A 72,089-nucleotide genomic window follows, 5' to 3' on the forward strand; every position below is an offset into this window, starting at 1 on the left:
AAAAATTTCTCCATTATTTGACAACAAAATGTTTTAACCCAGGCATTTCTTTTTGTATCATGTTTACTTAAGGCAAACATCAAATTACTGACCCATAATCGCTTCAGATGCAATAGCATTAAAAGTATAACATAGTTTTTTTTTTTACTTTTAATTCAGTATACTAAGACAACTTTTTTTTTGATTTTGTATCGGTATTTAAGTGTTCTATATTATGGGCATTTTTTTCATTCTTTTAAGGCTTACCACACGTTGCTTTTAATTAATACAAATAAATTCTTTCACTGACGATCAAGATCATTTAAAAAAAAAAAATTACTTAGTTTTTTGGTTTGTTTAGTTTTGTTTATTAATGAGCAGTTTTTTCAGTTGCAACATGAGAGATCAATTTGACCGATAAGTTCAAAAATTGTGTCAACCAAATTAGGTTCAATTAATATTTCTAAATTTGTTATCTAATTACGTTTTTGTTTGAAACTGTTTGGCCCAAAATTTTGAACGTTAAACATTTTTTACTAATGACGGAAATTAATTTCAATTTGTTTATTTAATACAATTCCATGATATTTCCTGCTCCTTAGTAGTATTGTACTTGTGTTCAGGATTTTTTCATAGGTTAAATTGATTTAATACCAGTTTTTTAAATCTGCACTATGATAATAAATTATTTTTATGAAAAACTTACTAATTATAATTGTTTCGCTTTTTTGACTTGTTTTCTACGAAACAATGCAATGGCTTAGCTGAAACAAACAAGATGTGTTTTTGAAACACTGATGTCCCCCGACCCCTAGCTTAAGATAAATGTTGAATTTTCTCAAATGCATCAAATTACAAAGGTCAAAAGTGTTGGTACTCAACGGGAGGTCTTATTATATGGAATACACTGGTGAAGTATGAAATTCCTAGTTCTAACTGTTCCAAAGTTATGGTCAAGGTTAAATTTTCAAAAACCGGTCAAACTTTAAGATCAAGGTTAATGTCTAAAGTTCAAATATATTTATACTTTCTGTAAGGACTCGTCAAAATAAATACACATGTGAGGTATGGAAGCCCTTGCTCCAACTGTTCAAAAATTATGACTTAAGAGAAAGATTTTAAAAATTTGGTCAAACTCTAAGGTCAAGGTCAAAATGTGAAAAATATTTAACCCACTAAAAAGATTTATCAAAATGAATAAACACGTGAAGTATGAAAGTCCTAGAATCAATTGAATTGTTCAAAAGTTATTACCCAGGTTAAAGTTTTTAAAAAGTGGCTCCAACTATAAGGTTAATGTCAAAAGGTAAATTAAGTATTTACACCCTATAAAGGGTCTTGTCAAAATCAATACACACGCGGCGTATGAAAGCCATTGCTCCAATTCTTCAAAAATTAAGGCCCAGGTTAACATTTACTTTGTTTTGTTTTTGTTTGTTTTTTTTGGTAAAAATGTCAAACTCCAAGGTCAAGGTCAAGAGGTCAAATTTGGTGGTAACCAAAGAAATGTCTTACATATATCACAAGAAATACACCTTTGAAATATGAAAGTCAAAGCTCCAGTCACTCAAACGTTCTGGGCAAGGTTAATTTTTTTTGCAGATAGACAAACAGACAATCAGACAGACAAAAAGATTTTAAAAAATGGACGGACGGACAGGACAAAAACCATATACCCCTAAAACGGCGTTTACAGGGGCATAAAAAGCCTCTAATGTGTTCAATCAAATGAAACTAGGAGAAAGAAGCTTAGTCGGCATTGACAGTGTTATCGCATTGTTCAAACCAAAAAAAAAAAAAAACTAAAGTTTAACTAAGGGTGGGATTCCAAAGACTTGAAAGAAGATATACTTTCACCGGTATTGAAACAACTACTTTAAAAGAATTCACACCTTAGAAAGTAAAATCATTTTAAATAATTAGATGTTTATATTGGTCATTCAAAGTTGAAAGTATATTTCCCGAGAAATGTTTTACAGATCCATCTTATGGGATTGTTACACCTTTTCTTTAATTTCAGAAAATTAAAAAATATTATATTAGTAATTAGATAATTATCTTAGTTATCAAGAATAATAACATATCTCCTGAAAGATGTTTTAAGGTCCATTAAATAGGATTGTTGCATTTTTGTCCAAGTTTTTTATTCATTTTGAGCTTGAATTCTGTTCGTTATCTCCATAAATTACATTTATGCTTTAGCTTGTGCCCAGGGAACTTTTGGTGTTAACTGTACCAGTATATGTGGAGAGTGTACAGGAAATTGTGATCATAGATTCGGGAATTGTTCTCAAGGATGTAAAGCGGGATTTAAAGGAATCACGTGCGATGAAGGTATGGATTATTTCAAGTTTTAAATGAAACATATTTCTATGTGCAAAGTGTAAAGGATATCAAACAAAGCGTATCAAGATTTGCATATTTTATGCAGGAAAAATAACTATGTGTTTGCAATTATTAATGATATAAAATTCCTCAATGATAAAATGTTGATAATTGCATGGACTTTTGTATAAAAATTAACTTTTGTTCTTAAGAAAAATATTAGGAATTGAGTTTTTAAAAGATATTAGAACTCAGGGTACTCAATACTACATTTCAAAAATTTGACTTTTAAATGGATCTGTTTACAATATCGTAGTTAGAAAAAATAATTAAACCCAGCGAATGTCTATAAAATGGTTGGCGCAAATGATTACTTAGAACTGACATAAAATATTTTGTGAAATTTTATGAAAGTTGAGAAAGCTTTTAGCTGAATTATGCTAGAGACGTGACATATTTTTAGAAAATTCAACAAGAGTCCTTGCTCAAGAAGAGAGTTTTCAATAAAGAATTCGTTAAAATTTGGTAGCAATCATGTTTTTTTTTTCCGGGAGACTCGAAATAAGTATCAGGCCAACGCTAACAACTACGCTTTACGGCTCATGATGAGTTGTGGTATTTAAATCATGTTTGTGATATGACCCTTGATTAAAGGACTTCAAGTATGTGCCGGAAAGATGCGAATGTTTTGTCATAAAAATGCACTTTTAACATACAGTGGGTAATTGCTCCATGTTTTTGTTTAACCCAAAAAATGTACATTTTATTGAAAACTTTTTAGGATTATCTTAAAGACCCATTCATATCTAAAAATTTTGTTCAAGTATGAAAAACGATATTTTGTTCTCTTAAGTGAGACAAGGGGTCATTAAATAGCAACCCATATTATACTGCTATAACATGGGTTGGAGGAGTTTACGCTTTTTATAAATACAGTAAAACTCGGTTATAACGAAGTCTCTGGGTCCTATGAAATCACTTCACTATAACTGTAATTCGTTCTAACCGTATAAGAAATTCATTAAATTTATATAGCTGGGGATTCAAGATGACTTCGCTATATCCGTGAATTTGCAATATCCGTTTCCGTACTAAACGAGTCTTACTGTATAAAGCGTAAACTGTCCCATCCCAGGTTTAACAGTATAATTTGGGTTGCTATTTAATTCATTCCTTAATTGTACTATAAATGTAAAGTGATCAACATATCACCAATTTATTCCCAATTTAGATCAGGTGAGCATTTTGGCCATAAGGTCGCTTCATTTATTTTTGCCCCCAAAAATTTCAACTTCAATCGACAAGGGGTCATTTTTCTTCACGTTGGTTATGCAATATTTTAGGGTGATGACACTTTTTCTACGGGTAAAAGGGTCATTTTCGACGTTGAATAATGATCGGGGCTCAATTTTTGGCCGTAGAATATTCACTGGTTGTCATTTTTGCCGTCGAATAATGTCCCCCGGTCATTCCTCTATAGGGGTCATTATTCATCTTTACACTGTTACAAATACCTGTGCACGGCAGATTTTTATGGATATCCCATATATTGACAGATGACCAAAAAAGGTACGAATACAAACCGCTAAGCTACTGCTAAAAATGTTTCCAAACTTCAATCAAAGACAATTTACAGACATAGTTACTGGTGACGAAACATGGGTTCACTATTTCGAACCAGTAAGAAAAGTTGGAAACAAATTATGGCTAGCCAAACACGGTAGAAGGCCTGTAGTTGCCAAAAGGATAATGAGCACAAAGAAGGTCCTTTATTGCATATTCTTCTCTTGTGATGGTTTAGCCGTACAAATTCCGGTGCCGAAGGGCAAAATTGTTACAGGTCGGTATTAACGAGATGTTGTACTGAAAAAGGTCTAGAAATATTATCAGAAACGACGTCCTGTGTCGGGATTTAGGCATGTTCGCCTTCTTCATGATAATGCTCCATCACATACATCTGAGCTTGTGAAGCAATTTTTGAAATCTGAGAGGGTTACCGTCTTGCCACACCCACCATGCGACTTTTTCCTTTTTCCAAAACTTTAAAAGTTCTTATCTGGTCGTCGATACAAGTCCCGACAGGCCTTTGGTTCAGCCGTCAGTCAGTGCATCAGAAGTATACCTAAATCAGCGTACCGTGACGCATTTCAGAAATGGATTCAGAGATTAAAATTGTGTATTTCAAATCACGGAGAATACTTTGAAGGGATGTAATGTCCATTTGACTATTTGAATCGAATGCTTTTGAGATATCGTACAATACACAATACATATCGAACAACTCTCGTATATCAAATATCAAAACAAATGTTTTTTAAACATTTAAACCAAAAATGTTACATTACATATTGTTCAGTAGTCTGTTTGAAATTCAAATGGGCTTTTTTGTCAGCTTCTATTTATGTTTTCATGAATTAATTGATTGATTTTATACTGTTTGACGTCCCTTTCGAGAATGTTTCACTCATATGGAGACGCCACCACTTGTCAGGGGAGAGCTGGCAAATTTTTACGTATCCTTGGAACTCAGGGCCATTGAGCAAGGAGGGGTCTTTTTCGTATCTGCACCTACTGCAACACAGTACCTCGCTTTATACGATCTCATCCGAAGGACCGGTCTACATGCCCCACATTTGGATTCAAAACCGCGACATAAGGATCAACTCCTTACTTTGCGACTCTAGAGCAGACGCTCTTACCTCTGCGCCACGCGGGCGACTTTTCATGAACTGAAATGCAGATTTTTAAAATGAGTACTATAATGTCATTCTAATACTTTTTATTTTGCATTTTTCACAGTGTGTGATTTTGGTTTTCATGGAGTAAATTGTCAACAGGAATGCAGTATGTTTTGCTTCTTGTCCAAGAACTGTAGTAGAATCAGTGGCCAATGTATGGATGGATGCAAACCGGGATGGGACGGCCTGGATTGTTTAGAAAGTGATGTTCAAAGCATATTCTACTTTTAACTCTAATTGCTAGTTATACATGTACTGTTTCCTTTTTTTATCCCTATATTGTACATCAGATTGGGGGAAATAATAATTCAATTTCATGAGTGGTGTTGTAAAATTGAATTTATCTCTAAAATCGTTCAATTTAGTGAGAAAACAAGAGACCAAGGAAATATTTAGTTCAACAGAAACAATTGCAGTTTTGGCGATCAGTTTGTCATTTAACGCATGTCTGCTTTTGGCATTCTGCATAAACAGGTATAATGCTAATGCTTTATCACTTTTAAAATCATAACAAAAGCATTTAGTTGAATCTAGTTTAATAAAGCATTGACTCCAACAATGACCACCCAGCAAGTCTAAATTTATGTAGAACAATTTTTATGTTTCTGATTAAAAATTAGATTTGCATCTAGCTCCTCTTCTATACTCTTTATAACATGTAGTAGAAGAGCGAAATAGTTTTTTTTATTATTATTTAGAATAAGCAAAGTATAAATCTGCTGTTTTATCAATAATCTTTAATTTAGTAGGCGTTTTACCTTTTTTTAAAGAAAAAAATGTTAAGATTTGAAAATATTGAATTATCATACATTCAATTTCGAAAAGGTATGATGCTACAAAGAACAAAAGTCTTCTGAAGGCATACATCAGTAAACCAAGAAAAGAGAAAATGACAACAGGGGTACAAACAGGACCAATAGATATGGGAGATGGGGAACAGAATGAAAGAGAATACACGGAACCTCAGTACCTTCAAATCATCAGTCAAAATTATTATAACACTGCGTAATTAAGAATTGAAACTTACATACAATGCTCTTATCTCATTTCGCGTAGAATACGACTAATTCCGGGTGATCATTATTCGCCTGACATATTGTTCATTTTTTATGCATATCTGGTACGAAGAAATATGTAGAGATAACTAACAGCATTCGAGCTCAAAAGTCCATTAAATGATACAAAACAGGAGAGGAGCAAACACGGACCTCACAAACATCAGAAGTGGGACGAGAGAGCATCTCCTGCCGAACGGCCACACTATGAAATCGTGTGCTCCTTGTCATGATCGGGAAATAAAGGGGGAAATCTGTGTTTAACTCAGTGTGTATTTAATGGCCTTACAATGACCATGCAGAATCTCAGACAACATTATACTTAATGATAGTTTGTATCGACCACAGAACTTAAGAAATGATGACTTAATAATGTTAACACCAGATTATTTTTTTTAAATGTTGGCAATTTTTGTACCTGTATATATCGAAAAATAGAACGCTTGGTTAAAAAATTCATAACTCCCCCCTTTTTTACAGTTTTAGTTATTAATGTTATACATTGGAGGAAATATCATGCTTTTATTTTTCAATTACATTTTCAACTTAGATCATGAAAAAAGAAATCCTTCAGTTTCTTTCGAATATGAAATTTGATGTGTCATGAAATGCTTTATATGCAAGTTTTTTTTTACATTTTAATTGTAATAGTCAATTTGTTTTTTGCACTTTTTTCTTTGGCGCAATCAGACAGGATCCAGATTGATCAGATTCAAATTCCAAAGAATTAAATCTGAGGGAAATGCAATGTGTTGTCTTTGTAATTATGTATTGTTAATCAATGTAATTTTAATACTTGAAGCATTTTATAATTGATATATGTTTGACGCTTATTTTCATGTAACGCCGTTTTTCTATTTGTGATTGTATACATGTGTGAAATTTTTATTGTGTTCTGTTGAATGAGATACTTTTTAGCTCACCTGAGCTGAAAGTTCAGGTTAGCTTTTCTTATTACGTTTTGTCTGTTGTCCGTCTCTCTATTTATCTGTCTGTCGGTCCGTCCGTCTAATAAAGAACCAATGGGGAAGTTTTAAATAAACTTTTCACAATGCATCCTTTGATGAAAGAAAATTCAAAATTGTTCGAATAGATGGCAACCCCCTCTTTCCATAGGAAATACTTTAGAAAAGTTAAAGTTTCATGGCATCTTTGATGAATTTTCTTGAAAATAAAAACTTGACAGAAGCCTTCTTTAAATAGTTTTGTAAATTCAAGCTAGTTCAAATGATGTGCACCTATTAGGTTGGACAACAATTAAGAATCAATTTTCAGTGGAACACGTATGAAAAAAAAAAGAATCAAAAATCGGCTTCTCAGGAATCAAAAAATAGTTTTAACTTTGGCAAATGATAAGCCCTGGATAGGACAGGGTCAATGCGTTTAATTGAAATACTGTACATTATAAGAATTATCAAAAAAAATCTTCCCGAGAACAGCAATATGATAAAAGCATCCACAAGCCTCTGGGGTGGGATGGGGCGACGATACTAATGGGGGATGAAAGTTTAACAGGAAAATTTATCAAAAATTCTTTAATTCTTTATCTCAAAAAGAGAAAAGTATTTTTGATCATATTGAAATTAAAACATTCTTAGGTAGGGCTATGATAAGTAATATTAATGTGGAAGCATTCTGAGATAGTGTAGATTTAAAGAATTGTCAATTCATGACTCTGAGGTTTGGAAGGTTCGCAATGGAGGATCATTTCAGTTATATTAGAAAATCTTTTTAAAAAAATTCTGTTCTTCAAAAAAATATTCAAAGCCATTAGATAGTATTTTAATATGGTAGCATCAACAGGTAGAGAAAATTTATACACACACCCCTCATTTTTAATTGTTTCAATAACTAATTGAGTTGTGCCTTTTCGTGGCAAAAGTGCTAAGGTGATTGATGTGGCCAAGTTTTCTCTTGTAATTTTAACCGGTCTGAAATAAAATTATTCAATATTTGCCTTATCCTAGCTTTATTTAACATTATTGTAGTAATTGTATATTCTATGTGCGTTGGCTAACTTCTTGTCATTCATCTGGACAATAAATGACATCTTGATTAAGCTTATTTTTTTTAATCTTTCAGTGGTTAAGCAACAAGAACAAGCTTCTGAATGTCATTAAGCATCCATGATGCATAATTTGTTAATGGAAAAGTTGTATAAATTTATTTTACGTGGAGGACACCTTTAATTAATTCAATAAATTATTCAATTTAGAAAACTTTTTTTTTCTATTATTATACTGGAAGAGCTATCGACACATTCACGATTTATACACTGTTTCTTGTCATTTGATGCAATCCGTTCCTTAAAAATTAAATTGAGAGTTAAAACTTAAAAGTTTCTCACAAAATTAATTTCTTTCTACATACACTTTTCTTAAAAGAATTAAGAGAAATGTGATATAATCGAAAAAAATTGCATCTGAGTTTTTGTAGTCGTCATATACAAACCGCAATCTTCACCTGAGCCGAAGGCTCAAGTGAGCTTTTCTGATCAAAATTTGTCCGTTTTCTGTCGTTGTTTTCGTCATCGTCGTAGTTGTAGTTGTTGTTGTCGTTGTAAACTTTTCACATTTTCATCTTCTTCTAATGAACCACTGGGCCAATTTCAACCAAACTTGCTACAAAGTATCCTTGGGTAAAGGGGATTCAAGTTTATTCAAATGAAGGGCCAAGCCCTTTTCCAAGGGGAGATAATTATGAATTAGAGAAAAATTTATGGCGTTTTTAAAAAATCTTCTTCTCAAGAACCACTGGGCCAGGAAATATGAAACTCATGTGGAATCATCCTCAGGTCGTGTTGATTCAAATTTGTCCAAATCATGACCCCCAGCGGTAGGGTGTGGCCAAAATGGCCGATCAAAGTTTTACATAGGAAAATATAGGAAAAATCTTTAAAAATCTTCTTCTCAAGAACCACTGGGCCAGGAAAAATGAAACTCATGTGGCATCATCCTCATGTAGTGTATATTAAAGTTTGTTCAAATCATGACCCTAAGGGGTACGGTGGGGGCAAAATGGCCGATCAAAGTTTTACATAGGAGTAATAAGAAAAATCTTTAAAAATCTTCTTCTCAAGAACCACTGGGCCAGGAAAGATGAAACTCATGTGGAATCATTCTCAGGTAGTGTAGATTCAAGTTTGTTCAAATCATGACCCTCGGGGTAAGGTGGGTCAAAAATGGCCGATCAAAGTTTTACATAGGAATATATATGGAAAATCTTTAAAAATCTATTTCTCGAGATCCATAGGAACAGGAAAGATGAAACTCGTGTGAAATTATCCTCAGGTAGTGTAGATTCAACTTTTTTTCAAATCATGACTCCCGGGGGTAGGGTGGGCCAAAATAGCCGACCAAAGTTTTACATAGGAATATATAGGGAAAACTTTTAAAATCTTCTTTTCAAGTACTTCAAAGCCATGATTAGTAATATCTATATGGAATCATCCTTAGGTAAAGTAGATTCTAGTTCGTTCAAATCATGATCCCCTGGGGGTTAAAATCCACACCCCCCCCCCAAAAAAAAACCTCAGATAACTTTTAGTTCTGATCTGATATGTACTTTTTCCTAGCCCATGTGCGCAGTTGAGCGCTGTGGCCCCTGGGCTTCTTGTTTTTCTTACACTGTTTCCTTTTGTCTTGTTTCCCTTTCATCACAGAAACGCCCAACAAACGTAGCAGTTCAAGCTTGACATTTCAAATGTATAATAAAGTGTCAGTTTTCTTAGTTTGGTCAGGTGAACCCCTATTCGTTTAATGACATTAATTATGATTAATTGTTATTTTATAGGTGGCAGACTTCGTAGCCTTCTTGAACTTCTAGAGGAGTATCTCAGTCAGAAAAAATCAAGTGATCAATCGCAGCCAAAAATCCTCAATGAAAAGGTTATCCCGAAAAATAAATATTCAAAAATATTAATTACTACTTAAGGTTAATACTAATACCTATATGAAACATTTTAAACACCTGTGTTTTGTCATTCCCCCTTTGCCCTGATTACTTTTCTTATACACCTCGGTAAAAATCAATAGAGGTCCTATATACTCTACTGTCACAGATTGCAATTCTTTTGTTATTGCATTTGAAGGTTCGGTAGCAGTCTGAATGTTTTAAACTAGACATTGCACCCGTCTTTTAGGTTTTCACCATTTCTTATATATTCAAATCATATGACTCCACTGATCTGCTTTAAGAATTAATATTATTCCTAGCTTTATAATTTTCATAAATTAGGCGCTTAGGAAATGTATTTTTTATTATTTTATTTTTCAACATCCCTATTTTTGCAGGGTAAAATTTTTGCTGAAGATGAAAGCAATGCTGAGAAACAAACTATTCGTTTTTATTGTCTTAATGAGAAGGTTGTACAGAGAATACAATTATTATTATTATTATTATTATTATGTTAGATGTGTTATTAGTTAAATCTAAGTATGTTGAATAATTTTATTTAGGTATATCGGTCATTAAAATTAATGCAAATATCTCTCAAACAATTCTCATTTTGCTTTAAGGGAATATAATAAAGTTGCAGTAATTTAACTCACCGATAAAATGACTTTTTATCACAGGTCAGACTTTAAAATAACACTTTCAAATAGTATCAAATGTCAACCTTTAACAAAACAACTGAAATACCCAGTCCATGAAGGATAGTCCAATCAAGCCATTGAATTGGCATTTCTGCTCCAACTTTGCTTTTGATGAATAGAATTACATGTATTAAGTCTGCTTTACTTAAAATATTAATAATGAGATTTGACAGTTTTCTCCTTATTAAACATATATTTGCTATACGTATATCATCTTGCTTGAAGCCAGAGGATTTATGCATTAATAAGAAAGAAAAAAGAAGAAGATAAATTAGATATTCCCCCGCATTCAATTTCTTATGTATAAACAGAAAGTTTTTTTTTTCAAGTGCAGTCACTACATTCAATATCCCATGTAAAGAGTTCAAGGGGGGATGGAATAGCTTATCTTATAAAACCAGCACAGTTTCTAACCTGACTTTAAATTGTCGTAAGTAAAATAAGTTCATCCAACCTCATAGTCCTTTCAAAATAGTTTGGTCTTTAAATATCAATGTGTTACTATTATACCTGACAAAATACTCATACATAACTGTTAACTGTAAATCAAATACAGTATAAGAATGATTTTAAGCGAGGATTTAATTTTGTCATTATTAGCGAGGGTGCCGAGATCGCTAAGATTTTGTATTGCTAAAAATTAATTGTGTTTAAGTTGTAATAGTTTCTTACTTGAGCATTCCAAAATCGATAATATTACTTTCGCTAAAAATAAAATACCAGATTTAAAGGATAAAATCTCTAAATTTGCGTCTCGCTAAAATGTCCACTTATGCGGTAATAAATTTGTCTTCGAGTAATGTACATATCGACAGCTGCTGGATAAGTTGTTTATATAATTTCTTCTGAAATATAAAAAGTTGAATAAAATTGTTTTTACTTTGTAGTAATATATGTAGGACTCCAAAATCTGATGATCATTCCAAAGTCCAATCCCCGATAGTTTGATACTCCAAAGTCCGACGGTGCAGAAAATAGAAGACAGTATCCCACATCGATCAAGTTTCATATTACGCAACTCGTTTCGCACAAAGGACAAACTTAACCCTCCTCGTAATTATATACTCGGAACTACATTGAGAAGGGATAATTCGTGCTCACAAACTTTATATTTAAATGTTAAGATACTCAAGGCAACATGTTCTTAGACAAAAAACGTGTTAATTATTAATTTACAAAAACAATTTCGTGCTTCAATGTCCTAGCTACGATCAATGGAGAATACAATATAGCAATATACATGTATATGTCAAATGAAAGAAAATTTATTATTGATATTATCATTCCCAAGAGTGTTAGCATTTTAGGGGAGTATTTAACTTTCTTAAAAATGATACAAGAAAAGAAAATAAAGATTGCAATGTAAATGATAAACAAACATATGACTGCAACAAGATCATGACATTTTAACGTATTAAAACTGTTGTTTGTTTTGAATTCATGACTATAATTGCCAATGCTTGTTTGTGTCGTAAATAAATAATTTAATTGAAATGAAGAACGATACGGAGATAACGAACAGTATTCAATATCAAAGTCCACAAAACAATACAAAATCGGAGCAGAGCAAACAAGGACCTCCGAAACATCACAAGTGGGATTAGGTGCATGGAAGAGTGAGCATCCCCTGCTGACCTGCCACAGCCGCCGAGTAATAATCGTGAAATAACGGAAAAATCCGTCGTCAATTCAGTGTATAAATAATGGACTTACAATAAGAATGAAAAACGTCAGTCATCATTTGACTCAATGATGAATTGTATTTGCTGACAAGGTCAATGTATCGATCATAGAACTTGCGAAATGATGACTTTAAACGAGACTGCTGATATTCTAGTTTCATCAACTAGCTTGTCAATAATTTTCTTCGTTTTAGAAATTGATCATACGTAGAGCATGCTCTTGTGTATCAAATCAACTGAGATATATATACTCCGTATGTAGGTTATGAAGGTATATTGCTCCTTAAGTAAGGGAAGTTGAAGTCATCACGTTTATCATATAGCTTGGTTGTTAGATTACCATTAACATCTTTTTCAAGTAAAATATCCAAGTATGAAAGATGTGTCGGACACTGTAGTATCTTTTATATCAAGCTTACCAGGATATATCATATCGACGTAGGAATGGAAATAACCATTGTTTATTGACAATTACTTGTTGATATATCTAAATGTCGAGTTGTTTTCTTACATTGAATATATTACAGGTATGTTGTGACTTCAAGGGAATGGGAATACTTTTTATATTACCAGCAGAGTATGTTACTTGAATTAAGATCGTTAATGTAAGTAAAATAAGTTCATCCAAACTCAAAGTCCTTTAAAAATAGCTTTGTCTTTAAATATCAATATGATATCATTATACATGACAAAAATACTCATAAATAACTGTAAATCAAATACTGTATAAGCAGAATTTTTTGCGAGGATTTAATTTTGGCATTATTAGCGAGGGTGCTAAGATCGCTATAGTTGAATATCGCTTAAAATTAATTGTGATGTAGTTGTAATAGTTCTCAAGTGAGCATCATTCAAAAATCGCTTATATTACTTTCGCAAAAAATAAAATAGCATTTTTTTTTTGTATGTAAATTAAGGGCTGTATGAATTCAAATACAACAAGGGCAATGGGCAGCCAACAACGAGCATGCCCCAAATCAAATATTCAAACAACATGAAAATACACATATTCACAACATTCAACATAATTTATAAGCTACACATACAACAATGTAGCTGGGAGTTCATGATCAGATTTTTATTTTTTTTTTTTTTGTTTGTTTGAAAAAATGCAGTGTGTATGTTTCGTATGTTCCGTGATGCAAGATGTAAGTGTAAAATGCTCTGTGTGAGTAGTTGTGTTATAAATTTATAAAAATTGTTAGATGGACAATGGGCTTTATTTTGGGGAATTAATGTATTTAAATTGATTTTAGTGTAAAGGCTATTATGAATGAATTGAAAATCATATAAACCTTGTGCTATGTGCAACCTATAGATACATGCATGTCTAGAACATTCATGAATGATATTTCAAATAAATATTGTTGCTAACAAAGCAATCAGCTAGATAGATCTATATTGTCATGAATTGAAATTGTCCATTTTGTTAAAATGTTTATGCTGTCTTAACAGTCTAGCACATCAGAGTTGCATTAAAAGTATGATAATGGTGCCTATAAACTCGTAAGACACTACCTATAAATTTAAAGAGAGGTTAAAAGGAGATATAGCAGAAATAAAACTGTTTACACAAGTTAGGCAAAACCCTACACCAGGAATTATCATCAGACTTCCGCATGTATGATGTGTTCCAGATTTCTACATGAGCACGACAGTCCTGCTGGAAGCGGGTATAAATTTATCTGGAACACATCATACATGTGGAAGTCTGATGATAATTCCTGGTGTAGGGTTTTGCCTAACTTGTGTAAACAGTTATAAAAAATTTCCCATAAATTAAAACTCAGATTGATATTTTTAAAAACTCTGTTCTAAACTATTACTGGATCCAAATTTGCTTGTTACAATTTGGATTCAGTAATAGTTTATTACAGAGGTTTTAAAAATATCAATCTGAGTTTTAATTTATGGGAAATTTTTTAGTTTACTCGGCCAGCTGGACGTCAAAACGTATAAAGTTGTGAATCTTGGGCGGTCAGGTGCAATGTTATTTCAAACACTGTTAAGAACCATGTCAAGTGTCAATTATGGTAATTTAGGTGATAATATGTTCCCTTTTTGTATTTTATAAGAATAACAATAGGTAAATAACAAGTGAATTTAAATTTCCCATGTCAGACTGCTTTACAAGAGGTCATGACAATATTAAAACAATTTTAACAATAAATACCTTGCTTTCAGTGCATTAATTATATTTTATTCCTGAATTTTACCATTAAAAATGAAACCCCTGAATTGTTGTTCATCGACGAGCAAAAATGGAGGATATGAACAATTTAAAATTAAACTAAATTTATAAATTTTCAATTCTGATATTGCCTTAACGGACAGAAATATCTTTGTTGTTCTTGATCCCGCTTACCTTTTATGAAATCGATTCACAGGTAATAAAATATTTAGTCAATTAGTGGACTAAAACTGAAAGTAAACAAAGTGTTTTTCTTAACTGGAAGTCCAATGTTCAAACTAATCGACAAAACCAAATCCGGAAAACTATCACTTGTCAGATCGCTCAGCAAATGCTCGGATAATTGCGGGGTATAGAGTGTTAAATATTAGTTATTAAATCAATCTAGTAAGTGCAATCGACCCTAGTTTTTAATATATTTATCATAGCTATCCGTATCGACATGTTATTTCTCAAGTTACCGCCCTGTCCCGATCTTAATATTGAATCTACGGTGCTGGAAGTCTTGGCGACGATCGCCCCCCCCCCGCCCCAAGCCATTTAACTATGTATTTTAAATACATTTTTATCTAACCAGACCCTCTATTTATAACTAAGACCCCATCTTACAATCTTCACATAATGTCCACGCTCCCCCCCCCCAGGGAATCCATTAACATCGGGGACAATAGGCTAACTATACCTAATCCTAGCATAAAAGCTGAAAAATCACTTCTAATAAATGCCCTCTTCAAATCAGTTAATAATTTCAATGACTGTTTCAAATTTATAATACACAATAACAAGCTGGAAAATTTTTACCGACCCAAGATGATGCTGGAATATTGAAAAAGGAAGTTGCAACCAAAGCGCCCTCAGGTGTTTTTGTTAAAGAGGGGGAATAATTAACTAAAATATTTGACAAGAACGATAATCACTAGGAATTAGTACTGAGATTTAGGTAAAGCATTTATGCACTTCCTTCGATAAAAGCAGCTACTTCAGAGTGAATTAGCTTTGAATAATATTTTTAGGCAATTTAAGCCTGCGGACAGCCTTATCCTCACTGTGGAGAAAATAAGTGTCAAAAGTTTACAATTATGGGCTAAAAATTCATATTCCCCTTTTATCATAAAATCGCAAAACCAAATGATGTAATTTACATCATTGATTAAATTGTTTAATTTCAGACTGGTAATGAATTACGTATATGAAATACGAGTACATAAAAGAGGCCTAATGAGTCACATATTCACCTGAGAATTTTATGTTCGATTTGTCAAATGCATGTTCTTTGTAAATTATAGAATTATTTTGGTTTTTTCCTCGGTTACCCAAATATATATCAAGGAGTGTGCATTTAGAGGCAAACACCTCAGGTATTACTGTTTAAAGACAGCATTTAGTTTTGTCCTGCTAATTCTAAAAATTTTGTCAATACGTAAAATTACCGACACTTTTAACTAAAACTTCGGTTTGCTAATACACTAAATACTACCTTGAAATCATCTTTAAGCACCTTAACCATTCTAACATCAGCATATAACTACGTTTAATCACCCAATCAAAAGTGGCGTCAAGACTTTTAATCCATCAATCAGCAACTATAAACTCATTATATGCCAAGCTTAAAGAAAACTGTTTCGCACACTGCTTACAGATAAAATGGAGAACTAAACGTTTTAAGGAGTAATTGATGTATATAAATATTAAACATTCATTTTGCTTCTATTCGTTTGTTAAAGTACGAGGGTTGATCCAAAAGTTATGTTACAACTTAAATAAAACTTCGACGTAAATGAACGAAAATATACACGGTCGAAGATATATTTATGTATCTTTTGATACATTATATTTGAAAATTTGACGCCAAATATTAAAGATATTGACACAGTGACATTACTTTTGGATCAACCAACGTACTAAATGCTACATAAATGACTTATCGGGCAGCTGCTGATAGGAACATAAATAGCAGTATTTAAAAATACATTTTATTACTTATTTAACAGATATTAACAAATACTTCAGTCGAGTTTACGTTGACACCAAATGGCAGTCGATTTAATTAAACATTCACATAGGATAATATTATGGAAGAATTTGTACAAAAATAACACATTGAAATCATTAGTCATTTGATTTTACTTTGAAATGTACGAGAGCTTATGTTACGAGAATATTTGTGTACAAATGTTACACGTTGAAATCATTAGGTAATTAATTTTATTTTGATATTTACGAAATATAATATTACAGAAGAATATGAATTTGCAATTTAATTTATTGAACTTACAGCGTATGAGTCATACATCAGAGGCTGCTGATACCACTGAAATGAGCTAATTTCATTCCCTTGAATTTGTTACCGGTAACATACGTAGGATATTTTATAAAGCGTAATTATAACAGTTCATGTTGTCATCCTGTTCATATTGTCGCCGGTGTTACGCCGAAAAGTAATCCCCTAAAATATTCACCTGTGGGTCGAATTTCTACGAAGAAAAATGACCCATGTCAATATTCTACGACAGGTAGGGTAATTATTCGACCGTAATAAACCTTCCAGGGTATTAATTCTACGACACCATTCACGTTAGCATTTGACTTTAAGTTCAGGGATACAGGAACCCGTTTTACAAAAGAACTTATGTCTAAAACCAAAATTTATTCAGCTTATAACTTTCTTCCAAGAATCTAATGGGATTCCCATGGGAACCAATTGCGCTCCTTTTTAGCAGACCAATTTTAGTATTCATATGAAGCAGAATTTATGCAAAATCTTATTCGTGAAAATAAGAAAACACTTGCTGTGGCCTTCAACTCGACCTTCAGATAAATCGACAACTTATTGTCAATTAAAGATGGTAATTTCCATTCCGACGGCGATACGATATACTTAGTATCCTGCTGAGCTTGAGATATGAAAGATACCACAGAGTCTGACACATCTGTTTCATACTTTGATATCTTACTTGAACAAGACATTAATGGTAATCTAATAACCAAGTTATATGATAAACGTGATGACTTAAACTTTTCCATCGTCTTATTCCCTTCCTTATGCGGCAATATACCTTCTTCACCAGCATAAAAAGTTTATATGTCTCGGTTGATTCAATACGCAAGTTCATGCTCTACGTATTATCAATTTCTAAAACGAGGTAAATTATTGACAAGCAAGTTGATGAAACAAGAATATCAGCAGTCTCGTTTAAAGTCATTATTTCGTTAGTTTTATTGACTATACAATAACCTTGTCATCAAATACAAATTATCATTGATTCAAATGCTGACTGTCGTTTTTTTTTATACCAAATGTTAGTCCATTATTAATTTTATACACTGAATTGACGACGGATTATTCCGTTATTTCCTGATCATGACAAGAAGCACACGGCGGATGTGACCAGTCAGCAGGGGATTCTCACTCCGCCATGGCACCTGATCCCACCTGTGATGTGACGTAGGTCCGTGATTGCTCTGCTCCTCCTATTTTGCATTGTTTTATGGAAATGTATCAATAATTTACATCGGTTAAGAAATTGTTCATACGTAGAGCATGCCCTTGCGTATCGAATCAACTGAAATATATACACTCCGTATGCAGGTGATGAAGGTATATTGCTGCATAAGTAAGGGAAGTTGATAGAAAAGTTAAAGTTGTCGATATATCTAAATGTCGAGTTGAAGGTCACAGCAAGTGTTTTCTTCTTTTCACGCATAAGATTTTGCACAAATCCTGCTTCATATGAATATTAAAAAGGCTTGCTGATAACGGAGCGCAATTCGTACCCAGCGGAATCCCAATAGATTGTTGGAATACCTGGTCTCCAAACACCACATGGATATTGTCAATCAAAAACTTAAGCATCTTTTTTATGTCATCTTCAGAATACTTGTGTGTGCAATCAGAATGTGTTTTAACAAAATAATTTTGCAAATGACCAATGAGCAGGTAAGTAAATTTACGAGTTCCATTTTTATTGAAAAAGCACCTGTCAATTATATTAAAAAGCCTGGATTCTAATTTATCGTGGGGAATGGTTGTGTGTAAAGTTGAAAAGTCGTAAGTCTTTAAGCTGTTCATTTTGGTAAAATCTTGCGAAGTCAAAGTTTCTAAAAGTTCTTTGGAATTTTTAAGTATTCTCTGAGCACCTCTGATTCACACCACTTCTTAAATATATTGTTGCACAGTACTCTTGAAGTTTTTCCTTCGCCACTATATATTCAATAACTTAGTGAGGAGTAACGAAAGAGGCTCATTTGAACATTTACTGGAACCCCCAATGTATCTTAATTTGTAAAGATTTTTTATGAAGTTTCGGAATCCAATATGATAATCTCCTTGCTTGATCATCATAGATACATGTTCATGTATAATTTGCATGCATTTAACAGTGAATAAATAAATTTCTCTATATAAGGAGGATTTTCAATGAACGACTTCTTTCCAAAAAGAAACCTTCTTGTTGTGTGATACGAGGTTAAAAGGCAAATATTTTTGGAAACAGGAAAGACGTTCATGACTAGAAGGGGATTTTTTTTATAGGCTAGCGAATTTCAAGTGTAAATTACAACCTCGTAGCTCCCTCACCTCATAACTCGCCATTATAAATCTGGCATGGTACTTGGTTGTAACTTAAATGTGGTATAATTTATTTTTTGTTCAGTTCTGTATATTTTGAAAACGTAACTACAAATGTGCTTATAGTACAATCATACTTAAGGGAATAAATGATATGTTCATAGACTGAAACGCTTTTTCGTAGTGCAACATGCGTTTTTTTCTACTGGTAAAATTTATTACATGTAACTAGAGATAGAAAAACAATGCTTCTGCTCACTGATCTATGTCAGTTTTGAAGATTTATAATATTTCTAACGATCTAAATGAATTTGAACTATCATACGTATATTGGATTCCGAAATTCCATTAGAAATCTTTACACACAATGTGCATAACTGGTTCCATTTTATGTTCTAACAAGCCTCTTTCTTTATTTCTCACTAAAATATTGATAGCAGTGAAGGAGAAACTTCAGAAGAAATGTGCAACAATATATTTGAGAAGTAGTGTAAATCAGATGTGGATACGCAAAAACTTCTAGGAACCTTTGGGAAATTGAAATCTCTTAATTTATTTAAATCAAATTATCAAAGATTACTACTTTTTAACATCACTGACAGCTGTTTTTTAACTAACAATATCACTGCTCATTTGCAGAATATTTTTGTTCAAAATAATTCTGATTGTACACACAAATATTCTGGTGTTGATATAAAAAAAATGCTTGAGTTTCTGATTGACAGTATGTATGGATTTTCGGAGACCAGGTCTTCTAGTAATCTGTTGGAAAGAATTCTCATGAGTACAATGGCACACCGTTATGAGCAGACCAACAATCTATAGAAATTTCCATGGGTACCAGTTGTGCCCCGTTATAAGCAGACCTATTTTGTATTTATATGAAGCAGAATGTAATCAAAAACGTATACATGAGAAGATAAATACTTGATGTGGCTCTCAACTTGACATTTTAAGATATAGACGTCGCATTATCAATTAACAATAATTGTATCCGTTCATATGTCGACGCAATATATCCCATTGACCTTGAAATAAAATATATCAGAAAGACTGACGCATTTTTTTCATATGTAGATATCTTATTAGAAAAAAGATGTTAATGGAAACCTAACAACAAAGAGTTATGATAAACGTTATGACTTAATGGAACTTGGTCCCACTTCGGATGTTTCGGAGGTCCGCGTTTGTTCTGCTCCTATTTTGTTTTGTTTTATGGACTTTGATATTGAATACTCTTCGTTATCTCTATATCTTTCTTCAACTGTTCAATCATCAACTTCCCTTACTTTTGTAGCAATATACCGGTACCCTTATCACCTAAATACTGGGACTGTATCACTCAGTTGATTTGATATGCAAGAGCATATGGTCTCAGTACGAAAAATTTCTAAATATTTCACAACAAAAGAAAAGTATAATTTATGTAATATATCTTTATCACCTATTCAGAAGACTATATATTAAGTTGAAAGCGTTGTCTTTCTTATGATATTTTCCTATATTTTCCGTACATTATGTAGTAACTGATGCTACTATATATATTTGATTACAAGTACAATGAATGGTAATGTAATGTTCCTCATACATTGATCTGATATAATGCAAGGGTATGCAGTGAACGGATCAAAGTAAGCTGTAAGGAAATAACCACTAGACGTATTAAGCTTGTAACAAATGCTTCAATTCAGTGAACTCTTGAAAATAATTTAATAAATTCTACATGTATTCTAACTGCATTAAATATATTCTTATAAATATTATCTTAACAATAATATAGAAAAATTCTATATAGGATAATAACACTTTTTACAAACCTCAATGAATTTTAACTTGACAACACTCTCGCATTATTTGAATTCATAGATGATCTCAATACAACATGTTTCCTTGTAAACCATGTGTCTGCCATATCGCGTGCAAGACTAAATAGAAAATATTATCGTTGTAAATAGCCATATTAATATGTGTTCGATATTGTTAAAGCAAGCAAAAAAATCGACATATTGAAAAACTGTATTTTTTTACTGAAAATTTAAAATTACGAGGGGTGATTAAAAAGTTCGCAAACTAATTCTCTATCTACCTAACTACAGTTCTGACAAGAATGAAATTTTTCACAAATATAGCCCTAAACATGTGCTTTATGCAGTATGACTCATGTTGAAATGTGCGTCATAATTATGACGTCATGATGTTAAAATGACGTCAATGTAGAGGCGACTGTGACGAGAATGGATGAGTCAATCGTACTTGAACAAAGAACTATAATAAAATTTTATGTAAAACTAGGTAAATCCATCACGGAAATATACGATGATTTACATAAAGTTTATGGGGAATGTGGGCTTTCAAAAGGTATAATAAGTAAGTGGATGAAACGTTTTGTTGAGGGAAGGGAGACGGTGAAAGATGATGATAGATCTGGGTTTCCGCTGAATTTTTATCAGTAAGTACCGAGATAAACGTGTCTGAGGTTGAACAATACTAGTATGTAATGAAAGATCGAAGAGTTACGATTAGGGAAATAGCTAATGATCTTAGCATGTCTTATGGAACAGTTCAAGAGATTTAACGAGTAAGTTTAACATGCGGCGAGTTTGTGCGAGATGGGTCCCTCGCCTCCTTCTGCCAGAGCAAATGCGGGTGAGAGTGAATGCGTGCCGGTCCTACGTCATTAGATATGAAAAAGAACAAAATTATTTCATGAATAGAATCATCACATGTGATGAAACTTGGGTACATTTCTATGAGCCAGAAAGTAAACAACAAAGTTCAATTTGGAAGCATCCTTCCTCGCCATCACCAATAAAAGCACGCGTAACCAAGTCAGCAGGGAAGGTTATGCTCATAGTTTTCTGTGACATCAACGGTATAATTCTAAATCACATGGTACCACCCAAAACTTCAGTTACTGGGGTCTACTATGCACTGGTTATCAAATCAGATTTGATGAGAGCAGTAAAGAGAAAGCGCCCAGATCTGATAAGATCTGGATTCTTGCTGCACCATAAAACATGTAACGCACCTAGCCATAAAAGTCGGGTTGTGATGGACACCATGGAAACACTGGATATAGAAAACCTAATTTATCCCCCCTACAGCCCAGATTTGGCAATTTGTGACTTCTGGCTATTTCCAGTTTTGAAAGATAACCTACGGGGAGAAAAATATGAGTCCCGGGAAGATCTTGGTACTGCTGTGAACAAGGTGCTAAGGGTCATGTCACGTAATGGCTAGGATCACGTGTTTCGCGCATGGGCAGACAGATGGGAAAAGTGTATAAAAGCTAGAGGGGCCTACTTTGAAAAAGAATAAACTCAAAATCTCACTTTGAAAAATATTTTAAAAGTTATTCAATTAGTTTGCGAACTTTTTGATCACCCCTCGTAAAGGCGGACAATCTAATTTTTAAGTAAGTGCTGTGTATTTCGCTTTGTTATTATTAATTCAGATTACTTTTCTTAAAAAAGGGGACAAGAAAATGTGTTGAATTTGTATTGGGTAAAATTAATGATTTCACCACCAGGAAGTTTTACTCCATATTTGTGAAATATCTTTATCATAGTATTTGTTTTTAAAGGTTGTTTTTCTATTTGCATAAAGAGTAGAATTGTTACACTGTATAAACAGCTGTTGTTAGGAGACTATTTTTAACATTTTTGGAAAAAAAATATGAGTAACATTTACATATATAAGCAATGCATTCACCCCACAGTTATTCAAAGCACTCTTACCGCGTACAATCATACGGCACGTTTCGGTCACTATGCAAACGAAATTGCTATTATCGTTAGGTATAATATTTGGCTTGTCAACCCTCACAAACTCTAAACAAGGTAAGCTTTTTAACATACACTTTCCCTTTATTGATAATTACGTTTTAATTTTTTTTTTACAATAATCAAAGTCAGCGCACGTGCATCAGCATCCTTAATAAGTCACAATCAAATCTCAAAGAATGTTCAAAACAGAAGTTGCAAAAGCCAACGCCAGTTCTAAATTGTTAAGCAAGTCCACTGCAGGAGAATATTTTAAACATTTCAATGTTGTTAAAAACAATGGTGTTCTAATTGTAATCTGGATATCTTCGCCTCGGTCAATTTTGATATTTTGCTGGAAAAAAATATTCATTACCGAGAGAGTCCATAATTGTATATAATGGAAGGTCATGTGCAGGTCAATATAGTATTTTTCTAACATATTATGTTGTTGAAATTCAGTATATAATAACTCTCTTTTCACATTATGTATTGTGCTGAAGCAGTTTAATTTTTATCATTCACTTCACTATATTGCTTACTATTTGCAGTTTGTGAGGCTGGATGGGTTCCATATGAAGACCATTGCTACTACTTTTCGAAAGCAACAAGAACATTTAAGGATGCAGTTGTGAGTTTTTGTATTAATTCTATAAATAGAATTACATAAATCACATATTTTCTGGTTATTTGAAGTCAGAGGAAAATAAGCACCTCCTCCAAATATACTTGCTCTGTAGATCCCCGTCAATTTAGGACCGGAACGGCTACTAGCAACTGATTGAAATTTAGTTCCGAATTTTCTTTTATACTTTATGTACGAGTATGTATCCCTATGTACCTTGTTTGGGACTCGTGTTGATCTTCAAATTAGTTTTCGGTCTTCTGAGATTACCGTATTTATATATACCACTGTACTAATACCGAGTTCTTTATATATACCACTGTACTAATAAGCTTTTTTTTTAACTTGGCTACATAATTAATAAGTACATGTAGTGCATGTGTAAAATCACTTTGTTTCATAATAAAAAAGGATAGTAAATCATGCTTAGGATATATATTTTTAAGCTAATTTCGATTTAATGTGCAATTGATCACTTTAGACGTTTTGAAATTTTAAAGGCACATCGATTTGAAGCTAGGTCAAACTGCCCACTTTTATTGAATTCAATAATCATGTTGTTTTTCATAATTTTTTTGTGAGAAAGTAACTTTGAATGAATTAGTCTTTTATTTTAAAAATTGTTTTCCTTAGAATACATTTTACTTTAATTACTACTTGAAGTCAATTTGATTTTTTCAGAACATTTATCGTATAAAAATATTCGGTAAATATCTATTTCATGTAATATCTGATGCTTATTGATCATCTTTGTTGTAGATAATATCATCAATAATTTTATAAAGTTTCAGAAACCGGTGTAATTGCTAAAGTAACAGTTTACATTCATTTCACTTACTGTGTAAATATAAACGTCAGACAAAATTATCCGTTACTTTTTGACATTGTTTTCTGCCTCAACTCTATAAAATCTTAATAAAAATTATACTTGCTGATACCTCTGCAAGTGAAGTAAAATCTCATTTAAAATCACCTACAGTTGTGAAAGGTGCTTGATATGTGATGGTTTGAATAAGAGATTCAATATCAGTGTACATGTTTTGTAGATATATCATACTGCTACATTCAAATTTTAAATTAAAAAAATGTTTAAATTGCATAATGTGATGTTATAGCGAAAATGCCTCGTAAGGAATTAACTAATGAGAAATAATCAAGAGCATTTATCAAGACAAGAATTTTCGAGATAAAAGTTGCAAATGTGTCTGCTTACACAATCCCTTAGATTTCAATTGTTACAATCATGTTCCGTTGCTAATTGCAGATTTTATAAGATGTTATAAAGTAAGAATAAGAACTTTATCACATTCATGTTAAGAGAGAGATTCGTATTAATACTTCACATTTTTTTGAAATTTAAATTACCGTTTCAGCCAAGTTGCTATGGAGTGAGTTCAGCTCTAGTTGAACCAAGTACAATTGCAGAGGAAAGATGGGTGCTTCTTCAAAGTGTGGTTAGAGGTATTTACACAATTTTTCTTTGATAGTATATCTTTTAACGTTACAACATGTACATGTATGTAAGAAGCCTTTGGATGATATTTAAGAAAAAAGATCTTGCGGCTTCCACATATTTTTCTGGCGGCTGAAATAAATTGCCCTCTCCAGATAAATTCCTAGCTTCTGTCATTGAAATACCTCGTAGCCTCCAGATAAAATAAAAGTTGGTTTACAGTAATTAGTATTGGATAGATACACCTTTGGTAAAAATATAAAGCTTGTTCTAGACTGCGCTTTATATTTTCTGGAAGAAAAACTGCTTGAAAATAAGCAGTTTTATACAAAATATGCTAAAATGGCGGGAAAACGTGAATTTTATGATGTCATATTTCTAAAATAACGGCATTTTGATCCAAATGAAAGTTACCAATAAAGGTCGCATATATAGCTGTACAAATTAAAGCTATATATATAAAGTAAAATTAAGATATTCATTCTAAGGGGCCAATTGATACACTTACCATATATCGCTCTTTGTATGCTTGCATGAAAATATGTGGTAGGACCTAAAGTGTTCTAGCCTTGTTATAATATGGATGTATGTACATGTTTTACTTTATCATTTTTATGTAGAAATATTCTTCTCAATTTTTTTTTCTAGTTTTCTAAATACTTAATTAAAACTTCTTTGTCCAAAGAAGTAAGTGATCATTTATGTTCCGCTTTTGATTTGTCTTGGTGAAGCTTTATGCTTTTCAAGATGAAGCTTACTGCATAATATGTCTTGACAAGAATATGGAAAATGACAGTGCTGAATTATTCATTTGTAATGCAAAACTATGAAACAAAATTATGTCATTTGAATTGATTAAAACATGTTGAAAAAAAATTAACGTGTACTTAAATTTATGTCCCTCTATTGATCTTGAAATGGCAATATAAGATGCACTGATCCATTTGTGGTAATGATACAAACAAATGAAAGGATGTAATTCAGATAAGTAGATTAAATTTTAAATCTTTCAATGTACAGAACTACCTCAAATGTCAACATTACCGCTACATCGCCAAAACTTTCAACCTCCACATTTTAACAAGCATTGTGTTTTATTTCAGGCATTAAAAACATATGGATAGGTGTCACAGATCTGCATGAGAACGATAATTTCGTTTATATTTCTAACGGAAACAGTGTTCAGGAAGCCTACAACCACTGGGATAAAGGCCAGCCTGACAAGAACACGGAACATTGTGTTTCTCTCGTTGCTGGATACAAAGGATGGCATGATTATCCTTGTGGAGATAAGTTTCATTTTGTGTGCAAAAAACCAAAAAATTAGTTGTAACCTTCTTTATCAACATCAACTAGATTGAAATGCTATGGAAGAAAAGAAATAAATAATCAATCTTTACATGCTGTTATTTTTATATACAGGTCTGATAATATTTGGGGATTCGGAATTTACAAAGAAGAAGAAAAGATAATTTGGTTTCAGTACTTTTTTTCAAACAAGCATATTACTGTGTTTGCTCTGCTCCTATTTTGTATCGTTTTATGGACTTGATATTGAATACCGTTCGTTATCTTCATATCAGTCCTCATCTTACTTAAAAAAGATGTATGAACAATTTTCGCAGTAAGCGGCATCTGTAGAGATTAAAAGTCCTCTTTAAACTGCACAAGGTATCTGATAACTTGCATATAGTTGTAGGGAAAATGAAAGGGAAAATATTATCCTGGGAAATATATTCACTATATTAAATTCATCACTATTAATAAAAAATTAAATTCTAAATGACAAATGATCGTACATCCATGTGAAGATTTTTTCAGTCATGATTCTTTCACGTAATGCTATCATTACCATAACCGGGTCATCCAGATTATTGACTCCAGTCTAAAATAAACCTTTCTATACCTCCACTACTGAACTTTGAGGATGACAGATTCCTGAATGACATTGTGTCGAACTAATCTGAGAGCTGTGGCTATGCCAGTAAGGAAACGCACCATGCGGAGTAAATCTTCAATATCGGAGGGTCCTTCCAGACCAGGCTCCGAGACCATAAACTGAGAATAGACTTAAGTCAAAATTTCATATCAGTGTAACTTTAAAAAAAAATTCAAAATGAAACAAAATTTTCAAGGTATATTCAAATATCTAACAAACTTGAAAAGTTTTAAGGCATGTCCTTTTAATAATTATTGAAATATTCAAAATCTGAATTTTGACTTAAGTCTATTCTAAGTTTTATGGTCTTGGAGCCTAAGCAGCTGCTCACATGTGTAAGGGAGTGACTCTGATTTCTCAACCTGTATAAAATGCATGCAAAGACAGACACAATCCGGTTTCCAACTTTTTTCATATTAAACAATCGTTTATTGATATTTATGATTACGATAAAAAATTTCACACAACATACATTCTTAACATTGAAATAAACGATACTACTTATAATGCAATATATTTTAACGTGTAATTAAATACAGGAGTAAAAACTGCATGTTCGAGCAACCCTTGTCAAAATGCAGTCAGATGTGTTAATTCTCCCTTCCGATCAAAGCCATACAGATGTTTGTTTCAAACAGGGTACCCCGGACTAAACTGTGAAGGTTAAAAATTTCTCAAGCACATTTTTGTGGTTTCATCGATTTTCATAGACTTAATCTTGTAAATGATGGCCAAAGATGTGTTGATACCAGAACAGTTGTCTCGTCTAGTTCTATCTGCTCGTTGAAATAACCTTGTCAGGAAATACAACTCTTAATTGGGGCGTTTGTTTCAAACGCTTGTCATATACAGAATTTGATTAAGGAATATTCCGTCTACCTAGTCAACAGGGAATGCTTACTCCCCCTAGGCTTCTAATTCTACTAACGGGATTTCCAGGTGTCTGTGTTATACCCCTCTTCATAAATAGATCGTGCCTGATATGTCTCAATAGCATCTTTCTTCCATGAATAGGTCCAACCTGAAATGTGCCACTGATATCTTTTATGAATATGTCATACCTGAAATGGGTCATTGATTTCTATCGCTTATGTAAATCTAAACCTAAAACGTGTCAATGATACCCATCCTTTATGATTGATAGGTTTAATTTTTTTTTTAAATTTTAATAATTTTTTTTTTTTTTTTTTTTTTTTGCAATCAAGTAAAGTTGTTACTTTACATGTATACCGGTAAATTGCTTCAATTTTTGATCATGTCCTTTACTCATCACTCTAGGCTATCAATGAACAGTGAGAGACCTTTATCATGCTAACTCCTGCAGTTACACGGGGCTTCTGTTTTTTGAAATCTCATTAGACGGACCACAACTTTTATTTCTAAGTTAAAAACGCTTGACGAAGGAACAGGTGCTACCTATTTTTATCGACTTAGGTCAGTTGCGGCCGAGATTCAAAATCACGACCTTCCCATCACGGAACGAGTGCACTGTCGACTGAGCTATACTGTTACGATTATCCCTTATGAATTCGTTGTTTAAAAATTGTCAACCTCATGATTAGATCATCCCTAAAATGTGTCATTTAGATTAAATACCTAACTTAAAGGTACATATATTATGAGTCAAGTTCATGTGTTTCTTTTGAGACATTTGCACCATACTGTGAAGATTTATGAAAAGAATGAGTTAAGCGAAGATAAAACAACTAAACTGTACTGTAAAGCAAGAAAGGGCTGCACAATATAAGTGCCAAGAAAACAAAGGTTGTACCGTTTTGTTGTTTGTGTGTAAGTCAAGATAACGCCACTTATTTTTTAGCTCGAACTTGTAAACAACAGTCAACTGGGTCATGCAAAGCAGAGAAATGTGTTCTAATTACTTTTTAAAAAGATCATATAAAAGTTTTATGTCAACCTACTTTCAGTCTTTGGTACTTGAGATTATAGTAACCATGGTAACTTTTTCAATTTTTCTGCGCATGCATACAATATGGAGGACGAAGTAATATGATATTTTCGACCTGGGAAAAACTGAAATATTTTTACTTTCATGTTAGCCATAAAAGTAGATTTGATTTCTGACACCTGTTATTCTCTGAAATCTAATACTTTTAGGAATTGAACAAAATCTATAGAGGTCATAGATTGAAGTTTTATAGAATAAACAACGATTATAATCATGGAATTAAAAAAAAAATTCCTGTTTCTTTTTTTTGCATAAAAAATTGAAATGAAAATAAAACAAGATATTATACAAAGTTCTTCAAAACATGAGGGACCCAAAATTCCCGGATGACCGTGAAAACCAGTATATATACATGTACATGTATTATTTCGTTTTCATCCAGGGACACACACCTTCCATAGGGACGGGTCCATCAGCTGCTTTCGAGGGTCATTTTTATTTCTATTTCGAGGCAACTAATCGTACAGAGGGAGAGCGCTATGGTTTTAATGACACACACAATATCAAAAATGATTACCGTAAATATCCGTTTGGATCCGGAAAACTCACGTAAGTCCTGTTTTTTTTATCCTCTCTACAGCTTGTTCCAGCTGCTTTTTCGAGGGGTCATTTTTATGTTCAAGGAGTTAATTGAATGGTTTTCGAGGCAACTAATCACACTTATGCCTCATCCATGTGTGAAATATTAAAAGAAAAAAAAATTGTACAGAGGGAGAGTTCACAACTTTTCCACTAGTAATAATAATAAATCCCGTAATGTGAAATGCCTTTCCGCAGCTTGTTCTTGTTGCTTTACCCACTAGAGAAAACATGAGAACTGAGTTGAGTGAAAACATGTCATTTATTAACTAGATAAATGACGCAAGTGAACAAAAGCACATAAATATACAATATTACATATAATCTTATAAATTATAGCTGGGATAAGGACAAATAATGAATAGTTTCAACTTAGATATAATATATTGCGACTTATTGCTTATCCCAGCTATTGTTATATAATGATGACCAAGTTTGTGTAACAAGAAGGTGGCGTAAAACAAGAGGCCACAAGGCATGTTATATGCTAATTTTTGTACAATAAAGAAAAATCTATATCACAAAAATTGAAACAATTAGAATTTTCCATTTCAAATGATGTTAAAAATTGGGAGGAGGAGGGGAGGTGGCGGAAATTTAATCACAACCTCGTGTTTCCACAGTCAAATATAATGGCCGATCACGCTGAACCCGATCTTAACAGGAGTTCGATCCCGATGTCAAAACAATAAGTCGAGAACAACTGTAATTTCATCTTTGTCAAACAATGTAAAAAAGATTGCATATAAAATATTTTATGGAACATAAAATTTTATTTATATTCACAACTTTTCCACTAGTAATAATAAATCCCGTAATGTGAAATGCCTTTCCGCAGCTTGTTCTTGTTGCTTTACCCACTAGAGAAAACATGAGAACTGAGTTGAGTGAAAACATGTCATTTATTAACTAGATAAATGACGCAAGTGAACAAAAGCACATAAATATACAATATTACATATAATCTTATAAATTATAGCTGGGATAAGGACAAATAATGAATAGTTTCAACTTAGATATAATATATTGCGACTTATTGCTTATCCCAGCTATTGTTATATAATGATGACCAAGTTTGTGTAACAAGAAGGTGGCGTAAAACAAGAGGCCACACAGCATGCCTAATGCTTGCATGAGGCATGCCGCGCCACCCAAGGAAAGGGCATTTCATAATTTTGTTATAGATTGAAAAAACATGTACCTGCATGGACTTACTTAACCCAAGCATAAGACCATATTTAACATAATCATAAAGTTATATCTATAAGAGTAACATATTTAAAAGCAAAGTTTGCCAATTATATGAATGAAACAAAGTTAAATTAGAAAAAGAAGGAGCAACTGCTGCCTCGTGAACAATATTTAAAAACAAAACTCAGTCTCATGACTGATTTTTACAATCATTTTTACAACCAGGCTGACTTTATGTATAAGTTTCAAACAAAAACCTTGCTAAGCTCCAACTACCATGTACAGTTTTTTATAACCAACCATATGCTTATCTCATACACAAATTTATGCAAAAAAAAACTTCTGCTGAGCTTGTAATTTTACTATAAATACATGCTGATCTCCAAATACAAGTCTCACGTACCCGTTCGAGGCTGAAATACCAGTTCACTTTATACAGTTTCTTTGTGGGCAATCGTACGCTGTCTCCATGTATATTAGCTCGCAATTTCGCTGACTTCACGCACAGTCTCAACACCCAATTTAAGGCTGAATTACAATTTCCATAAGCTATATGAGCAACCGTATGCTGACCTCCTGTAGATAGCTTGTACTTTGGGGGCAAAATTGGGGGGTAAATTGTGATCTCGTAAATGAGCTAACACTTTTCAAAATAATACCTGCCAAATTTCTAACCGAATTACTGTTTTATATAGGCAACCATATGCTGACCTTAGTAATTCCAAATTTTAAAATTTTGTAATCTGTCTGAGCAACCATAGTCTGACCTCGTAATTAATTTATATGCTTAATTTTGGACTTGACGCTAAAAATTTTTAATCAGATCCTATTTACGTTCTGAAGAGAAAAAACCACATGCTAACTTCTCTTTTGATAGTCGGTGGCAGTACCTGTATGAGGGGATCATTTAGTTTGAAATTCTCATAAAGGGTTGAAATTTAGAACTTGAAAGCATTTATTCTAATGTAACGTCTGCTTGCATTTGAGTGCCAACGACCCAGTTGTTGAATTACATTTTCAGATAAACCGTTCTTAGCTGCCTCTGTGGCAGCACCAATGCGAAAACTATGACCGAGGTAAAGTGATGAATTCAAACCAATAAAATTTATGGCATGTTTCAAATGAGATGTCACAAAGTTGTGCGGAACTGGTTCGCCAGATTTAAATGTGAATAAAGGACCTGATGTGTGTTTATGTTCAGCAATGTATGCTTTTAAGGCATGAACTGGACAGAATTGACATTTTAAATTATTAGCTGTCAGAGTAATTATTATTGGCTGCCTATCATTCATAGTTTTTGAATACCTGAGTGTGATCTGAACTGAATTATCGTCATTGAACATTATGTCTTGTCTTTGAATTACTTTTGAGTTAAATGTTTTGTTTCTAGGAACAAGTTCACCTAACCGCATAAAGGCATGAAAGGCAAGAAGGAAAATTGCTGACAGCAGAGTTCTTGAGTCTGCTTCTTGAACAGTGTGATCTAAGGCAGATAATAATTTGATAAGAATGGGTTTTGTAATTGGAAGTCTAGTGTCAACAGTTCTTGCTAGGTTTTGGGCTCCTTTGATAACTTTTCTCACTATAAAAGAGTGGGTAGGGTCATGAAAGTCAAAAATCTTATGAACGAAACTAATTGCCGAAACATGTGAAGTGATGGTGGATGGGCTTAAACCCTCAGTGAATAATTCACCAATAAAATTGCAAATAATTCCTTCTGCAAATGGGAGAGAAAAGGGTATACTATGAGTGTCACAAAATTTCTTTAACAAATTCCAACTTCGAAGGTATAACTGCTTAGACGATAAAGACAGTGATGCCTGAAGTAACTGCCGACTTGGTTGGCTTAGATGTAAATCAAATGTTCTGGTACTGCTGTTGGCTTGAGGTCCAACCAAGGGGCAAATTTCTTGGCTTCCTGGAATTTAAAGCGGGAAAGGTAATCTGCAAGTACATTGTGTTTCCCTGGAATGTGTTTTGCTTTAAATAGTATGTTATATTTCATTGCTGCAACAACTAATCGGCGTACAAGTTTCATCAATATTTTGTCTCTGCATGACTGTTTATTAATAACCTCAACAACTGCTATATTATCAGTGAAAAAGAGAATTTTTTGATCGCTTAAATAAGGTCCCCAAATTTCTACCAACAGAACGATAGGAAACAGCTCTTTAACAGAAATGTGATAATCTGTATGAATATCTAGCCAAGCTTGTGCAAACCATTTTGAACCATATACAGCTGCATAACCCAAGGCACCAGATGCATCTGTATATATATGTAACTTCTGTGAAGACAACCACTCATCCTGATGAAATATTGACTTGCCGTTGAAATGATTGATAAAAAGTTGCCATGCTTTAATGTCCGCACGTTCGTCAGTAGTTAACTTTATATAATGATTTGGTTTGGACACACGACGAGTCAGATCTATTAACCGTCTCAAAAATGCACGACCAGGTGTGACTACTTGACAGGCAAAACTGAGAACACCTATCAAAGACTGCAACTCTCTTAACTGAATTTTTTTTTCTATGGACTGTCTTTTCCAACAATTGTCTCATATTAGTGAGTTTGTCTTCTGGGAGTCTACTTTGCATGAGAACAGAATCTACCTCAATTCCATAAATGGTTAAACAAGTTGTTGGTAATACAGTTTTGGATTCTTTAAGAGGGACTCCTACTCTCGAACATAAACTTTCAAAATTTCTAACATCAGAGAGACATTTTTGAGATAAAGCTGGTCCAATGAAAAAAAAATCATCAATAAGATGAGACATACCAGAGGCCTGATATTTATTTAACATAATCCATTGCAAAGCTGTGCTTAACCTCTCGAACAACTGACACGATGAACTGGCGCCCATTGGTAAACATTTATCATAATAATATTGATTGTTCCAAAGAAAACCTAAAAAATGATAGTCTGAAGGGTGTATTGGGATGTTTCTAAACCCATCTTCTATGTCTAACTTAGCCATAAGTGCCCCTTTCCCAAATTTCTTAATTAGCTGTATTACATTTTCAATAGAATCATAATGCACAACCGCATTTTCTCGCGAAATGTGTTCATTTACTGAATTACCCTCTGGAAAGGATAGATCGTGTATGATTCTAAATTCTCCGGGTAGCTTCTTAGGCACCAGCCCTAATGGCGAACAAATGAAATTTTCAAAGGGTTTAAGTACATGAGGACCTGAAATACGATTGAGCCCCAATTCCTTATTCAACTTATTGTTAACTACCAATGGACTTCTCCTAACAGATGAGTGATTGCTCTTAACAGAGGTTGGCAGAAATTCACTGCAGCCCAGTTTAAAACCAAATTTAAATCCATCAACAAGAAAATCAAGTAAGACCCTGTCATAACCTTGCAATTCCTGACAAAGAACTTCATGTTTTATTGTTGTTGGTATTGTTTGGTTTCCTGATAGGATTGTTTCGGACCCATTTGTTACATTTCTTTTTGGGATGCTGCTCGCCGCAGTGTTGGCAGATGTGCATGTATTTACATGGTGAGGTTTTACAAGGTTTACCGTTGTTGTAGCTGAAGCAGGCCAACTCCCACTGTTTTGTTTTTGACTGATTGAAAAGGTACTGGGAGGAGCGAAATGAACGAGTTAAAGTGCAAGCTTTCACCATATATTCAGTAATGGGAAGTTGCCAAGGTATCTTATTTGATTGTCGGAGTTTCCGAAAGTTTTCATCGTAGTATCTCCAGGCCCCATCCCCATTAGAACTCCCAATTTCCCTAACAGTGAAACAGTATTTTAGTAGATTGGCATGTTCTTGGGGAGACTTCTCGGTGTAAATTGACATGAATATCAAAAATGCTGATGTCCACTGATGAAGTGACATCACTGACTGTTTTGTTGACTGAGGATTTAATTGAATAGCATTATTTTCTATTTGAATTGATATGTTTTGGTCTTTGTAATTTGGAAGTAGACATTTGAGGTCAATGAATTGATCATTCCAGATTTTATTTTTTATGCGAACTGGAACGTTAGCACCCAAAGGAATACCATTGTCAACTGATAATGGGGTAGAATGTGTGCTGTTACCATTTAATGTATCTGCCACTGACTCACCTGAACCTGAAAATAACTGTTGCAGGGTGTTTACCAAATTTAGACTACTTGGATCGCTAGAAGAGGTACTTGATGCAGAGGGTACAGCCTGTGAAGTAGAGGGAGTAGCCTGAGAAACGATATTATTTGAGGAAGCACTGCTTGGTGTCAAAGCCTGTTGTTGTCTAAGAATTGCTGCTGCAAGCTGGTCATAGTCAATTGGAGGGTTGTTGGTGCAGCTCGCTTGAGTAGCTGATGAACTGGCATCAACTGCGTTGCCCAATGCCGACTCTACAAGGGGTGCCTGAGCTGGTTGGCTGCGTAGTTTCATCCTCTTTTTTGGTAGCATATTTTCTACAATAAGTCTGAGCAGTTGTAATTGCCATAGGTGTTAATATAATCATGATCAAAGTATTAATAATGTTAGCCATTCAGCTATAAGCACATGTTATGCACCAACATGTAACATATTTTCCATCTTTGTCATTTGTAAATAGATTGTTCATAAGGCATTTGAGCCAATCATATCACATAATAATTGTCAGCTTGAAAACAGGTCAGTATCCTGGTCAAATCAAAATTCATCATAAGTTGCAGCTCATAAAAAGGAAAAACAAAAACAAAAAACCTGTGCTCATTCCACTAACAATGGAAATGCACTAGAAAAAACAAACCTAGCTGCATTTAACATCATAGTGACAATGACAGCCAACTCTCTTATGTTATAAATAAATAAATTCCTCCCGACCTTCATTATATATCGGGAAGGTAAAGAAAATTAAGCTGTCACCGTCATATGCATAAAAAACATTGGAAGGCAACCACTTTATAAATAAATAAACAGATCTTCCCAACCTTCATTAGATATTGGGATGATTAAGAAAAACAAACTCCTTTTTTTAAATAAACAAACAGATCTTCCCAACCTTCATCAGATATTGGGAGGATTAAGAAAAACAAACTGGAGCCTTCATAAACATATGGTGGAATCATTGACGATTCACAAGGAATCAACTGAAGATTCCCCAATTCTGACCGATACTGACACTGACCGCATGACAATAAATCAGGCGACATAATGTGCAGAAACATGTCGAGGTTTACATTGAAATTAAATAAGCATTCAAGCAATTGCCAATATCATATTTATATATTGAAAAATATAGCAGAAACATATTGCAAAATTTCCATCACATGCACAGTCATTTATCAACATATGTGCATGTTTTACTTATCCTTATTCTCCCACCCTGGCAGATGGGAGGCATGGAGGACAGCACTCTTAATGCTCTGGAGGTATTTCCTCATGACCCGGTGATCGTGACTGCTGTCTTTGAGGTGGACCCCATCGCTGGCCAAGAATTTCATTTCTGGATCCCAGAAGCCGTGATGGTGCCAGAACAAAATGTTGCTGGTAGATCGGTGGCACTGATCATGCAGGAGTTTATTAGTGTCAATCACTTTAAAATTATAGTGGTCCCCTACTTTGGATGGATGTCTGCGTAATAACTGTCCAATTATTACAAAGGAAAATTTGTTAGTTAACAGTAAGAATTGCGCTAACGACATAATATTCCGAGCGACCTTGTTTGGCGTTGCTTGTGGATTTGACAAATCATTCCCGCCAATTTGCATAAAACAAATGGCGCCCTCAATATGTATGCCCTGAAAGTCCAGCAATTCTCGAGAGTTGGCTAGATCTTGTGTCTTGAGGGCGCCCCTGGCTCTAATTAACACTTTAAATTTATCTTTATATAGTCGTAAGTTATCAAAATCTGGTTCATTCTGCATCAAAATTCCGAGTCTCCTGATGAAGGAATGACCTATCACCACCACTGTGCGCGGTTTTGGATCATCAGTACTTGCCGCCTCCATGCCGACTTATACATTCAGACAATGAATCAAAGGTTCAAATAATTACGCACCTTAGATAGTGTCACAGCAAAATATAACTGTATATTAAATCGATGAAATCGATATCCTTGTGTTTCTGCTGTTTAAAAATTTAATCACAACCTCGTGTTTCCACAGTCAAATATAATGGCCGATCACGCTGAACCCGATCTTAACAGGAGTTCGATCCCGATGTCAAAACAATAAGTCGAGAACAACTGTAATTTCATCTTTGTCAAACAATGTAAAAAAGATTGCATATAAAATATTTTATGGAACATAAAATTTTATTTGTAAAAAAAAAAAAAAAAACCGGAAAAGTCTAATTTGTACTTGAGTGTTTTATGAAAGTCAAGTAGAGTAAATATAAATGAAAGGAAATGGAATTTTGCAAAATTAGTATTCATTATGAACATAAAATTAGTTTTTGTAATATATGTGACGATTTATCCTCTTTTCAAGAAATAGTTAAGATTAACCTAAACAAAAGATTGGTGTCACGTGTATTGTTGTCCCTGCTTTTGCAGGATAATAAATTTTATTCGCCTGTCAGTTTACCTTTTTAATGAAATATGATTGGGCAATCATATCTAACACAATATACCACATTTAATGTCATCTCACCCACAAAGACACCAAAAGTGGGGCAACACATTTCTTTGAAGGAGTATATATGATAAGAGCCAATTTTGGCCCCCTAAAAATCAACAATTTATAATGACATTCAGATATGTTTTATTTATATTTATTTTGTAGAAGAGATTATATTAGAAATATTTCCAATATATTTTTCACATTTATATGCACTCACTAGCTGTAAATGACATGAGAAATGATGCTATTTTTGCTATCTAACAAAAAAGCCAAAAATATGCCTTTTTCTTGGTGTTTTTGCTTATTGGAAACATAGAGTGCAGTGTAGAACATACATAATTTTTCTGTCACTAATTAGTATTGAATAGATACATCTTTGGTAAAAATTTAAATCTTGTTCTAGGCTGCGCTCTATATTTTCTGAAAGAAAAACTGCTTGAAAATAAGCAGTTTTATACAAAATATGCTAAAATGGCGGGAAAACGTGACTTTTATGATGTCATACTGTATACAGGGTTATTTTCGCCCCGTCTTATTTTCGCCCTTTCACTCTTGCAAACAATTTTGCCCTGTTTTAAATTCGCCCAGTCATAGTTTTGTTTAAGAAATTATACTGTATTCTTTGAATTCGCCCCGTTTTAAATTCGCGCAAATGAAGGTAGGACGAAAGGGGCGAAAATAAAACGGGGGCGAAAATTTCCCTGTATACAGTATTTCTAAAATAACGGCATTTCGATCAAAATGAAAATGACCAATAAAGGTCGCATATATAGCTGTACAAATTAAAGCTATATATAAAGTAAAATTAAGATATCCATTTTAAGGGGCCAATTGAGACACTTACCATATATCACTCTTTGCTCGTTATACTAAAATTATGTTTTAGAGTTTTTTGATAAGCTACCCTCAAGATTTAATCAATTTTATTTATCTTTTGTTCACATTGTCATATTCCTGAAACATCATCAGGTAAAATATTAACATAGAGAAAAGGAAAGTATTTGCAATATACCCTTTCATTAGAATTTTCTATACTATATAAAAAGGATATGTTAAGAAATCTTGCAAGAAGGTTGTGAAAGAAAAAACCTAAAGAAAAACATTTATTGCTTACAATGATTATATTATATTTAGCTTTACTTTAAAGCAAAAGCTTGGTCTTAAAAAAAAACAATGATCATTATCTATATCAAGCTGAAAGTTTTCTTTCTCTATAATTCACTATGAGAATAAAAATCAATCAAGTGACTTCTTCTTCTTCTTTAAATGTTCGATATTATTTTACTAGTGTAGTAATAACGTTGACAGCTGTCATGCATTCTCTTTTGTGTGATAGTCTTTATGCTGTGTAGTTGTTTAAAGATTCTATTGCCAAAGTGTTTGCATTCTCATTTCTGTAGCAGCCTGTATGCTATGAAGTTGATCTTCTCTTAGAGATTGTTGGTATGAGTATAAAGCACTCTGATGGTTTCCTGTCATCTGTTGACAAATCCCTAATATCTGCCATGCTAAGTTTTTCACGATTGGACGAATAAACTCTACCCGATCATAGTGAATTAAAGCTTGCAAATCATCTAAAGCATGTTGTGCTCTGATTAAGTCTACATGTGTGCAGCAAAAAAATTCTAGCATGTATAACATTACAAAGGGTGGAATATATAAGCAAGGCACATGGTTTTGTAGACTAGACTGTTGTTCTGGTATCAATTCACTGATGTAAAGAATGTTATTGTTAAGTTTTATATCCCATGCTACAGCTTTTTTCATTTTTGTTGACCAGGACTGACCCCCTAAAGCGGTCATATACATCTCCTCATCTACATAAAGAGAATTGTGCATCACATATGGCTGTGCTAGCGTGACTTTTATCACGTCTATTATAGATAAAGCTTCCATATATCTAAGTGTTTTGTAATAATACAAGGCTACGTACAACATATCAGAAATACAACCAAACTTCGCTGCATATTTCAGGATATGACAGGAAATTTTGTCAGCCCTGTATGTTGATTTGTTTTCTTGTGGGTAAGTATTGATATGTATTATAAAAGCCAGATTCTGTAGGATAGAGTTTGTAAGACTCTGACGCATAATGATTTGATTCTGTGTTAGGGGTAAAGACATCGTCTGTTCTATTATACGCAAATTCTGTATACATCCATGTACGTTTGAGGCTGATAGTGAGCCTCTGGACGTATCTACTTCTCTAAATAACGTGAGATCAAAGTCAACCTCAGAAAACTGGGCATCCTCCTCTGCACAAAAGTAAATGTCTGGATCACGCATGAAATCTATGCATCCATTGCAGGACAAAATCGTAAGAGTCTCCATCATGGATTGGATACCCATCTTATACAGCGTATGCAGTTTAATAAATAAACTATTTTGGGCTTCACCATGAATATTACTGAGAAACATGTTGTTACTGGGAATGAAAAAGTTTGGACAGACCCCTTCATACACCCATTTGAGGATGAGTTTAAAACAAACCCAAGAACAGTATAGGAGAGTATGCGGACACCATTGGGGCATCATATTTTGTTGAATTGCCCAGAAAACTGCTGTCTTCATGTGATAGGAACACAGTAATTTATCACCATCGTCTAATCCTTTGTTAATTACCCTATTTAGAAATAATTTGAGTAATCCATATGTTAAGAACTGGGGATGGTTCATTGCATAAACAAGTTTTTGTTCTGCCAAAGAGAAGGAAATTCTCCATTCATTGTTTTCATGTCTTCCTAGTTTATGTCCAATTGCCACAAAATGACATCCACTTTTCACTATGTCATCGACAATATGAGGCGGGGGCCATGAATGACTTCTGTCTATCCATGAGGAGGCAGATGGAGGCCAAATGTCTGATGCAAAGCAGTGGGCAAGATCATATCCTAGTATTCCATGATATCTACTCACACAAGGACCGTGAAGATAAGAGCTCTGAGACTCCGATGAGCACTTGATTTGTCTGTGTTTAGAACTAGATATATAATATCTATTTTTCATTCTAAAACATGCACCCTGGATTTCATTATGTAATGTTGGTGAGAGTAAATATAACAAAGTGAATCCTGGAGGGCTCTCGGAACAATCACAGAGTATCAGTTCCTTGCTGCTATTGTTATAATATTGAGACTCATGTTCGTCCCAGATCACACGGTATCTATTTGGCCAGCACATTTCGTCTAAATCTGAATCTACATTAGTCTAAATCCTTCTCTTTGACTTCCACTTCTCATTGTGATGTCAGAATTTTTTCTCATTTGATTTGACAGTATATTTACTAGATCCATCACGTCTCTCCTGGCTCCAATTTCTAATGACGTCCCAACATCGAGGCACAGTCTGAGAAACATAAATGCTGACATATTCTTTATGTCCACCATGCCATTACTGATAAAAGAAAAAAATGATAAATATATTTTACTTCACTTTAACACCTTCTGTAAAATATTAAGCAAGAGGAATATTAGAGAAAACCAATATCTCACGAATGGATATAGCTCGCAATGATTTCCAGTAGCTTGCGAGTATTGGATTTGGATCAAGTAAAATTATAAGTACAATGTTAATCTAGATGACAGGTTTCTATAAAAGCAGTTGCTGAGGACGGTCCAGAAGAGATAATTTAAGCTTTAAGCCAAAACATTTTCCACAAAAAAGTACTCTTTCTTGAGTGTTCTTTAAGGACAGATGATACAAACAAACTTTTTCTTTGAAAAAGATTAAATATCAAGTCACAAGTTTAGAAAAGTTGATGGTTCTTAGATTTTTTTTCTCCGAAGAACTGGAATATGAAAAAGACCTGGAAAATATTAGTAATATTTCAATGAAAACACAAATATAGACAAATCACATTCAGTAAACGTTTACAGGTTAAAATAAATTTCAGAATATGTTATCTTGGCGCTAGAAGTGTAATACAGTGAAAACTGTCTAATCCGACACCTGAATAATCCGACACACCGTGAATTCCGACGTTAAACTTCTTTCCCATTTTAGTATTTTCCTTGTTTTTTACACTGTGCAATCCGACACCCTGTCTTTTCCGACACAAAATTTGTCTCCCAGTGCATGTCGGATTAGACAGGTTTCACTGTATAAACTTAAGAAAAATATACCGAGCCAGGTGAATTTTATTAGGAAAAGCTAAATGGTTAAAATCAGCCTATGTGATATTGCCATTTTTTTGTAAGTTTGATCTTCCTCTAAAAATTCACCTGGCCTGGTATATTTTTCTAAGGTTTATATTACACGTTTAACGCCAGGATAACATATTCTGAAATTTATTTTAACCTGTAAACCTTTACTGAATGGGATTTGTCTATATTCATTTTTTTATTGAAATATTACTAATATTTTCCAAATCTATTACATTATCCAGTTCTTCGGAGAAAAAATTCTAAGAACCATCCACTTTTCTGAACTTGTGACATGATATTTAATCTTTTTCAAAGAAAAAAATTGTTTGTATCATCTGTCCTTAAGTTATAAAAGACTCGAGCATTACTTCAAGCCATTGTTTAAAGCATTTTACTCGTTAAATTGATTTTATTAACGATTATTTGAGAAGTATATTCTAAATAAGAAATTTTATATTATGATTCAAAAATTGCAAAGCCAACTGTTAGTTAATGCGCATTGTACAAATAGCTTGTTTTTTTAGCACTTATATTGTAACTCTTAGGTTAAACACTTTAAGGACAGATGCTACAAACTAACTTGTCATAAAAATTAAAATAAGAACCCGAGTCATGCTTCTTTCAGAAAATGAGCAAGTTCAACCGCGTAGTTTTTAATTTTTCATTCAAATTTACATAAAAATGGAATTTGTAGTGAGGACACTTTTTATAGTTCAGTAAGGATGGCTGCAGAAAGGTAGAATTTTTAACATCACAGAAGGTTTACAATTTCTTAATACATTATTTTGGAAAGTTTTAAGTTGTATTGTTAGTATGCATACTTACGTATGGGAATGTCTAATGGAGTCCATTTTCCCAAGAGATGAAAAGTTTCAGATACTATTATTAGGACAAGAAACTTCCCTTGTGAATCATCTTACATATTCCTGTTGTGTCATTCTGATTATTTATTGGTTTATTATGCAGGTAGCCAAATTCTGTAACAAAAATTTATATGACTTTAAGCAGTTTTAACACAAAGTGTTGTGATCGTCATTCAAAACTCAGTTATCTTTGACAAAGCAGTGGTTGGCACTTATGTAAACAAAAGCAAATGTATAATTATATTGGGTATATGGTATAAGATATGTAACATATACTTCTTTCAAACCGTGTAATACAGGGCTTTATATAAAATGTTAAAAGAAGATCAGTCAAGAAGATCAAATAAGAACTTTAGATAAAATATATTTTTAAAAAATACCCTAAATGACTTTAAATCAACACAGAAAACGATATAAACCATGAAGTCTTCTGTTTGAGTTATTGCTCAGAAAGAGATGTTTTACTTTCATAAAAAAAAGAATGATGTACTTAAAAGTCTTCGTCATTGTTATAGAATCAAACAGGCAAATTATGGGCATGGATCTAAGGAGTGCTAGACCTTTCACAATTTATGTTTTAGATTTTATGATAAACCCAAAGTCCATGCATAGTTTAGGTACAAGAACAGCTGTATGGTGTATGGCTAAATGTTAAATATCAAATATGTTTGACGCCTATGAGGAAAACTTTAAGCTTAATTATAGTTAATATAGACTCTACCGACTTGCAAATGTCTCCATCGTTCATTGTTCAGGATCCCGAGTATAAAAGAGTTTCTGTTCTATAAAGATTTCATCTTTTCTAGGGACATTGTTTTAACATCATTGTATTATCTTCGCACTCTATTGAAGTCCCTGCATCTATTGTTCAGATCCAAGGTTAAGGTCAATCGGAACAATATTTTAAAGATTTGAGTTTTCATAAAAATCAAATTTTAAGACAAAATTTGTTTGGTATCTGTATCATAAAAATAGGTTATAAACCTTTTACTTGATACGACAGAATAATCCTGGCTTTTGTTTTAAATAATCAGAGCTTAGGATATGTCTAAACTTGGTATTCTACATTTTTATGAAGCAAAAATATAGAACAAATAACTAAGCAACCGATAACAAAACAATGATTTTGATGTATTGATTGATTGTATGTTATACGTTTAATTTGAATATTTTTATGACATCACTATACACTGGAAAGGGCGTTCAAACTGAGACCTTTATTCGACACTCATGGCCATTGAGCAGCGGGGTTTTTTATGGTGCCAACGCCTACTTGACACGGGACCTCGATTTGTAAGGTCTCCTCCGAAAGGCCTGCATATTTATCTTCAATGCGCTCCTTCTCAGCGGCAGGCGTTGGTACGATAAAGATCCCTCACTGATTAATGGCCCTGAGTGCCGAGTAGAGGACAAAATTTGAAGCCCTTCACCGGCATACGGTGACGTCTCCATATGAGTAAAACATTCTCAAGAGGGGCGTTAAACAATATACAATCAATTAATCAATGCCATCATGGTGAAAGAACAGTTGCTACTTTCTTTTTTTTTGTATCGACTTTGATCAGTAGCGGCTATAATACTAACAACTTGCCGATCATGAACTGAGCTATCATGAAGGTCAAGATTTCAAAAATTGAAATCAAAAATTTATCTTGGTATGGCATACCTTTGCGTCAAGCAAATTTTGACAGGATTTATTGGATATTAATTAAAAAAAATTAATTTGAATGTGACCATGTGGTAAGAAACTTTCAACAAATTTGTTTTAGAAAAGGTATACATAACCATATGTAGACATTAAAGGGTAATACACATGTCATACAAGTATTAGAACTCCTCAATCCCAAGAAAGAAGACAACTAAGTTCAAAATATGTTGTACATGTTCAAAGAAATCTGTATCTCAATTTTTCTAAGGATTTCAACATTAATTTTTCATGAATGTACTTATTAATTAATATCTTGATATTCATACATTGATAAAGGTTTTTCTTTTGCTGATATTATGTAACTGTTGTCTTTAATATCAAAATCAGTCTCGAAAGCAAAACACTGATTTTATTAACACAAGACATATATTATATATATTTTAAACAATCTTCAAGAAAACTGCAGTTCCACACATAGGAACAATAAATTTTCATCTTAACCAAACCTTTTGTTAATTATTACTTTCCGTGACAAAAAATACAGAGCTGAGCATGAACTAAAAAATAATTGACAAACCTCCAATGTTTGTTATGCGACAGAGGAGATCCTACATTTATTGTATTCCTGAGACGAGAGAGGGGTCTGTATCATTTATTTTTTTCTTTTGCCACGTCATAAACGATCATTGGGATAATTTCCGGTTTGAAAAAAGCGATGTTATCACAACACAACACGGAAAGCCTACAAAAATGGGTGGGTCATAATTTTGCTTGATTGGTATCACAAGATTTACACCAATGTTATCGTTTGGATCTTAACTGTTTTCTGATCATAATAATCCTTCTGACTCCAATATCGGGTACTCTCCAAGATTTTTAACATAGCATTGCGCAAACATACTCTGAAAAATGCTGTGCATCTCAGCTTAGTGATTATAGAATTATATCCTATCCTCTACATTGAATAGACTATAATTATCAAAATTCATAAACTTTCATTAACTTATTATCATAATTTATTTCAACAAGTCATGCATGCTTTGAAGTATTACAAGGAAGACACTTATAAAAGACTGTTATGGGCAATCTGTTTATAAACTTGTAACAGATGACACAAATGAGATTTTTTAAATACATCCTAATTATTGCTATCATAGAGACACGTTCAGGGAAAGAAATATTTGATAAAAAAAACATTTGTCACTGAAATCTAATTATCATATGATATAAGAAATCATTCCTCAAATAAAAAAAATATTTATTTATTTAAAAGATTTTTCCTGGTCTGCATATCATTTTATATATTCCTGTTATGTCATTTTTTATGGATTTATTATACATGTAGGAAACATTTTGTTACATTGATGACATTTTAACCAGCATTTTAACCAGCATCATAACAAGCTGTTGTGATCGTACTTAACCATGGTTTGACAAAGTGGATTACATTAACGTTGATTTAATGTAAAGGAAATACATAATTATACTGGATAAATGGTGTTAAATAACATTTATTTCTTTCAAAATATTTAATACATGGCTTTATAGAATGTGAATTACAGATGCTACAAACAAACATTTCATTTAAAAAAAAATGAAAATAACACTTGTTTCACGTTAATATAATGAACAATTTAAGAACCCTTTTTACAAAGCACAACAAAGAGTTCTGATTCTTAGGTATTTTTGCAGTTAGGGTGATATGCCCTTAGACCTAAATTCTAAAAACAAAATAATAGAAATTTACAATATATTACTCAATTTGTAATTAATTCAAGTATTCTTAACATTTTAAAAGGCCAAGATAAATATACTGAATGTGTTATTACATTAATGCATTTATCTCTATTGAAGTAGGTTTATAAACAGTCAATTACTATTCGAAGATACTGTGTTGTCTTGAATCCACAAACATTTTTTAACAGTATTTCTTTAAAGTAAAAGATTAACAGTTAATCATATCATATAGTGAATATTAATATAAATAAGAATATCTCAATGTATTTTCTTTAATATCAAGAAATATAATTTTTCTCGAATGTCCATTCAAAAAAATTGTCATTTTTGTATTTAGAGAAGGTGTTCTTTTTCCGTCATGTATTATATAATACAAAAAAGGCTTTTGGATCATTTGACACCACAAATTTTTATTTCATATAATGCTAATAAGCATTGATAATAATTAATATCTTCTTCTCTATTTTATTATTAATTTTCTGGATTCAAGAAAACCTTATTTTCTCGAAAACTGCATTGCATTTTTTTCCTTTTATATCTAAAGAAATGTTAACTTTTTGAAGACCTTTTCTTAGACTTCCAAAATTCTTGAATTCTTAAAGATGGATAAAATGAAAATTGTTGCATGCCAATCACAATATCATATCATGTCCCTAATACAGGCTCGAGAAATTTATAAACAATATTATATTATCCCTCCCTCCCAGTTAAGCCCCCCCCTGGAAGTATCTTCGTCAATAAGTTAGCTCCCATGAGAGGTAAATTGAGAAAATCTGTAAATTTAGTTTTCCGTGAAACTCAAATCCACTCATGAAATACAAGAGAACTGGCATGAAATCAAATATTTCAATTTTTTTTTTTTTGGAAAATGCGAGAAAAATGCATGAGTGCGGGATAGTGACTATGCGTTAGAAGTAGTACAATGTATATGTGTTTAAATTCGTGACTGCAGGGAAGGAAGTTAATATAATTATTGTTAACATAAGACACGTTCGGAATATTTGGATATTTTAATTTGGTCCATTTTTGGGATAAGATGTTGCAAATATTTCCAATGACATCTTACCTGATGCAGACCCATTGCATGTGTTGCTACCCATTTAGCTACCGTGACGGTTATCCTTTATTACAGTTAATAAGTCTTATCTAACAAGTGCATCTTCATAAATACATCGTACCTAAAATGTTTCAGTGATATCTTACTTTCATGAATACGAAGCGCAGTTGGGTACAGTCCACTAATTGTTTTCCCATAGGCGACAATGTTAACGTTTCTTCTCATAGCGATGTCCCAAATTTTCGTTCAGAAGTGAGTGACCCCTCAAATCAAAGCACATCAACTTATCTCTCCTTGGTTAAAATCTTGAGCTGGCATGTCAGATTCGTTTTCCGGCAAAATGCGTCTGTCTGCGAGAACCTCTAAAAATGAAAGTGAAAGTAGCGGATTTCAGAGTTCTCACTGGCTTTATAATACACAAAATAATTCGGCTGATATCTTGATAAATTACATTTGCCAAGCTTATTTGGTAGGAAAGATACTCCTTATCAACAAGTGTGAGGCTCAGTTCAGTACATCTGAACAATTTTTTATGCAAGTCTGCAAATTAATGAACTTGTAATTTTATCTGCACTACTTTCTTCTCATATCGATTCTGAGATTAATTAGTGGGATGTACCCAGTAAAGGTTACAGTAAGGAGGCGGTGTCTTATTTTAACGAGAAATGTTTACTCTGACGTCACACAAAGTATAAGGTCTTCAAAATACAACAAAATGAACTTATTTGCTTTCAAACTGCTGGATAGCTGTATACTACATAAAAACTTACTATTGCATGCAGATTTGTCGTTTGTTAAATCCAACACAACAGTATATAAACTATGCATCCATCGAAATGCGCTTGTCAACAGACTTCATCTCTCAATTTGAATGACAAGTTTGTAGACAGTAAGAGGCTGATCAAATCATATTTTCACCCCTACTAATGTGTTCGGAACCTTTTATTTTTTGGTGTTCTACAAATTATAAGACCCGATGAGTTCAAAGTAGCTCTGGAAGTGGCTCTGGCGAGAGTTAGCGATACTTCAGCGAGATAGGGTAAATTATTCACGGAAACTTGGCTAGGAAGTGACTAGCACGTGGAGACATGGTAAACAAAAAAGTTATGTCTCGTTTCATTTTTCACCCCCCTAGAATCCTCTGATAGTGATAATGTCTGTAGAAATGTAGTTCAATCAATCGATCTCTCTTACATTCATTCAAACTTGAATAGGTATATTCTCTATAATACAATTTTCTGCAGTCATGAATTAAAATTTCTTTTTGGACAAATATTTTTGCATGGGAACTTGGACTATATTTTTTGGCGTCAGATTAGCAAATGAGGCACCAGCATGATTTTAACTGACCAATTAGATGAATGAGTATTGCATTATGGGTTACTACGAATACTACAGGAATTTTACGCTTGAAAAAAAAGAAAATCTTATGGTAAATGAAAAGCAGTTTAATAAATATTATTTTTTTTAGATGAGGCGAAGCAGGGAAGATTTCATTTGTTCAATAAACGGTGGAAGTCCAGGTTTCTGAAAGTCATACTGCAGAGCGATTTACGTCTGTAATAATTCCTTTGTTGTACTATCGGTGAATACAATCGCCAGGTGGATTCCCTGGCCAAACACGTGATCACGAACGAGTTTTGTCCATTTAAATCCACAAGAGATGCTGCTCGTTTTCCTTACCCTTGAAGCGCTGGTGTTCTGAACTAGACACAAACTACATTTTATTAAACATTTTTTCCAGTTAACAACAAATAAAACACTCCTGTAACATCTTTAATAGTTTCTTATCTTTATATTTTGTTCTTAAGAATTTTTTTTTAATTTTGTATTCCATTGACATGATCATAGATTGACCTGAACCACGTGTTCGAAGTAAAATGTAAACGTGTACTAGTATTTTCCGTAAACGTTGCTATTCAGCGATCGGTCAGTTGCTCGTAGTAAGATCTTCTGTGCATATTTATAACAATAGCCATATAAGGCAAACAAAGGTTTGTCAGTGTAGATGATAATACATATTTTATAACCAGCGAATTGGTCACTAGTGAGCTCTTATTTTCGCCAAAAAGTGTAAGATATGTTGTTATTTTAACACCCCTCCTTTAGCAACCCCTTTTCTGTTGAAAATCCTGAAAATCTTTCAGAAAGGTCTGGAAACATTTATTACAGGACACGTTTTCAAAAGAAACAGGCTATAGCAAAATCCTGTTTACACAACATATATAAAACCGGTTCTACCATATAACCTTTGAATAGATCAACCTAAACCACGTGTCTTGAATTTAAATCACAATAACATTAGTAGGGGTGATTTTTTACAATAAAAATGTCTTTTGTTATAAAATAAAATATTATTTGCAGTTAAATAAAAGACCGTAATCTTGGATGCGACGTCTATTTTAGTACTTTATTTATTAACTGCCCGTATATTCTCCAGACAAGAGATACTGTCGTGTTTTATGCAGATTCATTGAAAAGGTAATAGAAGAGCCCTAATAAATCGATGTATTGCAAGGGCATGCCCTCAGTGTATCTTGCCAAGTTTTTACACATAAACTCAAGAAGCATTAAGATATCTGAAAAGTGCTTCAAACCTCACGAATAAAATAGCTATATTTAATGTAGTTGACCAGGAAAATATTCAACCTGCCGTCAAACAAATTAAATTTTAAGAATTAAAAAAGGGAATCTATATAGTATCGCAGCACATTTCAAAAACTACATGTAGTGTTGAAAAGGATTACAAATTAAACTAAGCTTTTTACCTTGGTTATGCCCTTGCAATATTGGAATTTATAGATGACCGCTAAACGGCAAGTATAATTGCTAAAATCACGTGACAAGTCTAAATAAAAAATCTAAATGTCACCAGCATGTAGATTTGAACCACATAACATTTTTTAATATCAGTGACTTCCTAAAAAGAATCGCCCATCCTAATAAAGTATGTATTTTTGTCTTAAAAATCGCCTATATCTCCATTCGTTATCTTAACTGTACTGCGTAGGTCGTACTTGTCAATTTGACAATTTAAAGTTGATGATGACCCAGCTTGTTATCTAAACACAAAAAATTTTAATTCCTTCTGGTTTCGACAAAAGGTAAAAAAAACAAAACACTTAAATAAAAGGGAAAGTTAGATAATTGTTATGATGCACTATTAAATAAACCCTAAGATCTAAATACTATAACTTCCCTTTCATTAGATTGTCGTGGAGGTCACTAGAGGGAGGTCTGATTTGAGTGACATTGCAATAGATGACTAATTCATAATTATTGCAATTTTTTATTTCATTCAAAGTAAAAGATTACATATATACAGTGTATATAATACAATAACGAAATGTTGTTTTTTTTACATTAATGTCTTATTTTTGCATTTCATTTTGTAAACATATGCCTTTACAGTCAATTGACAGCAATGCAACACTGTATACGAGCAAACAATCAAAAATACATTGGTTATAAACTATTTCAAGTTAATTTCCTCTACAATTCACAATGAAAAAAATATACACCGATTTTTAAAAAAAATCTATCGAGTGGGGAATTTTTTCTTCAAATGTTTTTAAAGTGATTTCGCAGATGGATTATAATGATTCTCATTTTTGTGGCACTTTGTATACCGTGGAGTTGATCTTCTTTAAGAGATTGTTGGTATGAGAATAGAGCATCGCGGAGGTTCCCTGTCGTCTGTTGACACATCCCCAAAATATGCCATGATATGTTTTTAGCGGTTGGATGTATATGCTGTCCCTGATCAAAGCAAACTAAGCCCTTTAAATTATCAACAGCTGCTTTTGCTCTGATTGTGTCTATATGTTTACAGCAAAAAATTTCTAGCATGTATAACATAACAAAGGGTGGTATATATAAGCAATGCATATCGTTTTGTTGACTGGACTGTTGTTCTGGTCTCAGTTCTTTGATGAAAAGAATGTCATTGTTCAGGTTGATATCCCATGCTACAGCTTTTCTCATTTTTATAGTCCAGGACTGACCCCCTACAGCTTTCCTATATTTCTCCTCATCTACATCAGATTTGTATATCACGTATGGCTGTGCTAGCTTGACCTTTATCACATCTATCAAAGCCAATGCTTCCCTGTATCTAAATGTCTTGTAATGATACATGGCTAAAAACAACATGTCAGAAATACAACCAAACTTCGCTGCAAATTTCAGAATATGACGAGACATTTTGTCAGCTATGTACTTCATTTTGTTTTCTTGTGTATAATTATTCATATGTACCGTAAATGCCAAATTTTGGAGGACAGTACTTATAAGTTTTTGTAGCATAATGACATGATACTGAGTCAGGGGAATTGTAAAAGTCTTTTCTATTACATGTAAAAAATTCATAAAATTTCCAACTTTATAATAAATAAATCTGTCTTGGGTGTTTATTTCTCTAAATAATTTGACATCAAAATCAGCCTCAGAAAATTCGAAATCTTCATTTGACCAAAGGAGAATTCTGGGACCCCGAATGAACTCTATACATTTATTACAAGAAGGAATGGAGAGAGTTTCAAGAATGGATTGTATACCCATCTCATAAAGCTTATAAAGTCTAGTAAATAAAGCATTCTGGGCTTCACCATGAATATTACTCAGAAACATGTTGTTACTTGGAATAAAAAAGTTAGGACAGACCCCCTCATACACCCATTTGAGGATGATTTTAAAGCAGATCCAGGAACTGTCAACAAGAGAATATGGAGACCAGAAGGGTATCGTATTTTGTTGAATCGCCCAGAAAACTGCCGTCTTAATATGATAAGAACACAGTAATTTATCATCATCGCCTCTTCCGTTGTTAATTTCGCTATTTAGAAATAATTTGAGCAAGCCGTATGTTAAGAACTGGGGATGGTTCATTGCATACACAAGTTTTTGTTCTGCTAAAGAGAAAGAAATTCTCCATTCATTAGGTTCATGTTCATGTCTTCCTAGTTTATGTCCAATTGCCACAAAATGACATCCACTTTTCACTATGACATCAACAATATGAGGCGGGGGCCATGAATGACTTCTGTCTATCCATGAGGAAGCAGATGGGGGCCAAATATCCGATGCAAAGCCGTGAGCAAAATCATATTCTAGCATTCCATGATATCTACTCACACAGGGTCCATGGAGATAAGAGCTTTGAGAATGTGTAGAACACTTGATTTGTCTGTGTTTAGAACTAGATATATAATATCTGTTCTTCATTCTAACACAAGCTTCCTGGATTTCAGTGTCAGATATTTGTGAAAGAAGATATAACAAGGTGAATCCTGGCGGGCTTTCTGAACCGTCACAGAGTATCAGTTCTTTGTTGAGATTGTTATAATATTGAGACTCGTGTACTTCCCAGATCACTCGGTAATCATCTGACCAGTACATAATATCTAGATCTGCGTCCATTGTTCTGAATCCTTCTCCTCGACTTCCAGTTGTTAATATAGAGTAATTTCTCATATGTCCCAGTGCGTTTATTACAGAAATCACATCTCTGATAGCCTCGACTTCCTTTGATGTCCCAAACAGAAGACATAGACAGTGGTAAACAAATGCTGACATATTCCGTGTGTCCGCCATACTATTCCTGATAAGAGAGAAAAGTTAATAATTACTGTAGAATTTAGAGTCAACATTTATGGATACCGGTATGTTTATATGCAAAAATGAACGCGACTTCCAATATCTTGACAATAATAACAATAATGATACAGGGTACACGCAATTATGTAGACTTAAAGTTCACATAATCATCTCCCTCTCCCTTCTTTTAGACATGCAGTTTTTTATACTTCAGAAATAATATTGTTCATCCTTTTCTCCACTGAAGAAATCTGAAACATCAAACTAGGATTAAACTATTGAGGTATCTAACGGAGATATTATCTAATATAACCTCTGTTACCATGACTATCAAAAAATGGGGCATTTCACCTTGATATTATCATGATTATATCGGACGATTTTTTGTTTATGCGTTCATAGATAATAAATTGGTGTATCTTTGTTATATGTAAGAAATACCTTTCAGGGATTTATGACTAAAGTAAAGATCAAGCCTCCTTTAATAAGAAAGTAATTGTTAGCAATATTTATGGAATCCGATCACAATTGCTTTTAATGTCAAATTGAATAATCGTCACTTCACACTCATATTTAAGGAAACTATATTAACATATTCTGTAAAATAAATATTTTCGTGGGGGTTTAAATTTCATGGTTTTCTAGGTGTGAGGAGACCCACAAATTTATGTCCACCATGAAATGTAATTTTTCAAATATGTTACTACTAAACAATTCCTCATCCACGAAATTAAATCCCAACGAACTCATATTTTTCCTTAAATCACGAAAATTTGATTTTACATAATTTATTTCTGCCCCGAAAATATGTGTCCATTTTACGTAACATTAATTTATTTCTGTCATTGTCATGATCGTGAAATAACTGAAATAAACAGTGTATAAAGTAACCTGAAAAATCAGCATTTGACTCAATGATAAATTGTATTTGCTGACAAGGTCATTGCTTATTTGCTGACAAGGTCATTGTATCGACCATAGAACTTACGAAATGATGACTTTAAACGAAACTGCTATATAAACTAAGTCCTAATTGTCTTATATAAATTGATACAGATATTCAAATAATTTTAATATTATTTAAAGTACTGTTAGCAAGAAAACTTACGCATGGAAATGTTTGAAGAAATCCATTTTCCCATGTAAGAAATGTAAACGCTCGGGTACTACCTGTACATCTAGAACTGGAAAAGTCCCTTGCATATTATTTACGCATGCCCATTGTGTCATTTTATTTCGTTAGGATTGTTTTTAAGGTTGAACATTTGAAATTTAGATATTCCCATTCTTTTCTCTTGTCCGATATTTCCCCGTTGGAACGGCAATGGCTTGTGTGGCTGTGCCAGCTTGACTTTTATCACATCTATCAAAGCCAATGCTTCCCTGTATCTAAATGTCTTTTAATGATACATGGCTAAAAACAACATGTCAGAAATACAACCAAACCTCACTGCAAATTTCAGAATATGACGAGCTATTTTGTCAGCTGTGTACTTCCTTTTGTTTTCTTGTGTACAACTATTCATCTGATCCATAAAAGTCAAATTTTGGAGGACAGCATTTATAAGTTTTTGTAGCATAATGACACGATACTGAGTCAGAGGAAGTTTAAAAGTATTTTCTATTACATGTAAAAAAAAATTCATAAAATTTCCAACTTTATGATAAATAAATCTGTCTTGGGTGTTTGTTTCTCTAAGTAATTTAACATCAAAACCAACCTCAGAAAATTTGAAATCTTAATTTGACAAAAGGGGAATTACAGGACCCTGAAAAAACTCTAAAAGTTATAGGTAGAAGGAATGGAGAGAGTTTTAAGAATGGATTGTATACCCATCTCATAAAGTTGATAAAGTCTAGTACATAAAACGTTTTGGGCTTCACCATAAATATTACTTAGAAACATGTTATTTGTCAATGATTGATATTCGAATATTCGATAGAGGTATTCGAATATATTCGATTATTCGATAAAACATTTACATTTTGCATTATAAAATATATATTTTCACTCTTCTGTTAACCAGTACACGTTTCATGTCATTATTTTGATATAAAATTTCACATAGAGTTTTGTAATTGCCAAGTTATTATATTTATTAAAAAAATACAGAATATATCTGTATATGAAGAATATACATCCAAAATGTAATTAAAATTTGTTTTTGAAAATTCAAAGGTTCTTTATTCTGATTTAGATTAAATGATCGTCTTACTAAAGACTGCACTAATTACTCCTACAAATCTATACCACACTGTACAATTATCTACTGAAGAGCAATTAAAATCAATTAATTTTAGCCAATCAATTTCCTGATAATTATATCTAAACATGTATACATTAGCAAGAGAGCCGTGTGTTTTCTGTAAAACTGTGTCCTTACAACAAAACAAACTGATTGTAAGTAATTGGCACTGTTATACCACTTATTAAATGATCAAAGAATAATTCATTCCTACAGTTTCATTTTTCGCACTTTTAAAGTAATCAAACAGGAGTGTCTTTTAGTTTTTTTAAAATCAAATATTATTCCTAGTCAACGTTGGTATTTTATTCAATTTAAAAAAAAATTGCCAGATTTTTCTCTCTGTTAAATGTTTGTACACTAAAAAACCGAATATTCGAATCATATTTTCATATTCGAATATCAACCCATCGAATGAATATTCGAATATTCGAATATTCGTTGACATCCCTAGTCATTTTATTTCTTTAATTAATCATGCATGAAAAATATTCTGCAGCCACGATTGATCATACAAAACTTCAACAGTTTTATTACAAGCTGTTGTTAACGTAATTTAAAAATCGTGTATGTTTGACAAAGAAGTGGATACTATTGAAATTAATTTGAAAGCACTTGTATAATTATTTTAGGCAAATTGTATCGAATAACGTTTATTTCAGTAGTATGACCGACACCTTAGGGGAGTATACAATGGGGGTATTGTTTAAGAGAACAATGGAGAGAACAAAACTTACGAACTTTCTTTACAAGGTTTGCAGTAAATAAGGTATTGATCCAACAACAAGTATCAAAGTCAATCTCAAGTAACAATGAGACACGGGATCGAGTCACGCACGCAGATAGGATAAGGCTGTCCGTAAAATATCAAACTGACTTTGATCTACCTAGATATGACGTCATAATAGAATTTGACGTCAAGTCACTGAATACTTGAGCTGAAATGACGGGAAAAGTGTCATAATTTTTATATGGCATGTAGATTTATTTGGGGGACTTCTTCTTTATTTCAAGCGTTAGGATTGTTTTTAAGGTTGAACATTTGAAATTTAGATATTCCCATTCTTTTCTCTTGTCCGATATTTCCCCGTTGGAACGGCAATGGCTTGTGTGGCTGTGCCAGCTTGACTTTTATCACATCTATCAAAGCCAATGCTTCCCTGTATCTAAATGTCTTTTAATGATACATGGCTAAAAACAACATGTCAGAAATACAACCAAACCTCACTGCAAATTTCAGAATATGACGAGCTATTTTGTCAGCTGTGTACTTCCTTTTGTTTTCTTGTGTACAACTATTCATCTGATCCATAAAAGTCAAATTTTGGAGGACAGCATTTATAAGTTTTTGTAGCATAATGACACGATACTGAGTCAGAGGAAGTTTAAAAGTATTTTCTATTACATGTAAAAAAAAATTCATAAAATTTCCAACTTTATGATAAATAAATCTGTCTTGGGTGTTTGTTTCTCTAAGTAATTTAACATCAAAACCAACCTCAGAAAATTTGAAATCTTAATTTGACAAAAGGGGAATTACAGGACCCTGAAAAAACTCTAAAAGTTATAGGTAGAAGGAATGGAGAGAGTTTTAAGAATGGATTGTATACCCATCTCATAAAGTTGATAAAGTCTAGTACATAAAACGTTTTGGGCTTCACCATAAATATTACTTAGAAACATGTTATTTGTCAATGATTGATATTCGAATATTCGATAGAGGTATTCGAATATATTCGATTATTCGATAAAACATTTACATTTTGCATTATAAAATATATATTTTCACTCTTCTGTTAACCAGTACACGTTTCATGTCATTATTTTGATATAAAATTTCACATAGAGTTTTGTAATTGCCAAGTTATTATATTTATTAAAAAAATACAGAATATATCTGTATATGAAGAATATACATCCAAAATGTAATTAAAATTTGTTTTTGAAAATTCAAAGGTTCTTTATTCTGATTTAGATTAAATGATCGTTTTACTAAAGTCTGCACTAATTACTCCTACAAGTCTATACCACGCTAAACAATTATCTACTGAAGTGAAATTTAAATCAATTAATTTTAGCCAATCAATTTCCTGATAATTATTTCTAAAGATGTATACATAAGGAAGTGAGCCGTGTGTTTTCTGTTAAATGTGTCCTAATAAACAAAACAAACTGATCGTAAGTAATTGGCACTGTTATACCACTTATTAATGATCAAAGAATAATTTATTCTTACAGTTTCATTCTTCGCACTTTTAAAGTATTCCAGCAGGAGTGTCTTTTAATTTTTTTAAAATCAAATATTATTCCTAGTCAACGTTGGTATTTTATTCAATTTAAAAAAAAATTGCCAGATTTTTCTCTCTGTTAAATGCTTGTACACTAAAAAACCGAATATTCGAATTATATTTTTGTATTCGAATATCAACCCATCGAATGAATATTCGAATATTCGAATATTCGTTGACATCCCTAATGTTATTACTTGGAATAAAAAAAAATGGGACAGACCCCCTCATACACCCATTCAAGGATGATTTTAAAGCAGATCGAGGAACTGTCAATAAGAGTATGGGGACAAAAAGAAATCGTCTTATTGCTAGCGCTCTCGAGCGCTAGTAACTACGTTAGTCCAAATTCCTTGAATACGCATGCTCAGCCGCCATGGTCGTGCATTCTGGGAAAACTGTGGAAAATTAAAACAGATAGACCGTATGATAACAATTTCGATGTATCGTGTTGTAGCTTGAAATAACTGTTTATTAATTGTGTAACTTACACTTTAAAGATAACTTCATATTTGTAATATTTCAAATTCGGGGGGGGGGGGGGGTTGCTGACGGAAAAGCCCGAGTCATTATCTGATTGTTCTAAACAATGGGAGGTTTTTTTTTTCATCTAAGCATAATCAAAGATAGATTCTGATTTCTGATTGGTCAATTCAGCCAATCTTACAAATTCCAGAAACAGAAGCAAGAATTTACACTAAAAATAACGAATAAATCCACTATTTGTTTTTAGAAAATTCTGATGTGTATGACTGATTGATTGATTGTATACTGTTTAACGTCCCTCTCCCGAATATTTCACTGATATGGAGAAAGGTGAAAGGCTGCAAATTTAGGCCTATGCTCGGCACTTACGGCGTTTGAGCAGGGAGGGATCTTTAACCTGCACACCTGCTGTGACAGGGGGCCTCGGTTTATACGGTCTCATCCGAAGGACCGCCCCATTTAGTCGCCTTTTACGACAAGCAAGGTGGTACTGAGGACCTATTCTAACCCGGATCCCCACGGGGTTTTAACCTAACATATCTTGACAAAGATGACCCAAAGGACCAATTAAGCTACTTCACATGCGTTTCAAACTCTCTGGACTTTTTACACGACATACACTTTGAGTTATTTTCTATATTACTTTCAGTTCCCATGTATTTTCTTTGCTACATTGCCAAGAAATTTTCTTCTATAAATCATATCATACATGCAATGTCTCAATCGGCATCTTTTTCATATTATATAGCCCCCCCCCCCCCCTCAAGTAAATGTCATATATGTTTTGTTGCGCCAAAACTCCAATAGGCCACCCCCCCCCCCCCTATTTCTTAACCTTTATGTCTATATTAATAAAATACGCCTCACAGAAAAATTATAACTTTATCACACTCCAGCCTCGATGAAAATTAAAGAATTCAGCAAAATAAATCACTTTATCACGGACCTTCTTTTCTGTGTAAAAAAAATGCTACGGCGCTAGCTCAACTATCTTTTTTAAAAGATAAACTTGTATGATATCACGTGCACGGTTGAATACATCATTTTTTTATTGACATGATTACTAAGGTTTTATTAGATAACATAGATAACATATGTGATAAGATACCCCAAAAGTTTAATCCTACTATGATATTTCTGATTTCTTCAGTGGAGAAACTCAAATGAAAACACACCATATGATGACAACTGAAGTAGAGGAAAAGGATTCAGAATACTGGAATAATGTAAATATTATGTACTGGCCAGAAAATTACCGTGTAATCTGGGAAGCACAAGAGTCTCAATATCATAACAATCTCAACAAAGAACTGATACTCTGTGACGGTTCAGAAAGCCCGCCAGGATTCACCTTGTTATATCTTCTTTCACCAATATCGAACACTGATATCCAGGAAGCTTGTGTTCGAATGAAGAACAGATATTATATCTAGTTCTAAACACAGACAAATCAAGTATTCTGCAGAATCCCAGAGCTCCATTCTCCATGGACCTTTTGTAAGTAGATGTCATAAAATGACAGGGTATGATTTTGCCCACTGTTTTACATCAGATATTTGGCCTCCATCTGCCTCCTCATGGAAATACAGAAGTCATTCATGGCTCCCGCCTCTAGTTGTGGACAACATAGAAAAGAGTGGATGTCATTTTGTGGCAATTGGACATAAAATAGGAAGACATGATCATGAACCTAACGAATTGAGAATTTCTTTCTCTTTGGCAGAACAAAAACGTGTGTATGCAATGAACCATACCCAGTCTTAACATAAGGCTTGCTGAAATTGTTTGTAAATAGAATATTAACAATGGAATAGGCGATGATGATAAATTACTGTGTTCCTATCACATTAAGACGGCAGTCTTAATTCCATTACATAAATAAGACTATTTCATTTTATAGCATGTTTTGAAAGCAATTGATTCCACTGATTCCAGTTTGTGTCAAAAATCTCTTTTTTATATGCTAAATATTTTTGAGTTTCATAGAAAAGTCTAATACTAGTATGTGAAGTTACAAGCCTGACATCTATTTTTTCTAAACATCTCATTGTGTACATATAATATTTTATCCATAGGGACAGCAAATTATGAATATCTTTTTTTTTTACTAAAAATCTTAAAATAAAACTTTGCTTTGTAAATGATAGTTGCAACCCAATCCTTTGCTCTCAATATATATATCAGACGATTTTTTGTTCATGTGTTTATAGATAAGAAATTGGAATTTCTCTACTTTTCGGGGATTTTATGGCTAAAGTAAAGATAAAGCCTACCTTAATCGTCAGCAATATTGAATTCTGGATGTTTCGGGACCGCGACGTTTCGGGACCTGACAACACGTTTCGGGACTTGGGTTAACACGTTTCGGGACTTGGGCTAACACGTTTCGGGATTTCTAAATATTTTGTTAAGGAAATGAAATAAAACTTGTTTACTTGTGTTTTTAAGTTTATACATGTATAATTTCTTAATTTGATACACAATTTATAATTTAAAAAGCACAGAATGGAGTTTTTATTAGTTTTAAAGTTTGCATACGGCATGGAGCAGGCCTGCCGATAAAATCAAACGCCCGCGGTGTTGTCTCTTTAATTTCTTATTTCATTATTTGATATATTACCTTTATAAAATAGATGGTTAACAATTGACCAAAATTTAATTCAAAAAATATTTTTTAAATAAGTATTTGATTTATTTATAGTGTTTGATACGAGAGTTTGTAGAATACAGTCGTAACTGCTGTGTAAAGACCACGTACGTGTTTTTTTTTCTAAGATTTCTTTCTCTCTTTATTTAATAATAATTTAAGGTATTTAATTTCATATTTGTTTACAGAATTTACAAAGGCTCAAGCTAGCACACGCGCAGTAAAAACTTTACGTTTTACGGGTAGTTGTTTTAAATCAGAATCTGAAATGTTCCATATTCAACTTTTTGAACATCAATTTATAGAATTTATAATTATCATTTAAAAAAAATTAATCCCTCGAAAGTCCCAAATATTCCCGTTACTTTTATTGTACTATCAAAATCGTTAATTTGTCTACAATGATATGGGTACGTCTGAATTTATGTTTACTGTGTATACACAGACTACAAATCTCAATGAAACTCAATTATCGATGTAGATACCCGACCAGTGCGTAATATATCTATTATGTGGTGTTACATAATTGGGCACATGACACACTGTTAATGATACTGTAAATAAATACTAAATATTATTTGATTTGCAAATATCAAATTTTTCATGTTACTTGTACGTTCCAGATTTTTTTTCCTTTAAAAAAAATGACAATGTTAACAGGTCAACTTAAATTTCAAATTTCCACCTAACCATATTAAATAGATAAAGCTATGATGAAATTTAAAATGTTTTTAAAGACATTATTTGAAACGATATCAAATGAAATCATGGTGTTTATACCATTTAATGCTTTTTAAAGTATGGCATTTTTTTTTTAAATCTTGGGAAAATGTTCTCGCAACATTCGTAAAATATGTTTGTTTACAATATTTAGTTTCAAATATATTATTCATAGAATTGAACAGCAGGCATAACTGCCTATATATGATCGTTAACAATGTTTTGGAAACATTTTTTGATAAAAAAAATATTTGAAACCGTTTGGGAAAAAATAGACAAAATCAAGTTCAAAACATATTGAAAACCTTTATATTTTGATGGTGGGAAAATCATTGCTATTTTATAAATATTGTTTGATTCTAAATTATTTCATTTACCAATAAAGAAAACGATATTTTTTCCATATTTTTAGAATTTTATTTTCAAATAATTTCAAAAGAAACCATACAATCTTTTAAGTTGCCAATTACCGGCGGTGTTTTTAAACATGTACGCAACACCAACACCTGACCTTAGTTGTTGTTTTAACAATTTGCTGACATATTTTTTGAAGATATAAAACGGTAGCTGGAAATCACCTGAATATTTTTGAAATATATATCATCAACCTGAGAAGCTTGAAGTATGCCCCATCCCCTTACCACACACTCAAGAAAAAATAACTTATAAAAAAATTTGATAAGATTTTTAGAAATAAAAATGAATTTTGTAAAGATTTATTCTTATTCGTTTGTTATGGGAAAAAAAACACATCAAAGTATATCTTTATGACACTTTTTATTATAAATATTAAAATTCGGATTAAGCTTGAAATATTACGTATATTTGTACTTAGAATAATAATTTTTTTAATGCTATATCACCATAATAAAATAATTTGTTGAGATCCCGAAAAAAAATTAACACAAGTCCCGAACCGTATTGTCGCTAGTCCCGAAACGTCGTATTTGTCAGGTCCCGAAACGTCGTGGTCCCGAAACATCTTGCACCCGCAATATTTATGATATTCGGAATCCGAACACAATTGCCTTTAATGCCAAGCTGAATAGTCGTCACCTCGCTTTTTATGTGCTAATACACTATTATCATTTGTAGTAAAAAAAATAATATTTTAGGAAATTATATGAACATATAATTTATTTCTGCCAAAAATATACAAAGTCCTATTTGTCTTCAATATGAATCGATACCGATATTTAAATCATTTTTATATTTTTTGTAATGTTAGCATGAAAACTTACGTATAGAAATGTTTAAAGAAATTCATTTTTCGAGGAAAGAAATGAAAACTCTCAGGTGATACATTTAATACCGGAAATGTTTCTTGCATATTATTAATGCATGCCGGTTGTGCAATTTTATTTTTTTATGAATATATTGTGCATGAAGAAAAAAAAATTTGCAACAAAAATTGATCATTTATTACTTTAACCAGCTCCATAACAAGCTGTTGTGATCGGAATTTAAAACTTAAGTATGTTTGACAAAGAAGTGGATAATATTGACATAAATTTGAAAGCACCTGTATAATTATATCGGGCAAATGGTATCGGATAACGTTTATTTCTTTTAAAACACGCAATACGGGGCTTGTGGAATTTTAGAAAGAGATCATATTTCCTTTTAAATAAAGGACTCGAGATGAGATATCCCAAAATTGCCGTAAATGCCTTTACATGTACACAAAATGTGATAAAAAACCATACAAATCGTGTGACTCATTTCTCTGCAGGAGGGTGTTTTAGTCAAATATAGAAAATGATTGCACATTAGAAGGACATTTTCTATATATGTTTCATATATTATGTGCATGGATCGATTAGTACGCAACCTTTCACCAAAGATTTTTAACAGTTTGTGAACCCAAACAAAAAAAAAAACAGTTCAGGCACAAGAACGACTCTATGGTATTCTTGTGTTTGAAAGGTAAATAATTAAATGAATACATTATTGATGTAAATTTGTAACCGGCATATCGATTACTATTAATCTGTCTGAGCGATAGTAATCTGTTAGAAAATCTGTAGTCTGTTATTCAGAAAAAAAATTAATGTATATCTGAACAATATTTTTCATAAAATTCGATTTTGAAAAGTATACTATTTTCTCCCTCTAACGTATATAACGCATATAGCATATACCGTTTCCCCGCAATTACGCATTTTCCCGTACATTTTAAAGTAAATGCCAGTTCTCTTCTTTTTTATACTTGCTAAAATTTAATAAAATAAGAAAAATTATAACATTTTAAATAATACGTCATGTATTAACACTACTTGTACTGCGCCATAAAGTGTATGCTGCGTTACAGGTCTGAAAGTTCCCATGTATAATCTGTTGTAAGTTTATAAACGTATGGCTCAAAACAGTTACATGTATGTTTAAGTTTCTTCTTTGAAATTTTTTATAATATGAATGGCTTGTTGACAACAAATGCTGAATAAATGTATACTTAAAATTATTCAGTAAACTACACTTAGTAAGTGTATATGCGTTAAAATGCGAGACTGCAGAGAAAGAGGTTAATTCACGAGGGCTGTTCAATGAATAATGCCCTCGGTGCTCGGAAACAATCAAAGGATTTACCCTGAATAATATCACTTAGATATTCTTTATCTAATTTCACACACGCCCCTAACATTTTTATCCAATTTTTAATTGTTTTTAGAACACATTTTTGAAAAGGGCCCTGCGTATACTAGACCATGGCGGATCATATGACTTTATTGACTTGTTTCTTCTTTCTGAAAGGAGTTTTTTCAAGTTTGGTAAATGATGCAAATTAAAGGGTGAACGATCTGGCAAATATTGTTGGTGTGACAAAACATTTACTTTCTATTTATCCCAAAACTACTTTACCCATCATGGCGTGTGGGCTTGGACGCCGTCATGAAGAAGTTAAATGTAGTGGATTCCTGATTGTGGTTCCATCCTCTCATAAACCTTTCAATGTTTCTGCAAAATTTGCTTTCTAGCCATCTCCAGAAAAAAAACTTCCTCCCTGAATAAAAATTTCAACAACAAGACTACTTATATTTAAGAAAATGGCATATGAAACTGTTTTTTTGTGCCTTTGCAAGTCTTTTACCGCTAAAATTCATTTTCAGATACAATACACTGAACGGACATGTGAAGCGCTTAATTTATGTTTACACCAACTACTCCATACCCAGTGATTACGCTCAATGTTGAATACGTCAAAATTATGTACTCATACAGTATTATTTGATACAGACCTTGTGCATTATTGCTACCTATTTTTTATCAACTTAGACCAGTCGCAACTATGATTCCTACTTAAGACAATCTGATCATTAGCGAGCGCTCTTACAACTGAGCTACGGTGACGGTTATCCTTTGTTCAAACGTCGTATCTAAAAAGTGTCATCTTCATGAATACATTGTACCTAAATGTATCTTTCAAATGTGTCAGTTATGTAAGTCTGACACAAAAACTTTAACCTTGGTACATGTAATCTTTTGAATGAAAAAAGGTACAATGTTTATATAACATATGTATATTACCTCTGACAAAACGTTTCTAAATGCAATTATTTTTTACCCTGTGGCCTTGACCTTGGATTTTTACTTTTCAAAATCCTAAACAATACTTTAAATAAGTCCAATAAGTCCAACAAAGTTCAAACTTTTGAATGAGAAGAGAAAGGGATTTCATGCTAAACATGTGTATTACGTGTGACAAGACCTTTCTAAATACACTATGATTTTTTACCCCTGACCTTGACCTTGAAGTTTAACCTACTTTTCAAAATAATTAACCTTGGTCATAACTTTTGGATGAGAATGATTTAGGGCTTTCACCTTGCACATGTATATTATCTCTAATAAGACCTTTCTAAAAACACTATGATTTTTGACCCCGTAGCGTTGACCATTACGTTTGACCTACTTCAAAATAAGAATTATTTTTTCCTTATAAGTTTTTACAAAAAAAGATAGGGCTTTTATATTTGATATGTGTATAACCTGTGACAAGATATTTCCGAGCTTGGTATGATTTTTGACCCCTTGACCTTCATGTTTGACTCAATTAAAAAATCAACTTTTGTTGTATCTTTTGAATGATATATGATAGGGCTTTGATATTTGACACAATATGTCATAAATAATGAGATATTACCCACAAAGATTTCGAAAGCGGGGGACCACAATTCTTTGAATTTGTTTGTTTTGTTTTAAAATATGATAAAGTGATAAAAATCTCCCCAACAAGAGTTGCTAGAGTGAGAACTTGGAGATTATATAAAAACTGTTTTTGCTTCATGCAATTTGCACTCTCCAATCTCGAAAAATAATAGACCCCTCAAATGAAAGAGTGATGACACAAATAAATCTCATTCGTCTGTCCGTCTGTCAGTGTAAGTCTTGAATGACAAATTATAAGTCGTTCATATTTTACAATATATAAGCCGTAAATAATGACTTCTCACTTACAAAGACACTGAAAGCGGGGAACCAAAATTCTTTGAATTTGCTTGTTACACTAAAAAATCTTCTTTTTTTTGAATTCGTTTGATAAGCTATCCTAAAAATTTAATCAATTTTACTAAACTTTGGTTAACAAGTGTTATAACCGTGGAACATCATCTGGTTGAAGACTAACATAGAGAAAAGAAAATCATCTGCAATGCACCCTTTCCTTTGAATTTTCTATACTACATAAAGAAAAAATATATTTAGAAATTTTGCAAGTAGGTTGTTTAAGAAACAAAACAAAACAAAAATAATTGCATACAATAATTAATATTTAGCTTTACTTTACAGCAAAAGGTTGGTAATTAAAAATACAATGATCAGTAACGATATCAAGTAAATTCTTTTCTATAATTCACAATCAGAACAAAAAAAATATATCGAGTGACTTCTTCAAATATTTTATTTATTAATTAACTATTAACTATTATAGCAATTACGTTGACTGATGTCATGTATTCTCATTTCTGTAGCAGCTTATACGCTATGGAGTTGATCCTGTCTGAGAGATTTTCGGTATGAGTATAGAGCATCCTGAAGGTTCCTTGTCATCTGCTGACAAATCCCCCAAATCTGCCATGCTATGTTTTTGGTGATTGCAGGTATATGCTGTCCCTGATCAAAGCGAACTAATGCCCTAAAATTATCTAAGGCTGTTTTTGCTCTGATTGTGTCTACATGTATGTTGCAGAAAATTTCTACCATGCGTGACACTACGGAGGGTGGAACAAATAAAATAGGCACACCGTTCTGATTACTAGACAATTGTTCTGGTATTAATTCACTCAACGAATACTATTGTTTACATTGACATTCCATGCAATGGCTTGTCTCATTTTTCTTTACCAGGACTGACCCCCTACAGCCTCTTCATACATCTTCTTATCGTCATTAAAGTTGTGCATCACGTATGGCTTTGCTAGCTTGACCTTTACCACCTCTATAATAGTTAATGCTTCCCTGTACTGAATGTCCTGTAATAATACATGGCTATATACACCATGTCTGAAATACAACCAAACATAACTTCTAATATCAGGTTATGATTGGATTTTAAAGTTTGTTGTCTTGGCTATAAGTATCCAAATGTAATACAAAAGATAGATTCTGCAAGACCAAGGTTGAAAATCTCTGTATCATAATGAAGTGAAACTCTGATCTGTCAAGTGTGAATTTATCATCTGTTCTATTGTATGTAGATATATAATACAGCTTTGTATGCTTAAGGCGGGTAAGATGTCATTGATGATCTTTATTTTTTTACATAGTTTGACATCAAAATCTGTCTCAGAAAAATGTATTTCTTCATCTGCACACATGAAAAGACTCACGAAGGAAAGACAAGCATCCATTACATGACACAAAGGAGAGAGTTTCAAGCATGGATTGTTATCCCATCTTATAAAGTTCATACAGTGTATTAAATAGAAAGTTTTAGACTTCACCATGAATATAACTGAGAAACATGTAGTTATTTGGAATGAAAAAGTTATATAGGACACACACCCTCATGCACCCATAGGAGGATAAGTTTAAAACAAACCCAAGACCTAGACAGGAGATTATGTGGACACCACTGATGTATGATATTTTGTTGAATTGTCCAGAAAACTACCGTTTTCATGTGATAGGAAAACAGTACTTTATCATCATCGCCTAATTCATTGTTAATTATTCTATTTAAAAACAATTTAAGCAAGACATATGTTAAGAACTGGGGGTGGTTTATTGCATACACAGGTTTTTGCTCTGCCAAAGAGAAAGAAACTCTCCATTCATTTGTTTCATGTCTTATTATCACATTTTGTTGCATAATCTATCTTGACATGACGAGATAAATTTTAGTCGGGATACAAGATAAATTATCTCTCTTAGTCTCGAGATAGCTATTGCAAAAACACGATAGCTTATCTTGACTGGACAAATTTAAAGAAAAATCGGTGTTTTTCGACAACAAGAAAATTATCATCACTTGACGAGATAGTTATCTTGATTTGACATGATATGCTATGTTGACAAAAAATTATGTGGATGGCATAAATATGCCACCATAGATGTTTTATACATCAAAATCAGTTTCGAAAAACAAAAGACTCTTGATTTTATTAACACAAGTCTTATAATATATTTGTTCAATTGCCAAGATAGCTGAAGAACCCCACATAGGAACATATAATAGTCTTTCATTTTAACCAAATATTTTGTTAATCATTCCTTTAATGAAAAAGTTTTAAAAGCTTATCATTAACTAAATAATTGACAAATTTCCAGTGTTTGTTCTGCGACAGAGGAGATCCTCCATTCATTGTATTCCTGCAATGTTATAACAAACACGAGAGAGCTCGAGGTCTGTATCACAATATTTATTTTTTTCTTTTGCCACGTCATAACTGATAATTCAGTACATTTCCGGTTTGTAAAAGAGCAATATTATCACAACGCAACACGGTAAGCCTACAAAAATGGGCAGGACCTAATTTTGCTTTACTGTTATCACAAGATTTGCACCAATGTTATCGTTTAGATCTCAACTATTTTTCTGATCATAATAATCCCCCTGACTCCAATTTCCGGTAATGTCCACGATTATTAACATAGCACTGCGCACACATACTCTGAAAAATGCTGTGCATCTTGCCTTGCCGATTACAGAATTACACCCTATCCTCTACATTAAAAAGATCAATTATTATCAATATTCATAAACTTTCATTAACATATTATCATAATTTATTTTAAAAAGTGATCCATGCTCTGAAAAATTACAAGGAAGACACTTATAAAAGACTGTAATGGGCAATCTGTTTATAAACTTGTAGCAGATGACACAAATGAGATTTTCTAAATACATCCTAATTATTGCTATCATTAGCATCCACAAGTCATTTTACGTTATTTATTACGCTATGTGACAGTATACAAAATTACTAGTTTTAAAAAAGCGTATTTGATACATTTTCGTGTCTCTAACTTCAAAAAATCTAATTGAACTGTAAAGATAAATCGTTAAACAACCTTAAAAGTATAACTTTATAATTTTTTATCGCTGTATTTTGTTTTAATTCCTTTCAAATGTTCAAGCATGTTCTGAAATAAAACGTCACGAATTTAGCGCGTCGTAATATTCCGCTGCTCATTGGACAACAGAAAATATATTCAGATTTCTTTGTACAGTGTTAGATACAGCTGATCATTCTGAAACTAATGATACCAAACACGACTAGCCAGATTCGTATAGTGCAATGAATATAGATATATAGTCAAATGTAAGCATTTTTTCGGAGAGTTTTTTAACTCGTTTGACGAACCGGTTGCATATGTGTTACAATAATAGATTGAAAGAGAATCTTCTCCTCTAAGAAACTGTGTAGATTTATTTTCCCTACATCGGCGCTAAAAAGCGATCTTTCAAATAACAACACCACATATAGCCAGCGTGAATGATATTTGACGTCATTTTCACGACTACTACGATTCCTGGAAACTGTTTTGTAATGGAGTTTGTTTACTGTAACTATAGAAATATTCAGAGGGGGATAACTCTCGATGTCTTTCTTATGGGGTACCCGAAGGGGTAATTTTAAATATAATATTTTTTTATCTAAGAAAAATACTAATTAAACATGTCAAAAATATAATAAAACATGGAACGATGATTAGGACTGAAAAAAACTTCTATAAAGTAAAATTGACGTTATAAATTTGAAGCAATAAAAAAATATAATCATGAGTAAGAAATGAAATAAAAATGTAAGAAAATAAGTATCTAGTGTAAAGAAAAAATACAATAGCCTTCTGATTTTTTAATTAAAAGAAATGTAAATAAATTCAATAATTGAGTTCATGAATAAATTAGCTTATTTTATGATATGTTAAATTCTAGAAGAATGTCTTTACAAAATCCATGTCACAGAAAATTTTGTAATGTACTTTAGATATCTTTTTATAATCATTACGTACATTTTTTCCCATATATACAGTTTATATCCAAACATTGGCACTGTTTTGAAACTTAATATATATAATTTTATTTTAATATACAACACAAATAATTTGTAAAAATATAAGTATTTGCTAGGAGCTCATTCTTTTTCAAGAGAAATGCCTGGTCCGAGGATTTTTCGTTTAACAGCGAGGGAAGTAACACCTACAAATATTCTAGAATGATTTTCCATGGATGCAAATCATATATGCATTTAATTATGTTGTGTAAATATATATTTTATTTGACTGGTTAGTACTATTTCGGAAATTTCTAAGTATTCTTGATTTAAAAACTAGTTAACAATATATTAGATGCGTGCTAGAGCATAAACGTCGGAAGCAAATAGAAAGTGGGGTGACTTATTGAAAGTTCGGTACGAGGGGGGGGGGGGGGGTCTTAACCAATAAAAATGGTAAACCACAATTTTCAATGCCTATATAATATCTATCTTTGCAAAAAGTGGGGGGGGGGGGGAAGAACAAAGCCCCAAAGATCCCCCCGGTTCTGACGCCTATGTAGAGTATGAGCATATGGATGGGTAGATGGATAAATAAGAAAAATCAAATAGGCAATATAATATAACTGATGCATCAAAGAGGTCTTGAATAAACATTTAAAAAAGCAAATTAGAATTGTGGTCCCCCAGCTGCATTTCGTTTCCGGAATTTTTCACTGAGAGCTTCTCGGATGGCTCATGCATTGCACCTCGAGGATTTGAATGGAGCGAAGCGAGGTCAGCCATTGATATTTGACAGTTGGGAATTTTTCGATATTTTCAACTTTTCATGGCCGACATCTCTTAGTTTTCATATCTGTCATTTTAAAATTTTCATTTCTGACTCTTTACAGATAGTACTTTTTGGTTAATAAAACAGGATTTAAGAATTCACTTACGAAAAAAATCATTTGCGCAATAAAAATAAATTAAAGTATATATCAAATGTCTTAAACAAAGGTTCGGTCTAGTCATTGACATCTAATTTAGTGAACATACATGTTGATAAAAAATTGCATGCTCATTGAATTCTTTGATGTAATCTTAGTGCTGCATGTACAGATGTAGTATACATGTACGTGTATCTACAACACGTTAATTTTTTACCGGCTATTTGTGTCTATGTGGGTGATATGTCTTATTTATGGTATATTGTGCCAAATATGAACGCCATATCATATGTCATTCAAAAGTTATAACCAAAGTTGTTTCATTTGAAAATTAGGTCAAACATAAAGGTCAAGATCAAGGGGGATCAAAAATGTTAGCATGCGTTGAAATATTTTGACACATATAATGAACTTGTCAAATAAGAAATCCTTATCTCTTCTCAATCAAAAATTGTAAGGGGAAAATAACATTTTTGAAAATGTTATGTCAAACGTCAAGGTTCTAGGACACAAGGTCAAAATCCATAGTGTATTAAGAAATGGTAATATATAATTATATGAATTGTGGAAACCCTGTCTTTTCAATCGTCACAAACCACGACTAAAATGTACGATCCCATCACATAATAGTAAGCGAACTCCGAACCGTGGCTTGTGACTATATACACTGTAGGTATCTTTTCTCATTCAAAAGTTATGACCAAGGTTCAAGTTTTTGAAATATAGGTCAAATTTCAAGATCAAGGTCATGGGGTAAAAAGAAAGTACAGTGTATTTAGAAAGATCTTGTCACAGTTAAAACACATGAATTTAACATAAAAATTCTCTTTCTCTTCTAATTCAAAAGATATTAACCAGGTTAAATTTTTATGACATACGAACAAATTTACAGTCTGACTGACAAACGGACAGACGAATAAGACTTAAAGACTCTTCGCTTTCGCGAAAACGGGACAAATCAAATGTTTTACACGAGATAAAGAGAGGGAGATAGAGAATGCGAGAGAGAGAAAATTAGAGAGAGAGAAAAAAGGGAAAGAAAAGGATAAATAGCTTTAATAATTCACAAACAATTTGGACAACCTTTAAAACACATTAGAAAAGGTCTATATGTTTAACTAAATGTTGTTCAAATTAATTTTAAATTACCCCCCCCCCCCTTTTTTTCTCTTTCAGAATTTATTTTATGCTGCTCTCATATTTATGATCAATATTCCGCAATTTTTTTTTAATGTCCAGTTCAAACATAATTGTTCGAATTATTTATTAATAACATATATTTAATTTATTCAGAATATAACTTTCCGATACCTAATCTAAATAATTTAAGATTTACATCACGCTCCCAGCGTAAGGAAAAACATACAACATCAGGAGTCCTGAAATTGATTTATGAAGTCGAAATTTTTTAATTTTGTTAATTTCTCCAAATAATTTTGTACAGTAAGTTCTATTGGGTTTATTTTAAGAATTTAATCCCTTGGTTTTGCTTAAGAATAGATATTTCTTCTATTAAAACAGTTTAGCTTGATCAACTCATTTGAATGATGTCATTTTTATGACTTTTAAGCCTGTGTTTTATGTTTTGGCTTGTGTGTTTTTTGCGAATAGGTAGGTAGGTTGTTGAAAGATGGGTGGACGCTAAACAGAAAAGAAAATTGGAATGGCCTAAGTGGATATCACTCCAACTCTCTATAAATCCCATGCGCGGATCCAGGAATTAAAGAGGGCACCAAAATAGGCAAGGGGTCTGGGCGTAGAGTTGAGCTTTTGTTCAGCTTATTTCTTTTGCGTAACATTGAATTTAACGTTAAAGTCTAAACTTTAAAATCCATGAGAGGTAAATTGAGAAAATCTGTAAATTCATTTTTCCGTGAAACTCAAATCCACTCATGAAATACAAGAGAACTGGCATGAAATCAAATATATGCCATATAGTGGAAAGTGAATAAATAAGCTCAATATTAACTCCTTTATACAATATATTTTTCTCAATGTCCTAAAAAATTGAACTTGTGTAGTGAAGGTCCTTAAACAACATAGGTTTAGATTTTTATACAATTTTTAAAATAATGGGGTTTAAAGCGGCAAAA

General features: G+C 32.7%; 5 protein-coding genes across 6 annotated transcripts; 1 reads left to right on the plus strand and 4 right to left on the minus strand.

The window, feature by feature from the left end:
- Positions 1-22,876: 22,876 nt before the first annotated feature.
- On the plus strand, positions 22,877-26,355 carry LOC134251956 (collectin-12-like). The gene is made up of 4 exons (XM_062734371.1): positions 22,877-22,971; positions 23,445-23,524; positions 24,892-24,979; positions 26,075-26,355. The coding sequence occupies exons 1-4, from the start codon at positions 22,902-22,904 to the stop codon at positions 26,296-26,298; spliced, it is 462 nt and encodes a 153-aa protein (XP_062590355.1). The 5' UTR covers positions 22,877-22,901; the 3' UTR covers positions 26,299-26,355.
- A 3,275-nt stretch (positions 26,356-29,630) lies between these two features.
- On the minus strand, positions 29,631-36,898 carry LOC134251958 (uncharacterized). 2 transcript variants are annotated; one of them, XM_062734374.1, is made up of 3 exons: positions 36,642-36,898; positions 34,738-35,070; positions 29,631-32,564 (listed from the first exon to the last, which is right to left on the minus strand). In XM_062734374.1, exons 2-3 carry the CDS (start codon positions 35,063-35,065, stop codon positions 31,585-31,587), a joined length of 1,308 nt encoding a protein of 435 aa, XP_062590358.1. In that variant the 5' UTR covers positions 35,066-35,070; positions 36,642-36,898; the 3' UTR covers positions 29,631-31,584. The 2 variants fall into 2 exon arrangements, with proteins under 2 accessions (XP_062590358.1, XP_062590359.1); XM_062734375.1 differs by having other exon boundaries at positions 29,631-35,070.
- On the minus strand, positions 35,944-36,591 carry LOC134251959 (uncharacterized). Its single transcript, XM_062734376.1, has one exon. The coding sequence runs from the start codon at positions 36,589-36,591 to the stop codon at positions 35,944-35,946; it is 648 nt and encodes a 215-aa protein (XP_062590360.1).
- A 1,583-nt stretch (positions 36,899-38,481) lies between the features above and the next one.
- On the minus strand, positions 38,482-42,417 carry LOC134251955 (uncharacterized). Its single transcript, XM_062734370.1, has 2 exons — positions 42,171-42,417; positions 38,482-40,596 (listed from the first exon to the last, which is right to left on the minus strand). Exon 2 carries the CDS (start codon positions 40,381-40,383, stop codon positions 38,569-38,571), a length of 1,815 nt encoding a protein of 604 aa, XP_062590354.1. The 5' UTR covers positions 40,384-40,596; positions 42,171-42,417; the 3' UTR covers positions 38,482-38,568.
- A 7,599-nt stretch (positions 42,418-50,016) lies between these two features.
- On the minus strand, positions 50,017-53,452 carry LOC134251954 (uncharacterized). Its single transcript, XM_062734369.1, has 2 exons — positions 53,354-53,452; positions 50,017-52,249 (listed from the first exon to the last, which is right to left on the minus strand). Exons 1-2 carry the CDS (start codon positions 53,446-53,448, stop codon positions 50,212-50,214), a joined length of 2,133 nt encoding a protein of 710 aa, XP_062590353.1. The 5' UTR covers positions 53,449-53,452; the 3' UTR covers positions 50,017-50,211.
- Positions 53,453-72,089: the final 18,637 nt, after the last annotated feature.

Source organism: Saccostrea cucullata, unplaced genomic scaffold (genome assembly GCF_032062105.1).
Source record: "Saccostrea cucullata isolate Sc308-1 unplaced genomic scaffold, CSIRO_AGI_Scuc_v1 ctg5872, whole genome shotgun sequence".
NCBI lineage: Eukaryota > Metazoa > Mollusca > Bivalvia > Ostreida > Ostreidae > Saccostrea > Saccostrea cuccullata.

Coding starts and splice junctions, on each gene's coding strand:
- LOC134251956 (XM_062734371.1), top strand. CDS start 22,902: ATGCAAACGAAATTGCTATTATCGTTAGGTATAATATTTGGCTTGTCA. Junction 22,972..23,444: donor CCTCACAAACTCTAAACAAG/GTAAGCTTTTTA, acceptor TACTATTTGCAG/TTTGTGAGGCTGGATGGGTT. Junction 24,980..26,074: donor TCTTCAAAGTGTGGTTAGAG/GTATTTACACAA, acceptor GTTTTATTTCAG/GCATTAAAAACATATGGATA.
- LOC134251958 (XM_062734374.1), bottom strand. CDS start 35,065: ATGCTACCAAAAAAGAGGATGAAACTACGCAGCCAACCAGCTCAGGCA. Junction 32,565..34,737: donor ACAGTTATTTTCAGGTTCAG/GTGAGTCAGTGG, acceptor TTTAAATTCCAG/GAAGCCAAGAAATTTGCCCC.
- LOC134251959 (XM_062734376.1), bottom strand. CDS start 36,591: ATGGAGGCGGCAAGTACTGATGATCCAAAACCGCGCACAGTGGTGGTG.
- LOC134251955 (XM_062734370.1), bottom strand. CDS start 40,383: ATGTGCTGGCCAAATAGATACCGTGTGATCTGGGACGAACATGAGTCT.
- LOC134251954 (XM_062734369.1), bottom strand. CDS start 53,448: ATGCAAGGGACTTTTCCAGTTCTAGATGTACAGGTAGTACCCGAGCGT. Junction 52,250..53,353: donor TTCTTCAAACATTTCCATGC/GTAAGTTTTCTT, acceptor CTCTCTTATCAG/GAATAGTATGGCGGACACAC.